General features: G+C 52.3%; 3 protein-coding genes and 1 non-coding gene across 8 annotated transcripts; 2 read left to right on the top strand and 2 right to left on the bottom strand.

Annotated features, from left to right (window-relative positions):
• Nucleotides 1-4,779: 4,779 nt before the first annotated feature.
• On the bottom strand, nucleotides 4,780-4,917 carry LOC114510519. The gene has a single exon (XR_003685681.1). It is a non-coding gene; the product is annotated as a U4 spliceosomal RNA (small nuclear RNA).
• Nucleotides 4,918-8,329: 3,412 nt separating this feature from the next.
• RNF215 (ring finger protein 215) lies at nucleotides 8,330-15,559 on the top strand. 2 transcript variants are annotated; one of them, XM_036014202.1, is made up of 9 exons: nucleotides 8,332-8,711; nucleotides 8,952-9,095; nucleotides 9,573-9,644; nucleotides 9,725-9,810; nucleotides 10,227-10,383; nucleotides 13,981-14,100; nucleotides 14,177-14,320; nucleotides 14,568-14,670; nucleotides 14,761-15,559. In XM_036014202.1, the coding sequence occupies exons 1-9, from the start codon at nucleotides 8,427-8,429 to the stop codon at nucleotides 14,781-14,783; spliced, it is 1,134 nt and encodes a 377-aa protein (XP_035870095.1). In that variant the 5' UTR covers nucleotides 8,332-8,426; the 3' UTR covers nucleotides 14,784-15,559. The 2 variants fall into 2 exon arrangements, with proteins under 2 accessions (XP_028383124.1, XP_035870095.1); XM_028527323.2 differs by having other exon boundaries at nucleotides 8,330-8,711; nucleotides 14,568-15,559.
• Nucleotides 15,560-17,172: 1,613 nt separating this feature from the next.
• CCDC157 (coiled-coil domain containing 157) lies at nucleotides 17,173-31,964 on the bottom strand. 4 transcript variants are annotated; one of them, XM_036014198.1, is made up of 12 exons: nucleotides 31,802-31,935; nucleotides 29,012-29,170; nucleotides 26,028-26,286; nucleotides 23,823-23,994; nucleotides 22,441-23,086; nucleotides 21,603-21,680; nucleotides 21,054-21,244; nucleotides 19,587-19,763; nucleotides 19,313-19,481; nucleotides 18,140-18,279; nucleotides 17,588-17,676; nucleotides 17,173-17,499 (listed from the first exon to the last, which is right to left on the bottom strand). In XM_036014198.1, exons 3-12 carry the CDS (start codon nucleotides 26,273-26,275, stop codon nucleotides 17,250-17,252), a joined length of 2,160 nt encoding a protein of 719 aa, XP_035870091.1. In that variant the 5' UTR covers nucleotides 26,276-26,286; nucleotides 29,012-29,170; nucleotides 31,802-31,935; the 3' UTR covers nucleotides 17,173-17,249. The 4 variants fall into 4 exon arrangements, with proteins under 4 accessions (XP_035870091.1, XP_035870092.1, XP_035870090.1 ...); XM_036014199.1 differs by having other exon boundaries at nucleotides 26,028-26,196; XM_036014197.1 differs by lacking the exon at nucleotides 29,012-29,170 and having other exon boundaries at nucleotides 31,802-31,930.
• Nucleotides 31,965-31,979: 15 nt separating this feature from the next.
• Nucleotides 31,980-52,400, top strand: SF3A1 (splicing factor 3a subunit 1). The gene is made up of 16 exons (XM_028527316.2): nucleotides 31,980-32,207; nucleotides 35,148-35,269; nucleotides 39,844-40,051; nucleotides 41,165-41,422; nucleotides 43,430-43,504; nucleotides 44,219-44,369; nucleotides 44,703-44,896; nucleotides 45,789-45,906; nucleotides 46,177-46,362; nucleotides 47,042-47,163; nucleotides 47,269-47,514; nucleotides 48,262-48,469; nucleotides 48,919-49,073; nucleotides 50,581-50,682; nucleotides 51,010-51,081; nucleotides 51,891-52,400. Exons 1-16 carry the CDS (start codon nucleotides 32,145-32,147, stop codon nucleotides 51,990-51,992), a joined length of 2,382 nt encoding a protein of 793 aa, XP_028383117.1. The 5' UTR covers nucleotides 31,980-32,144; the 3' UTR covers nucleotides 51,993-52,400.
• The last annotated feature ends 6,334 nt before the right edge of the window (nucleotides 52,401-58,734 follow it).

Genomic DNA, 58,734 nt, shown 5'->3' with positions numbered 1-58,734 from the left:
TCCTTCGGGTAGCAGTCATCTGTCTTCTCTGGGTACCAGTAATCTGGGGAGAAATGTAATCCTTGTCTCTTTCCCAAGGCCATCGTGAGAATTCCAAGTGAAATAAAGGCTGGAAAAGTGATGGGTGCACAAATGTGAGGGACTCTTAATACTATTATGTGTTATTTCTGAAGACACAACAGAAGGTGGGAAACTGAGCCCCCTCTGGCTCCTCCCCAGGAGCCCGGTTCCTCCTCACTTCCGCAGTCCACCCCGGCTTTGTGGAGACACCAATCCTCTCCCTGCCCCACTTCCCACGCCCAAAGCTCCCTAATTAAGTGCCTTACCTTCCCAGAGATCCTTGTCTAATCCCTAAGCCCTTTCTCACCCGCCTCCAGGTGTCTCCTGGAGTCAAATCCCTTTACAATGAGCTGGCCCAGTTAGCTGTGAAGAGAGAGCTGGGGGCAGGGAGCTGGGACTTCAGAACCCCCGCCACCCCCGCCCCCCACCCCAGGGACTGGGGAACTGGGTGAAAAGGTGAAGGGATTGAGAAGCACAGATCAGTAGTTACAAAATAGCCACGGGGATGTAAAGTATGGCTTAGGGGATGTAGTCTGTAGTATCGTAGTAATGATGTATGGTGCCGGGTGGGTACTGGAAATGTCAGGCATGACCACTACACTGTACGCCTGAAATCCATACAAAATATTATTGAGTGTAAACTGTAATTGAAGAAAAAATAAAACAATAACTCCCCCAGAGGGTTCAGGCGGGGAGGACAGAACGGGTGCTGGAGACCTGCCCCGGCTCTGACACGAGCTGGCACAAGCCTTCCCTAGGGAAGGGCAGGTTGCCATTCCTACCCCACATCCTGCAGTCAAGACAGAAGGCAGATTCTACAGCCGGCCGAGGTCACTCCGTGCCACTGCCTCTGGGAAGCAGAGCGGCACCCGCCGACCCCGAGGCAGCCTGCCGGGGCCCGGGGCCCAGTTCTCTCGCCTGCCATGGCCACTTGACCCTTTCTGCCTCAGTCTCTCATCTGTAAAGTGGCAGTGGTCATCTTACTACCTCCTAAGGTCGTGACAGGGTCACACGAGCTAATTCCTGCACAGGACCTAGAACAGTGCCCGGAGCACAGTAAACGTACCGGCTGTTTTTGCTTGAATTCCTGTTTCTTGCCCCAGATACTCTTGCTGGTGAGGTCTCCACACCACCCCTCAGAGACGCCTTCCTTCTCCTGGCACCAGGGCTGAAGCAGCCCCCTGCCCCCGTCACTCTCCATGTCATTTTATCTCTTTCACATGGCACTTTCCATGGTCTAAAATTATCTGGCTTGTGGATGCGGTCATGGCTGACTATCGATTCTCAAGGGCAGGAACCACTGCTGGTCACGGTTACTGCTCCATGCTGGGTCCCTGGAACCCAGCAGACGCTCAACATCTATTTGTGGGTGTGACCCGCACTCATTCTGCCCCCGACCACCCCTCCGTTCCGCAGCCCTTCCTCTCCCGCACACCACAGTCACGCCACCGCCGCTGCTGCTCTGCACCTGTCCTGCCTGGTCCTGGGCGAGTCTCTGCCCCTCTCTGGGTGTCTGCAGGGAAGTGGTGACTGAACAAGAGAACCAAGGGACAATCGAAGATTTCTTTAAGACAGTTTGTTACATGCCCTGGGGCTCCTGCCTACAACGAAGGGATCCCAGCCCCTCAGCCTAACCCTCTCTTGCTCTCACTGGGCCTGAAGTTCCCAAGGCCGGTTCCTTCCTATGAGCTAGGTATTGCCTCCCTTCAGTCCCTTGGTAAAAACAGCAGGACCTACCTGACCCTGGGCTCCAACGTGGCCCTCTTCCCTGAGAACTAGCCTGCCACCTGGTGGCCACTTCACTACATTGGCCCCTTGCATCGCAGAGGGAGCCAAGGTTTAAGCTCACTGCAGCAGGCTCCTACTTTGAATATGGATTTCCCTGCCCTTCAGCCTCCTGCCAGCGCTGCCACCCACGGACTCACGGGATACCTTGTTGGTGTTGATGCCAGCCTGGCACCACATTGAAGGACTCATTTCACACCTTGGGAATTCACTGGCCTTACCACACACCCCATTCCTGGTACTGAGTCTAGACCATTTCATCACCCCTACTTTGTTCCCATTTAGGCTAACATACCCCATGACTCACACTTTTATTAACAACTTCATTTCTTCCTAGGTCCCCCTACAACTTTAGGGTGAGAGGAGAGAGGGGGGCAGTGGGGGACTCCATACAGTTCACAGTCCAGCCCAGGGCCAGGCAACCTCGTTTCCAGGACACCAGCCCCACTTGGAATTACAGTGTGTCTGTTGGAAGGAGCCTCCCCACCCCCACAACCTTTTAGCCCAACTCCCATTTTGCAGATGGACACAGGCCAAGAGAAAGGAGTTGGCTTGCCTAGAGGTACGTGGTGAGAGAGTGATGTGACGGCCTTGCCCCTGCCAGCTCCCCACGCAGCCCCAGAAGCAAAATAAGCTGGGTGCCGGGGACTCGGCTCCTCTGACTGACAAGAATTCTGCCTGTCCACCTGGGAGCCTGGTGGCCTACGTCTTCTCCCAGCTGGGATCCCTTCCTTCCCTCTGGGGTCCTCCAGTCTCCCCCACCTCAGGCGCTCTGCTCCGGAGCAGGGCTATGCCTGCCACTCATCGTCCTGCATCAACCTTTGGTCCTTTGCTGCTCTGTTCCTGAGCTCAGACTCCCTCCGGCAGCCACTTCCAACTTTACTGCTTCTCCTCCAGCCCCTTCCACCCCCACCCCACACAATAGCAGAAGGCCCGGGCTGGGCTACACCCTCCCACACTGAGACCATGTTCTCGACTACAGTGGGACCTCAACACTCCTCATTAATCTGGAACTTGTGACGAGCGTGGAAACTGATGAGCACTAAACAATGAAGCGTTTTCTCTTGCAGGGCAACATCGTGACTCACACAAGTTCTAGCAAGTGTGACGAGTCCCGAGCAAGCGCCGACTGTTGAAACATTTTTTTTCTCGTCAAAATGTGACAAGTACAGGATCTGACAAGTTCTGAAGCTGATGAGTACCAAGGTATGACTGTACTTGTCTCTTCCAGGATAACCAAAGGTTACTCCGTAGGAGGTAACCACAGGGTAATAGCTCTGGTTACTCACCACGTTCACAGGGCGCTGCGGCTCCCACTCATGGAAGGCTCAGATGTGTCTGCTTGTGGGGCAACAGAAATGCTTTCTAGGTGGGGAACCGGTGTTAGCAACGATCTGTGTCTGTTTGGTGTGTGTGTGTGTGTGTGTGTTGGCGGGGTAGTGAGGACCCCCTGCCTAGGTGGGAGGTGGGGAACCAGTGGTGGGAGTAGGCATGAGCAGATGGCGAAGCCAACAGACGGGATAATTACAGGGTGCGACCTTGCAGCCCTGTCATTGGGGCTGACAGATGGGCTTGGGAGATCCGCCGAATTGGAGAAGCAAGACTCTCTGTGGACACCAAAGGGCCCTCTAACGCATGACGAGCAATTTCATGCGTACAAAAGAAAGTTAGCAACCTGCACCAAGAATAACGAATGATAGAATGAACGGCCGTGCGACTTAAAAAGCAGGATGTCGCCGATACCCATCGGTGCCCTTGGCTGCCCCTCCCAATTACATCTCACTTTGGCGAAGTGAACTCTGCATTTCTCATTCCCTTGATTTTCTTTACGGTTTTGTTACATGTGAATGTAATCCCTAAAACATATAGTTAGTCCTGCATCTTTTCTTGATTGAAGCAACATTCACATAACACAAAATTAACCCCTTAAAGTAAACACTTCAGTGCTATTTGTACCTTCATAATGTTGTGCGACCATCACCGCTACCTGGTCCCAAGCGTTTGTATCACCCTAAGAGAAGACCCTGTATCCACGAAGCAGTCACGTCCCACTCCCCTTTCCCCAGCCGCCAATCTGCTCTCAGTCTCTACAGATGTACCTGTTCTGGATACACGATACAAGCTGTGTCTGCCTTATTTCATCTAGTGTAATGTTTTCAAGGTTCACCCATGTCCTAGCATGTGTCAGCATTTCATCCCTATTTATGGCTGAATAATATCCCATCCTATGGGCACACCAAAGTTTGTGTATCCACTTATCCATTGATGAACATTCTGGTTGTTCCCAGTTTGGCTCTCGTGAACAAGGCTCTGATCACCGGTGTACAAATATCTGTGCAAGTCCCTGCTTTCAGTTCTTTCGGGTGCACACACAGAAGTGGAACTGCTGGATCGTATGGTAATTTTATGTTAATTTTTCCAGGAACCACCATTTTACATTCCCACGGTTCATCGATTTTGAGTTAATTTTTTAAATTTATTTTTAGAGATGGAAGGGAAGGAGAAAGAGAGAGACATCAATGTGGGGCTGCTGGGGGTCATGGCCTGCAACCCAGGCATGTACCCTGACTGAGAATCGAACCTGCGACACTTTGGTTTGCAGCCCGTGCTCAATCCACTGAGCTATGCCAGCCAGGGCTTTGAGTTAATTTTTTAATACAGTGTGAAGTAGGAGTCCAACTTTATTCTGTTGTCACAGCGTTTGTTAAAGAGACTGTTGAAGAGACTGTTCTTGACCTTGGCCCTTTCAGCTCTTGTTGAGAGTCAGCTGGCCACAGACACCTGGGTTTATTTCTGTCCATTCTATTCCATTTATCTAATATCTGTCTTTATGCCAGTACTACTCTGTTTTTGATTGCTGTAGCTTCGTAGTAAGTTTCCAAATCAGACAATGAGAATCTGCTTTGTTCTTCTTTCTTCTTTTTAAAAAATTCAGCCTCTGTAAGACTGTCAAAAACTGCCAATGCCAACTATACTTCAGGTCGTCATGGAGGGGTATTGGGACAGGTTTCCATCAGCAATGACACACCTTGGATAACCTCGTTGGCTACGATACTGCTGCTGCACCAAGTTTGTTCTTCTCTTTACATCGTGAGCTCTTCGGGGCCCTTTGCAATCCCACACAAACTTTAGGATGAGTGTTTCCATTTCTTAAAAAAAGGTCATTAGAATTTTGATAGGGATTGCACTGAATCTGTAGATTGCTTTGGGTAGTCTTGCTGCCTTAACAAAATTAAATTACCAGTTCATTAAGATAAGATAATTCAATAAGTCTTTCTACTTATTTAGGTTGTCTTTGGTTTATTGCAGCAATGTTTTATAGTTTTCAGGGAACACGTCTTCCACCTCCTTGTGTTAATCAATCCCAGGCCTTTTACGCTTGTGGATACTATTGTAAACAGAATTGTTATTTGAATTTCTTTCTGGATGGTTTATTGCCGGTGTATAGAACACAACTGATTTTTGTGTGATACTCTTGTAAGTCCTGATAGTTTTGAGTTTAAGTAGAATGTCTCATTTTGAGACTTGCTTTTTGTGCTCGGCATTGTTACAATATCCATGGTGAGAAGGACAAATACCATATGATTTCATTTACATGTGGAATTTAGAAAACAAAAGAAATGAACAAGCAAAACAGAAACAAACTCAGAGACAGAGAGAACTAATGGTTGCCATATGGGAGGGAGGTGGGAGGATGGGTGAAAAAGTTAAAAGGGAGCCCTGGCTGGTGTGTCTCAGTGGGTTGAGCACAGGCCTATGAACCAAAGGGTCGTCAGTTCGATTCCTAGTCAGGGCATATACCTGGGTTGCAGGCCAGGTCCCCAGTAGGGAACACACAAAAGGCAACCACACGCTGATGTTTCATTCCTTCTCTTTCTCCTTCCCTTCCCCTCTCTCGGAAAATAAATAAATGAAATTTTTTAAAAAGTTGAAAGGGATTAAGAAGTACACAGTTATGAAAATGGTAATGGGGCCCTGGCAAGTGTGCTCAGTGAGATGGAGCATCCTCCTGTAACAGAAGGTTATGGGTTCAATTCCTGGTCAGGGCCCATACCTAGGTTGCGGATTCGATTTCCAGTCCAGGTGTGCACAATCCCCATTCCTTCTCTCTCACATTGATGTTTCTTTCTCTCTCCCTTCCTTTCTCTCTTAAAGCAATGAAAAAATAAATAAAAATAAAAATACAGGGATATAAGGCACAGCATAGGGAATATAATCGATAACATTGTAATGATTTTGTATGGTGTCATATGGTTATTAGGCTTATCAGGGTGATCCCTTTGTGAGGTAGATAAATCTCTAATCACTATGTCGCCCGTCTGAAACTAACATAATATCATATGTCAACTGCAATTGGGAAATAAAATTTAAACATAAATAAATATCCATGGTTATACACATAACTAATTCATTCATTTTTTTTCCCTATTGCATGGTATTCTACGCATGAAGTTACCATAGCTTATCTCTTCTAGTGATGGCGAACCGGGCTGCTTCCAGTTTTTACTATTTAAACAGGGCTGTTCTGCACATACCCAAGAAATGATTCCCAGCCAAGACTGCACATTGCAGTCACCTGGCCTGCAAGGTTTTTTTGTTTGTTTGTTTTAATCATTTCCAGTAACAAGTTCCCACCTCCAGAGCTAACAATTCAGTGATTTAGCGTAGAGGTCGGGCATCAATATTTTGTAGCAAATCCTCAGTTGACTCTATTGTCAGTCTGTGTTGAGAACCACTGTCCTAGAGCATGCTCCCAGGAGTGGAATTCCTGAGAATGTGCATGTGGTTTTATCTGATGTAAAACAGTTTCCAGCCTGGCTATACGACCAGGCCCTATGCCCATCAGCAGTGCATGGAGTGCGTTGCTCCGAATCCCTAGCAACACTTGACATTGTCAGACTCTTAAATTTTTGCCAGAGACAGGGGCTGGATGGAGCAAGCCAGACATGGTTCCTCAGTGGGGCCAGTGACTTTAATTTGTATTTCCCTGATTAGGCTGAGCATCTTTTCATATGCATTAACCATTTTTGTTTCCTCTTTTGTCAAATGCCTATTTGCATCTTGTGATCCATATCAGGTATATATTCTGCCTATGAATCATTTGGTTGCAAATACCTTCTCCCAACTTGTGGTTTTCCTTGCCACTTTATTACAATGTTTTGATTAACAGGAGTTGTTCATTTTATTATTGATAATTTTTTTCAAGCTTTGCCTTTATAATCTGCTTTTCTGTATTAAGAAATATCTCAAAGTAATTAAGATATTCTATGTTTCTTTTTGAAAAATGTTTCATGACTTTTCATTTTTAGGTCTTTAGTCCACACAGAATTCATATTTTGTGGATGATGTGCAGTAGGGGGGTCCAATTGCATTTCTTTTTTACGGTTAACCCATTTTCTTAGCACAGTTTATCCAACAGTCCTTCACACTTCCTCCTCCCCGGCCCCCAACTGAGTTGCTTTCTTTGACATACTCATGTTTACCGGTTTTGGCTTCTGTTTAATGCCCCATTTGTCTGTCTCTGGGCTAATATCAGGCTGTCTCATTCTCGCCATTGTATTCTTCTGGAGCATCTTGACGATTCAGTCAATGTTGGTGGTTATACCAGTGTTCACTGTAAAAGTCAATTTTCATGTATGTTTGATATTTTTCATAATAGAATATTAGGGAAAAGAGTCTTGTGGCTCTTCTGGCTTTTATCACAGTGCAGGTTTTTTAAATATGTAACCTTTTTATATCTTTTCCATTGCCATCTAGTCCCCTCAATACACCTCTCCCTGCTCACAGTGCAGTTTTTAAAAGGTTTTCAGGCTGAGCCAGCTCTCAGCAGCTGCAACCCTTGGAGAAAAGGACGAGTTTTAGGACATCCCAGTAGGTGTCAAAAGTTACTTATTGGGGGAGAGACAGTAATGGTCTTATGTTGTGCCGGTTTCACAGCCCAGGAAAGTGACTTCCCCAAGGACCCAGGCTTTCGGCTCTCTGCCACCCTAGGACGCTTGCCTCCATCTCTCCTGTGTGCCTCCCATGCAATTCTCTGGTTCTCTGCCTCCCGGAGTTTCGCCTGGGGGAGAAACAGAGACCCTAGGAAGAGGGGGTTAAGATTTGGCCCAGGTTGCATCATGGGACCATACCGCCACTGCAGACTTCGAGTCCCTAGACATCCCTAGTTCCTGCCCTTCTCCAGCCCTGATCCCCCCTTGTCATCCCTTCCACACAAGTCGCCCCTTCCAACTACCTCTCTTGCTCTCCACTGTCCTGTCTTGGCTTCTGACAATCCAACAGCCTGTGAACACCTCCTCTCTGATTTCCCACTTCAGCCACAGTGACCTGGGCTCCGCTCTGCTGTAGCCTCCTGGGCTGCCGGGGCGCGAGTTCCCCGCAGCCACGAGGGGGCGCGCGCGGCCTGGTCTGGGCGCCCAAGCCGCCGAAAGCCCACCCGTCTCCCTGCGCCCCGCCCCGTCCGGCCACAGCCCCGCCCCCTCCCGGAGCCCCGCCCCGTCCGGCCGCGGAGTCCCTCCCTCTGCTGCCCCAGTGCCCAGAACCCCCGGTGCCCCTGCTTTATCTGCTAGCTGGGTCCGACCATGGGCCCCACCGCACGCCCTGCGCTGAGGTCGCCTTTACCACCTCCTCCGCCGCCGCCGTCGCCGCTGTTGCTGCTGTTGCCCCTGCTGCCTCTCTGGCTCGGCCTGGCAGGGCCCGGGGCCGCGGCGGACGGCGGCGAGCCGGCGACTGGTGCGGGGCGTGGAGGGGCCCGCGCCGTGCGGGTGGACGTGAGGCTGCCGCGGCAGGACTCTCTGGTCCTGGAGGGCGTCAGGATCGGCCCCGAGGCCGACCCGGCGCCCCCGCTGAGTGGCCGTCTGCTGCTGGTGAGCCCCGGTCGCCACATACAGCCCCGCACCCAGAACCGGCCTTCGTCCTGGACCAAGCCCTGGCAGCCCACAGCCCCTTCCCCAGACTGCCCAGGCCCCCAGCCTTCCGGCTGCCAAAACCTGAGATCCAGATGCTCTACCCTCCAAACTCGTTCCCAGACCCTGGCCTTGTATCTCTGTGTGTCCGATGCTGTTAACTTCCTCTCCTCCTTCTGCCTTTGGCCTCTTGCCCCACAGATGGATATCGTGGATGCTGAGAAGGAGGTGCCAGTAGAAGACTGGATTGCAGTGACATACGTGGGCAAGGAGCAGGAGGCTCAGTTCCACCAGGAGAGTCAGAGCAGTGGCCCGCAGGCCTATCCCAAGGCCCTGGTCCAGCAGGTGCAGGGGATGTATGTGGGGAAGGGGGCTCGAAGAGGGGGTTTCAAGGCATTTGCCAGAGCCAGACTACCATGTGGGATCCTAAGGAGCTTCTAGAAAACCCTTAGGCCTGGGTGGGGGAAGAAACCCCAGTTTGGAAAATTGAGTCACTATAGTGTGGGAACAGGTGAGGGGGGGGCCAGAGAGTCAGGAAGCTCCACCAGGCCCTGAGAATATCCAACAGGGAGTTCCTGATGGGGGTCGATGGCAGGCCTGCCCTGCTAGGACCAGGGGAAACAGCATTGTTTGGGTCCTGCAGAGCATCTGGGGGAAAGGCAGGAGGAATAAGGGTTTCTGTTCTTGACCTCAAGGAGCTTATAACCAGTCTGTCCAGAAGGAAGGAACACAGTGGTGCCAGGAGCTGAGAATAGCTGTGGCGACAGGTGTATTGGTGAGGTGTGGGTAGGGTGTGGGCTAGCCTCTATCTCTGTCCCGCAGATGCGGAGGGCGCTCTTCCTGGGAGCCTCTGCCCTGCTTCTCCTCATCTTGAACCACAACGTGGTCCGAGAGGTAAACTGGATGAAGCTTTGGGGGCACGCAGGCTGGGGAATGGGGCACCAAAGCCAGCTGACTTCCCTGTTCCCCTACAGCTAGACATATCCCAGCTTCTGCTCAGGCCAGTGATCGTCCTCCATTATTCTTCCAATGTCACCAAGCTGCTGGAGGCACTGCTGCGGTGAGTTGGGGCTTGAGCTCCAAAGGACTGGGCCTGGGAGCCTAAGTGTTGAGGATCCCTGGCTTCGCCATGGGCTCGGGTTTTGGACCAGGGCCTTTCCTATTGTCCTTAAGACTGATCTGAAAAATGGGTGAGGAGAGCAAAAGCAGGTGTCGGGCAGGGCCTGGCACGAGGAGATGGCTCTGTGAGCAGGGGATTGGCCCAAGCAAGGAGGAAGCTGACTTCTGACTGACAGGCTCTTCCCCGGGCTTGTGGGCCTCTCTGGCCTGGCTGATATGAGAACTGGAAAAACCTATATATGGGAAAGGCCTGGGGGCCAAAGCAAAAGGGCGGCAGAATACTTGAGGTATGTGGGGGTCTGGGTCTCACCTCCCAGGAGTCCTTCCATCGGGCTCCTCCGTGGCTTTCCCTCCCAGGAGGACCCAGGCCACAGCTGAGATCACTAGTGGGGAGTCCCTGTCGGCCAACATTGAATGGAAGCTGACGCTGTGGACCACCTGTGGCCTCTCTAAGGACGGCTACGGAGGATGGCAGGACTTGGTGTGCCTGGGAGGCAGCCGGGCCCAGGAGCAGGTGGGTACTGGAGGAGGGAGGCTTGGGTGGGACCACACACATGGCCTTGTCTCAAATCCTGTGGCCACTCCCTGCCTGGGTCAGGAGGACTGCCTCTCCCACCTCCCAGGGTTGTTGTGAGTGTTCAGTGACACGGTGGGTATTCAGGGTGGTACCTGATCCACGACCACGCACAGTCAATGGTAGGTGCTGTTCTCATGTCATTCTTCCACTCAGAAGCCGCCTTTGGCTCCCCATTGCCTGCAGAATCAAGTTCAGCCTCCTCAGACTGGCTTTCACAGCTCTCCTGATCACTTATTTTTTCCTGGTCTCCTCACACTCCACCACCTTGTGCCATTTACTGGCCTTCACACTCTTCCTGGTCTCCTGCCACTAGACCTTGCCATGCTTTCTGCAGGCACGGACCTCTTTTTCTGTGTCTCCTCCACATGTCCCAGTGCAGCCAGAGCCCTCACAGCCCACTCTGCCTGCCTTCTTTGGAAAGCCCCCAGGACCCTCAGCTCCCAGTCTCTCTCTCCCTCTTCCAAACCACAGCAGTGCTTCTTGAGGCCCTTCACAGGGCTCTCAGGACAGCCCATCCTGTGTGTGTGGAGAGCGTGACTTTGTCTCCTGAAGGCTGGGGCTGTGTTTTATTTGTCTCTGGATTTCCCAATGCTCAGCATTGAGAGGGTTCAAAGGTATTCTGTCTGCAAGCATTTCTGAGGTCCCTACTCTGTGCAGGGTGAGCCTGTCCCAGTCTCATGGTATGCAGCCTCCAGGAAGTGTCTGAGGACCTGGGCTGTGCAAGGCAGCTCAAGTCTGGCAGACTTAGGTTCAAATCCTGGGCCTGCGATCTTAGCTGAGGGATCTCAGGCTGAGTGTTTTACCTCTCTGGTCTCATGCTCCTTATTTGTGAACAAGGACAGCACATGGCCACAGGATTATCAGGGAATTGTGTATGTAAAGTTCATGGTAGGCGCTGAGCAAATGGGCAGCTGCTGCCACTCTGAATATCTTTATTGTCATAAGTGCTTGAATAAATAAGCAGTCACCAAATCACTTTTGAGATCCCAGGGCACTAGGGACTCTATGGGAAGGGCTGTGGAAGGTACAAAAGGATTTAAGGCCTGGGCTCTGCCCTCGAAGGACTCAAAGACAAGCAGGGGAGGGGAGCTCTTCCCCAAAGGAGGCCTTGGCAGTTCAGCCCAGATGGCACGTACTGATTCATGTTTGCGCCCCCTCCCTCTGTGGAGGGAGCAGGCACTGAGGCTGGGGGAATGGGAGGGCTATCTGGAAGAGAAGGGAGCCCCACCATGCCTCCACCTGGAGGGCAGCCCACACAGACCTCTGGGCGGGGCAGACATTTGGTAAGAGGCTGTCAGATGAGAGGCCAGGAGGAGGTTTGGGCACAAAGGCTAGAGCTAGCAGAGAAGCAGGCTGGGAATGGGCCTGAGGGGCCTGGAGGTGGGAATAACAGTCTGCAGGCGGGTCTGGCTGGTACAGGGGGGCAAAGCTGAGCCGCCATACTGCTGGCCCGGGGTGGGGGGGGCGCGTGCAGGTGTTGGGTGGCTCCAGTAGCTGAGGCATCTGAAGGGCTGCTGGGGCCCGCTCTCAGCCCCATCCTCAAGGCCGTCACCACCCTCCAGCCCCTGGGAATCAGCTGCGGCACTGGTGTGTCAGAAAGGCCCGATGAACCACAGCTTTACTGCCCCGATAGACAAGCCCCAGCCCCGCCTTCCCTCCTCACCTGCAGGCCCCCGAGATGCACTGAGCCTGGGCAGGCTGGGCCGGGGGCCTATAGCAGAGCTTCAGGCCAGCCATGCCTTCGGCCCACCCACTGCTCACTGATAGCTCCAAATCACGGAGTAACCTGAGAGCTTACACTGTAATGGCCACTCGGTGAGTCCGGCCACGTGTCAGCCTAGCTCAGCGTGGCAGGGGGCACGACAGCAGGGCAGCTCCAGCCCTGGCTCATGGGGGCCCGTCTGGGGAGGAGGTAGGCCAGAGACACTATCGCCCTCCTGGGGTAAGTGCTCAGCTGGAGGTGGCCACAGGCCTTCTGGGGCATAGTGAAGGCACCTGAGCTTAGCTTAGGATTGTGGGGAGAGCTTCCTGGGAGCAGGTACCACCACCCCACCATGGAATGGATGATGGGGACACAGAAACCAGCAGGGAGAGGACAGGACAGAGTGGGGAACTCACAGATGCCTCTTGGCAGTGGGCCCCAGAGTGCCCCTGCCCTGAGCAAAAGCAGCATCTTATGCATCAGCAGCACCCAGCCTCATCCAGAGTGGTGGCCTCTTTTAACAACAAATGCTTTCCTGGCCCCTCTCCCCCACGTGATGGTAGTGGAGCTTTGGCATTGGCTGGGGAAGAACATGATGGCAGGAAGATACTGAGAATGCAGAAAGCCTTTACTCGAAACCGTTTATTAGTCATTGCACACCCACAGCCCCGGTGAAACTGGGCCCATGTGGGTGATGTGTGCCTGCCTGGCGAGCAGGCCAGGTTGTGCTCACAACACCATATCGCTTCCTGCACCAGCTGTTGAGTGGTCTAGCCTGGCTGCCACACTGTGTATGGTGAGAATTAAGTCAGGGCTGCTCCCCAGGAGCTCCGAGCCCTCCACACCCCAGCCCCAGGGCCTCTTGAAGCCTAAGGCATGTCAGACATGGTTTCCACCCTCCAGCAGGAATGCCCAGGGCAGCCTCAAGGGGACACAAGTTTAGAGAAGGCACGAGGAGGGCTGGGCAGGGGGAGCACTCGGCCCACACTGGTGGTCAGGGATTGCTCCCAGAGCAAGGGGCGTCCAAAGACATTAGCCGAGGGAAGGGGTGAGGAAGAGGGTTCCCGAGAGGGACAGAGTGGAAGGAAAAGCACAGATGTAAGAGGAGGCAATGAGCAAGGGACACGGAGAGGAGGGTGGGGTGGGAGCTTGAGGGCCTTGGGGGCAGGCTGAAAGGGTTTGGGTTTTTTTCCTGAAGGTGGCGACGGGAATGGTGGGAAGGAGGTCTTTTGGGGAAGGGTGTCAAGGGGTGGGGGCTGCTGTGTGATCAGGTCGGCAGGTGAGATGCCTGTGGCTGTGGTGGAAAATGGGTGTGTGAGGCAGGGGACCCAAAAAGCAGTAGAGAAGTGGGCTGGAGAGGGGGGACATGAGACCCCAAGAGAGCGGGACAGCTGGCCCTGGGGACTGGTGCCCTCTCAGAGGGCGTGTGAATGCTCAGCCTGGACGGAGGTGGGGCGGCGGGTGGGTGATGGCGGCTAGAAAGCAGACCAGGAGTGCAGGTCCGGGTGGGGGTGGGGAGGTGACAGGGTCCTGGGCCCAGGAGTCTGTGAGGCTGCCCGACAGGCACTTCCATGAGTGCCCCTTGCTGCTCAGAAGAAGCCTGGGCTGGGGCCAGAGGCGGGTCCCCTCACTGTGTAGCCTGGGGCAGAGACAGCTGGACAGACCCTTGGACAGGGCTTCAGAACCTCTTCTGAACCTCTTCAGAAGCCAGGAGCCTGGTGCCGAGGGACACAGTGCCGATGGGCCTCTCCTGCCTGGCCCTTGTGTTGCATTTACTGAGGGAGGAGGGTGGGCTGGCCCCAGCGTCCCTGACACCCTGCTCCCCTCCCCAGAAGCCCCTGCAGCAGCTGTGGAACGCCATCCTGCTGGTGGCCATGCTCCTGTGCACAGGCCTCGTGGTCCAGGCCCAGCGGCAGGCATCACGGCAGAGCCAGAGGGAGCCCGGAGGCCAGGTGGGAGCCAGCCCGAGGGAGTCCCGGTGGCCCCAGCCCTCGGGCCTGCCGAACTGTGCCTGCCCTTCCCCCACAGGTGGACCTGCTCAATCGCCGTGTTTTGCAAAAACTGGCATCCCTCAAGACCCGGCGCTGCCGGTTGGGGAGGGCCGCACAGTGTCCCCCAGGGCCTGGTGCCGATACCTGCGCCGTGTGCTTGGACTACTTTTGCAACAAGCAGGTTAGCGCCCTAGGCAGATAGGCCAGTCATTGGTTTACTTGTGATGTTCCCCACCCGACTCCTGAAGCCTCGGGATCGCCCCAGCCAGACCCTTCTCTTCTACCTCTGCTAGCCCGACAGGAAGCAGAACGGGGTGAGGGGGCAGACCACAGGGGTTTTAGTTCTCAAGCTCAAGTGACGACACAGGGCCAGGCACCCCCACTTGGAGGCCTGCCACTGTGGCCTGAGCCCTCCTCCCCACCCACAGTGGCTCCGGGTGCTGCCCTGTAAGCACGAGTTTCACCGGGACTGCGTGGACCCCTGGCTGATGCTCCAGCAGACCTGCCCACTGTGCAAATTCAACGTCCTGGGTGAGCATGGAAGGCGGGGCCGCCCTCTGCTGGCTCCACCTGGGCCCCACCTGACACCTCCCTCCTTATTGTTCTTCCTCCTCCCTGCAGGAAACAGCTACTCAGATGATTAGCTGCTCCAGTGGGGTCTCTGCACTGGAGATGGGACCCCTCCTGCCTGTGCTCTGGCTCTTGGCCTGGACTCTCGGGACAGGAGAGTGAGATGGACAAGACAGAAAACTCTGTGGGTGGGAGGAAGGACACGGGCTTCCCCTGCTGAGGAGCAAGGAACCCCACCACTTCCAGTCTGGGAAGGAGGTGCCACGTCCCCCAGGCCGAGGATGCAAGGCCCAGTCCTGCTGGGAAGTGAGGGAGAGAGGCCCTTTGAGGCTCTCTTGTACAATCCTGAGGTGTGCGTCTGCCTTCCGTGAAGGCAGCCCCCAGGACCCTGGGCAGCGGCCTGGGGAATGCGGGTGTGAGCAGCACGGCTGCTCCCAGGACTCTGAACACTCCTGCCTGCCTATCCAAACTCCCTGGGGGCTGAGGCTGCGGTGGCCAGTTTTGTGCTTATTTATTGGGGGAAAGGGTGGGGAAGGGACTGTCTGGCCTCAGGAGCACCCTGGCCTGGCCATCTTTCAGGACACATGTTGGTCAAGGCTGGGATGCTAAACCCAGAAGCCTGCTACCCTCGGTCCTCGGACACTAGGATCCACGTGTCCCACTGCCTGTCCAGCTGGGATCCCTTCCTGGCCTGGCTGAGACCAGAGGCCTTAGAAACCATCCAGTCCTGTGCTTCTCAGTGGGGCTGTGGGTTGCTGACCAGGATACTTGAAGCTACAGGATAAATGTGGTGCATCTTCCAAAGGCATCCACTTTTTTTTTTTTTTTTTAAAGTTTTGGGGTAGGGGAGGTTTAATATTAAAATAAACATGGATATATTTTAACATAAGAAATAAAATTTGTGTGGATGTTTTAAGATAAAAACAAATCACCTTGGGCTCTACTGCCTACGAGAAACGGGTTATAAGACTGCCCCCAAGATTCTCCCAACCCCCATGAACAGGCCTTATACAGCCCTGGAACTATCACTCTAGCGGATTTGACTGCTGTGATTAGGTTGTGTCATGTGGTACCATGGACCTTGAGGGGGAAAGTATCCAAGTGGGCCTAACCTGACCACATGAGAAATTGTTTGTTGCCGACCTAAAGGTGGAGGGGGCCACGTGGCTGCGAAGGCGGACAGCTTCTAGGGGCTGAGCAGCCCTAGCTGATAGTAGCTAGCAAGGAAATGGACCTCAGGCCTCCAGCTGCAAGATCCAGATTCTGCCAGGGACCAGAATGAGCCTGGATGCTTCCCCAGAGCTGTCAGAGTGGAATGCAACCTGGCAGACCCTGAGCAAAGAATCCAGCCTCGTAGGGCCTGGACTTCTGAACCACAGAACTGCGAGCCAGGAAATGGATGCAGAAGGGAGCTGAGCCGTGAGGGGCCCTTCCCCTGCACTCAGACCCAGGCCTCCTGCCTCAGGAGCCCCCGGCCTCAGGGCTGGCCCTCACCTGTGAGGGGAGGGCCAGGGCATCCCAGCCTCTTTCAGGGACCTCCAGACTACACAGAAGCAAGAGTTGGAGAGGCCCTGGCCATGCCAGTTTAGCTGCACACAGGGCCCCTCTTGACCGTTCTCTGTAAACTAAGGTGCTTTACCTGCTGGCATTGGCAGGGGGAACATGTCATAGGAAGCTGGGAGCGTCCACCCTGAGAGTCCTCAGCAAGGTCTTAGGGCCTGCCCCTCACAGATGAGGTGGCCCAGGGAAGACTGGAGGCTTCGTGAGGAAAACTGGACTGTGGTGGGCCTGGGGTGGCTGGCGGCATCAGTGCCCGGGTCCCAGGGGTCAGATCCAGGGAAGCCGGGGCTGGCTGGGCATCCCGCACTCTGGCAGGGTGAGTGAGGCCCTGCCCTGCTTTCGGACGCATCCTGGGGATGCAGCCTCCTGGATCTGGAGAAACCCTCTGTGACTTCCATTTCCTGAAGAGGAGGAGTTCCTTAGAGAAAGGAGGGCTGATTTTCTTAGGTTCTTAACGCCCCCACCCCCAAGTTCAGACCTGGGGCTTGGGAAGGTGTTGTTGCCCTGTGCCAAGGGCCCAGAGCATGGACCCCAGTGTCAGACTGCTTCCTGGCCTTGTATGTCACCATTGGGTCCACCTCACACTGCCCTCCTTCCCCTGCATACCCACTACGCTGGCCCTGCTCTATGTTGGTGGGGATGTCACTAAGTCTGTGCTACCCTTTGGCCCTTGGTATGGGGATCAAAAAACTGCCTTTCACCTGCCCCAGGTGCTAGAACGAACTTTCTGCCCTCTTCACCCACTGCCCATCAGGAAGGAGCTCCCATTCACTGAGGATCCAGGGTGTGCTAGGCCTCTGCTGCTGCATGATTGGCAATGGCTGGGGACTCGGGGTCCCTGCCCAGGACGGGGAAGGAAGGGCTCTGCTCCTGGCCCAGGCAGTACTGTGAGGTCAGGGTCGCTGTGGGTAGGTGGCCAGGGCTTTATTACATTGGGTGGGTCGCCAGTCACCAGCCCTCCCGCCCCTCCCCACTGCAGGCTACATGGGCCGCTCCTGGGGCTGGTGTGCAGGGCCAGCCTGACCTCGAGTTGGTGACAGTCTCCTCCTCAGCCTGGCCAAGACCCGGATGGGGTTCTGGGCACAGGTGGTTGAGTGGATCACATCCTCCACGGAGGACCTGCTGGGCCGGCCAGAGGGCTGCTGAAGTGGAGATGCCCGGGGCTGTCTTGGCAGGGTGCCACCTGCACTGGCAGACCTGCTGGCAGGCGGGTGCTGCCTGCCCAGTGGCCTGAGGGAGGACAAGATAGCGAGAGCCCCTGTGAGCCAGAGGGACAGGCCCAGCCCATCTGCCCTGCCTCTGGCAAAGCCTTACTTACCCTGGGGAAACTCTCCGGGCCTGGACTGGAGGTGCTGCCCCCTGGATTCCCAAGCTGGGACCGGCACAGAGCTGGTCCTGCGGGATCAGCTGCAAGGAAAGCCAAGCTCAGAAAAGCCCAGGAGTCCCCTCCCCACAGTTCAGCCAGGGTAGCATAGCCAGAGAGGGTGAGGGAAGGCCCAAACCTGTACCTAGGGCCCCTTCCTCTGAGGGGCGGGGTTTGGGAAGCCTTCCAGGGTCACTTCAGCTGCACTGAGTATGGGAAGGTTTGCTTTCTGATAAGGCTCGTGGTTGCACTTGGAATAAAAGTACAGAGAGCCGGGGACAGCAAGGGGGAGGGCACAGTGTGGATTTAAAGCTAGAAGGCATGGAAACATACTCTTATCTTCTTGAAATGTGCAAGATGCTTCACAACTGTGTCGCCTAGAGCCACGTGCAACGAGGTGGGCTCTCAACAGGTTCCCAGGGTGGTATCTGAAGACCTCAGCTGGGTCAGGGCCTTCCCCAAGTCCTCAAGGGCTGGCCCTCTGAGGTGAGGACCCAGGATGCCCACCTTGAGGCCCCCCTGCTGGGCTACTTCCCGAATCTTGGACAGCATTGACTGGAGCCGCCCGTTCTCCTCCTGTAGGACCCGGATGCGGATGTTGTTGGCCTGCACCTGTCTCTCCATGTCATCCGTGACGTTGCCGGAGCCTGTAGGGACAGGTGATCTGGCACCTTGCCCCACCAGGTGGGGCTGCTTATGACCAATAGGACAGGACCTTAGAGGGCAGGCATGGGTTGGTGGCCCAGCAGGCACAGAGGAGCTGGGCAGGACCCATGTACTGGGCCTCCCATCTTCCTTCTGAGGACTTGTCCTCGCTCCCCATCCCCCTACCGGCTGAAAGGTGATCACAGCATTACAGAATTTCAGAGCTGGGTGGAACTCAGGGCTCCTTGAAGACTTAGCAAATAGACAAGGACTGTCTGTGGAGGGCCAAAGAGACCGTGAATTGTCCAAAGCCACACAGCTGCTCTTGGGTACGAGTGAGGAATTCAGCAAGGATGTTCTTTCCCACCACTTGGGGGATGGATGCTTCCTTTGGGCTCACATAACCTGGCCAAGCCTCTGCCCTCTCTGGTTCTGGGTTTGTAAAAAGAGGCTGCTGCCTGCCTGGGAGGGCAGCAGAAGGGCCTGGCACACAGTCAGTTCTCAGGAGTGATGACTTATCGTGACTAGTCAAATTGCAGTGGATCTTCCTGACGGTCCTGTGAATGGATTTACCCCTAGAGCTTCAGAGGGCTGGAGGGGCTGGGATGAGAACCCGGGTGGCCTGGCATCCAGTCCTCTGTCGAGATGGGTCCATAGCACTCCTGTGCCAGGGGGTCCAGGACACTGGGCAGTTGGGGCTGTGCCCCTGGAGCAGGCTGCATGGTGTGGTTTGAGGCCACAGGAAAGTTGAGCAAGGACTGGCATGTGACATGGTGATAAGCACGGGCTACAGAGGCAGCCAGACCTGTGTCTGGATTCAGCTGTGTGACCACGGGCAGTTACCTCACCTCTGGGCCTTCATGTCCCTGTCTACACAGAGTGTAACACATGAAGCTATTGCATGTTGTGGGGGGCTCTGTAGGGACCACGCTGCTGGCCACCCCAGCTCTATCACCCTTGCTAAGGGTTTACAAACCCTAGTATTCTGCCCTCCAGGGTCCCAGTGTGCCCTCTGCACCATTCTGGGGCCCCTACTTTGGATCTGGGCCTCAACAGGCCTGTGCAGGTCTGGGAAGGCCACCAGCAGCCGCTCCTGCTCCCTCAGCTCCACCAGCTCCCGTTCCAGCTCCGAGACAGTCAGTTGCAGATCCGTCACCACCTGCTCCAGGCCTTGCTTCTCCCCCTGCAGGCTTTGCAGCAGCTCCTGAGACAGAGGGAGGCTCAGATCTGGCCTGCTGAATACCTCCTGGCTCCCTCAGGGAGACCCCACCCCTTCTACTCCCCAGCTGGCTGGAGGCTCCACTCCCACCTGCTGGGCCTGGAGCTGGCACTGCCCCTGCTCCTTCTCGCTCTGCACGCTCTGCAGCTGCTCCTCCATGTGGGCCCGCTGGGCCTCAGCCTCGTCCAGACTGCCCCGAAGCTCCTCACGCTCCTGGTCCAGGCTGTCCAGCTGCTGCAGCAGGGCTTGCTGTTTGGCCTGCAGGGACTAAGCCGAGATGGGTAGGCAGGGAAGCCATGAGGCCCATGGGGCTAGGCCCAGCCACATGGGACTAAGGAGGCTATAGCATCTGTGCCCCCCACCAAGTCCTCCCCTTTGAGCCACATCGGTCTGTGTAGGAGAGGCTGTGCACACGTGTGGAAGGCAGAGGGAAGAGGGCAAGGGGCGATCCACACCCTAGCCCAGTCAGAGCCAGCACCCCCAGTTTGCAGACCCTGCCCCTTGGAAAACAGGTGGCTGACTATCAACCTCACCCCCATTTCTTTTTGGTCACAGTCTCCACTCAGAGAGAAATTTTAAGAAATATTTTTCTTCTTCTCTTTAGGTCTTCAGCCTATGTCACCTGGAAGCCACATTCCCTCAAACGCACTGAGTGCAAAGCAAAAAGAACCAGCCCCATTCATCTCTGAGCCCTGCGTGCAGCTCCGGCTAACTGTGCTGCCTGGGGCGGTTTCCTTAATCTCACTCCACCTGTTTGCTCATCTATTAGATGAGGATGACAAGTCTGTGCCGCCTCCTGCTGTGGTGAAGAGGAAGAACGGGAGGGATGCAGAGACTGAGCCCAGTGCCCGGCTCACAGCGGCCACCTGATGCACGGTGACCATGGTTATTTTTGCAGGGCACTGAGGAAAGCACTCACTTGGTGATGAAAGGCTTTCCTATCCTGAGCGATGCCTGACCCTGGGGACTTTTACCTGGGGTTGTGGCTCCCAGCCCAGCCTCTGCGGATAAGCCCAGCCTAGAGAGCCCCCAGACCTGCCCCTTCTCTGGCTGAAGGTGTGGCCAGTCAGTCACTCCCATAGCCAACCCAGTGGGGACTCCTGCAAGACTCTATTGCCTGGGGCACAGTTCTATCCCGGCCCCTGCTCACCCCCTGTACTCCCTATTCTTCCCACTGATAAACTAATCAGCAGCCATTGATGTACAGTTCAAAGGCCACCTCCTCCCAGAAGCCATCCTGGATTCCCACAGGCAGCTATGACTATCCCTCCCTGGACCCCTGCAGCACTTTTCCTGCCCCTCTTAGCCACCTGGCAGAAGAATGTGGTGGCACCACTGCTTGCCGCTGCTGAGTGGGGAGCTCTTCCAAAGCAAGGTCTCACTTGGCTGGATCTGTCCCTGGGTCACCATTCCTCCACTGCCTGGCTGAGGGAGGGCTCGGACCCTCCATAAAGGTGAGTCAAACCCAAACCTGGGTATGTGTTGGAGAGCAGGTGCCTCTCTCCCTGAAGCCTATGTTGCAGGCACCCAGGGTGCTGGCAAGGCCCCCAGCCTCACCTCCTGGTGGCGGACCATGCTGTCGACACGGGCCTTCTCTTTGTCCAGCTCTGTGCTGGCCCAGCGGATCTGCTGGCTGGCCCCATCCAGCCGCCCTGCCAGCAGCTGCACCTGTTCCTCCAGCTGATGAACCTGCCTCTCGGCCTCCACCTTGCCCTTGGCCTCCTCCTGCAGCTGCTGGGTCTTTGTCTCTGCAGGATTGAGTCGGCGTAGGAAGGGATAGGGCAGGGAACCCTGGGTGCGAGTCACTGCACTGCCTCTGACCCAGGATGGGGCCAAGGGTGTGTGTGTCTCAGCACGTCTCTGGGCCTCAGTGTCATTGGCCACAGAATGGTGCTCTGAACCCCACCTAACATGGTTTCTGAAAATAGAAGGTGGCACCCCAATTCGAGTCATTACCCAATAGTGTGGCTGCTTGGGCCCACCCTCCTTTGGTGGTGGCCTTTATCCTTGTCCCAGAAGCCCAGGGGACAGGGTAGAGGGTGCTCGTCCTGTGGGACCACTGAGCACAGGACTCGTGGTTCAGGGCTGTATGACGGGGCTCCTCACCCATGGCCTGCATGGACTCCTGGTGCTGCTTCAGCTCCCCCTCCAGGGTGGCCACCTTCTTCTTGAGGTCACTCGTTTCTGTGCAGCCAAGAGAGAGTCCCTTCAGAGGTTCCTTTGAGCCTAGCTGGTGGCCTTCATGCTCAGTGTACCCTACTGAGCGGTGGCAGCCATTGCCATGTGGAGGGGCCACCTGGCTTTAAGGGTGGGCTTTGGGGAGGTGCCAGGAAGCCTGGGCCCCCATCCCCCTGCTTCCTATTGGCTGGCTGCCATGTCCGCATCCCTCTTTGGGTTGCAGTGTCCTCCACAGAGGCAACAGTGAGGCTCCAAACAGCAGCAACTTGTCCAAAACCCTCCAGAGCCTCATGGTCGTGGGCAATGGCTGCCTTCCAGTGCCAGTGGCTGCATCTCTTTGCCTAACCACTTTTGCCAAAGCCAAAGAGGTCACTCTGCTGGCTGGAGGTGCCAGGAAGAGAACTCCACTGGGAGTCACCTTCAGTGACCAACAGGAGTGAGTGGATGAATGCCCCAGCTGCCCCGCCCCTCCGTAGGGGTAACTCTGAGGCATACGTTCTACAGCCGCTCCAGTGTTTCCACTGGGATTAAGCTCCAGTGCCTGTGGTGTAACTGGCTGGATGAGTGCGCCTTCTCTCTCTCCCCCTCTCTCTCTCTCTCCTGCCTTCCCTTCCCTGCACCTCTGGCCCACTCCCTGGCAGAGTTTCTTCCACACCAACTACTTGTACAGCAAGCAGCCCTGTTGCAGGATCTGCTACAGGCAGAGCCCACACAAAGGCTATAGCAGAGCCCCAGGCACTAAGGGTCCAGCCTCTGGGGCACAGACCTGTGAGCAGTTGCTGCTTGTCACGCTCCCACTTGGCCAGGCGCTGCTGGGCTTCATCTGCCTGCCGCCGCCGCTCCCCCTGCTCCTGCCGCAGTGCCTGCTCCAGCTCACCCACCTGCTTCCTCAGTCCATCCTTCTGCCCCTCAGCCTCTTCCAGCTGGGCCCGGAGGGCCCCGACCAGCTGAGTGAGGGCCCCCACGTGCTTACTGAGGCGGGTCAGGTCTTTGCTCTGTTCTGCTGCCCAGTGGCCCACAGTGGCAGCGGGCAGCGGCCTGATCCCCATGGTGTCCTGCACCAGCTGCTGGAACTGTCCTAGGGACGAGGACAAGTTTTGGCTCCGACACAGGCTGATGACCACCTTGCCCACCTCCCACAGGCTGCCCTGGACACGGACGCACGCATCACAGGGCACCAGGGCAGTCTCCACAGTCTGGGACTGGACACTCTTGGTGCTCTCAGTGGCCCTGACTGGAGACTGCAGGGAGACTCTGACGGAGAGGCTGCCCGGTTCTTGGCAGGTCAGGGGCAAGCCTGGAATTGGAGAGGGAGGCTTGATGAACTTGGCAGTCACAATCTCAGGGCTCCTGGCTGGCTCGCCCTTGGCTGTGGGCTTGGAGGTGGGAATCTCCCTTTGGGTTGCCTTTTTCTGTGTTCAGGAAAAGAAAGGGAGAGCAGGTGAGGGAGAAAGGCTTGGGAGGTGACCACTTCCCTGGGGATTTCTGTGACGGCCTCTCCTGATGCTCAGACCCTCAGATGTCATCTAGCACCGATGTGAACGAAATAGAACCTTTTTTCTTTCCACTGTCCCAGGTTACTAAGCCCAGGCCTCCTCTGTGCTGCCCACCACCCCCTCCCCCAGGCTCAATACAGTTATATGCACGGTACTGAGAGAGTAGCAGTCAGACACAGCTTCTGGTTACTGGGCTCCTTCTTGGCGGATGAGACTACTCACTGCAGCGACTCTCAGTTTTAGTTTCCTCCCCATCGTGGTGGGGGTGGCCCTTCCCACTGGCTGGTTGTGAGAATTACGGGATAACCCTCAAGGAATGGCGCGCATATTAACACTATTACCCAACAATGCACCCAGAGGCAGAGACTGTCATTACTTCCATCATGCAGGTGCACAAACTGAGGTTCAGAGGAGGCAGGACTTTCCCAAAGCCCCATAGTGTAAACGGCAGAGCCCAGGAGCCCATGCATGTCCCCTGTGGCCTGTGCTGAGACAGAAGGCCTTGACCGGGAGGCTCCAGAGTTGACACTCTCCTTCAGGCAGCATGGAGCTGGCATTGGGTATGGTGTTCCTATGGTATGTTAGGAGGCTGGGGCATGGTGGACTGGTGTGAAGGTGACCACAGCTGGGGAGTGGGGGGTAGCTGACTCACCTGGGGGGGCATCTGCTGGTAGAGCGTGCCCAGCTTCAGCAGACTGTTCCAGAAGCGCTGCACCGTGAGTCCCACAGACATGCAGGGCCCCACATCCCGGGCAGGGGGCACTGTCTGCTCCAAAGTGAGGTTCTCCAAGTAGTTCGCACAGCTCTGAAGCAGCAGCAAGAGCCTGCGGGCAGAGATAGCAAGGTCAGCGAGGGCAGAGCCCAGTGCCACTGTGCCCTCATGCCATACAATCGGGAGCCTCTGGCTCTGGGGAACTGGCCCAGGTGCCATGGACTTGGAGCATCTTAGAATATGCTCTGCCAGTCCAGGCTCAAACCCAACGCAAGAGCCACTTCTTCCAGGAAGCCCTCCCTGAGGGGTGAGCTTGGGGGCCTCTTTTGGGCCTCCTGGGTGGCAGCACTTCTGCCTGGCAGTTTCCCGCTGTTGTCGCTCTGGGAAGATGCTCTGGGAGGCTGGGCCTTTGCCTCAGTTGTATCCTGCGTGCTCACAAAGCGCTGGGTGGGGGCTGCCTTACATCACATGGCTCGGAGCCTTCGCCTTAGAGGACAGAGCTGAGACCCCGGAGGGGAGGAGCATGTGCACAGCCTCAGGGTGAGCATGCAGGTGGGGAGGATGCCTTGCAATTTCCTGATTCCAGTCAGGGGTTTCTGAAGGGCAAGCTGCTTCTGTGACAATGGAGACTTGGGAGTGAAGGGAGTTGGTCTCTATCTTAACCTCAAAGTTCAAAATTAGAGTCAGGGGCTTATTTTAAGGAAAAGGGCTACTGGAAGGATGTTTCCATTTGCATGGGAACCAAGCTATTTTAAAGGAAGAGGTATTATGTTCATGACACATACAAGGCAGGTAAGTGGCCTTCCCTCATTGCAGGTGCAGGGGGCTCATCCCAAACCCACTGGGCCTTGGGCGGAGAGGGCCTGGGGGAGGATGTGCCAACTGCCTCTAGGCCCTGCCTCTCTCTGGGCCAAGGTGTCCTCCTACGAATGGGACAACCGTGCCTGCTGCACAGGTGAGTGCAATGGGGGATGGACAAGCACTTGGAAAGAGGATACAGCATGTCCCTGATAGCAACTATCTGCTCAGACAGGGAGACCCACTCAGCAGGAGACTGCTGCGCTACCTACGTTACCTTCATCCTCAGCCACAATCCCACCCCTGACATGAAGTGAGCACCTCCAAATGCTATACCCTGAGCCGGTGACCATGGCCCTGTCCTCCAGGATCCCCAGGCTGGTCTAGGTCTCAGACCCAGTGGTCTCTTCCAGAAGTTATGTACACACATAGAAGCCCAGGGGAGGCTCCGACTGACAGCCAGAGGTAGACAGAGGGATGAGGCAAGGGGTGCGAAGACAGGTCAGCTTCACAGAAAGGGAATCCATAGAGTGGACCTTGATGGATGAGTGGAGCTGGGCCCGACCAGTAATGGGAGGGCAGGGCATTCCTAAAAGAGGGCACAGCGCATGCAAAGCCAAGGAGGAAGGGAGGCGTGTTCTGTGTCCACATGTTCAGCCCCTCACAGGCTCCAAATTGTGCTTTTACACCAAGGGCTCCTCCAGGCCTCTGAGTGGTCACCCTGGCTTCTTTGTCATCAGGCGGGTCACCCCATGCTGCTGGGGTCCCTGCTTGTCAGGCCCCCATGACTTCATTAGCGTGAAAGGTTTTGGAGCACGGGGAACCTGGGTTGGGGTCCCCAGGAAGTGGAAGGCTAACGACCATGTTAATGTTAATAATAGCATGGAAGTTAAAATCTACTGGCCTCTTCCAAGCAGGGCCAGGATTTACAAAAACATACCCCATATCTGGTCACACGACATAGAATACAAATGGGAATAGCACATCCCACAAGACACTGGGACAGAAACTCTGGATAGCAACTGTGGTGTCCCCGACACACAGAAACCCTGAGGAGGCAGCTGGCCACAGCCAGAGAGCAGAGGTCAGAGCTGGGGTGCCACAGAGACCAACAGGGTAGCCAGCAACTCCCCGAGGGTGAAGAGTATAGGATAGCATAGCATGGCACACGCCATGGATGAGATCACTATGAGGGCCCTGAGCTGACCTGGCCCCCAGGGGTACTCAGTCAAAGGTGATTGTTGCTGCCAACGTCCTCACCACCACTGGAGGGGATCCTGTGGCTGCTACTGGTTTAAGGGGTGGATATCATAATCCCAAGAACACCAGGCTGGTCAATGCCCTCACCTGTCAATGACGAGCTCCAACAGCACAGCGTGAGACAGCTGTGTGAACTCAGGGTCACCCGGCACATGGTCATAGTGCTCTAGCAGGGCCACCATGTCCAGGTCACAGGCCACACGGTCAGGAAACTTCCAGGAGGGAAAGCGCACGGGTCCAGCGCGGGAAAAGACATCTACAATGGCACCCTGCAGGTCAGTGAGGTCCTTGCGCAGGCTGTCCATGCAGGCCTGGCTGCCCAGCAGGTGAGCCATCCTCACGGCTCCTGGGGTGGGCAGAGAAGAGCCCCATTAGCCAGAGCCATGTGGCCACTGCAAGAGGAACCTCCCTAAGACCTCTGTCTGCCCAGATTCTCCTATGCCCAAGTCTGTTTACCCACCCAGGTCACCAGGTCCCTTGGAAGCTGGTTGTGGGTGACCTTGTCAGCCTCCCTCTCACCCGCCCTAGCCTGCACCCACACCACCAATTCCATCATTCCACAAGTACAACACCTTTGAGGGCCTGTGTACGCCAGGCCCCTGCTAAATGCTGGGCAGACACTGCTATGAAGGAGGATGTACTTACGGTCCCTCCCCTCAGCATGAACCACCGAACGGGCAACTGACAACTAAAGGCCGTCGTAGTTACAGCCTGATGGGGAGGGCTGGGCCACACCAGGCCGCTGTCATTTCCACAGGCTGGCTGCTCTAATCTGATCCACTTCAGCCCCAGAGATCCGGGCCAAGGCCTGTCTGATCACTTCACACTGGACCACAAACACTGAGGACTCCCTGCAGCCCTTGGGGGAAAGGCCTCCTCTGGCTATGTTCTTCGCCCTGCCTCTCTCGTCGCCCCCTCTCTACCGCATATCCTCCACTCCAGCCCCCATCAGCTACAGGGCTGCCAAAGTACAGGTACTCATTTCTGCATCTACACCCATCTGTGCCCTCCATGTGAATTATGTCTCCCCCATCCAAAACCCATCACCTGGCTACCTCCTCTCATCCTTCAGGGTTCCCAGATATCACCTCCTACAGGAAGCCTTCCCTGAGCACCCTCCAGGCGGGGCTAGATAACTCATCCAGGCTTCTCCATTTCAGCCCTGATCCCTTTGTGAGGATGGCCTCCCCTCTCTAGGCCAGGTCCTAGTCCACCTGAGTCACTAAAGTATGTCCGCTGTGGCCAGCCTGGGGGGCTGGCCCATTGTTGATGCTCACTGGTAAGTGAATGACTAAGTAACTGAACGGAAAAAAGAAAAATAATCCCTCCCCAAACTTTTAAAATACATTGATTTGGGGAGGAAAACAGATCATAATGTATAAGAAAGGAAAACCTGAAAATGTACATGATACCTACCCTAACCACTCCAGTGACGGAAGACCTGTCACATGCTGACACGCAGAGTCCCAGCTCTGCCCCTTCCTAGCTGAGTGGTCTCAGGCAAGTCACTGCACCCCTGAGCCCCAGCTGCCTCAGTTGTAAGATGGGGACGCCATCCCCTCCCCAGCCAGGCCAGGTGGTTGTGAGGCCTGCAAAGGTGTCTATAATTAAGGAGCTTGGTTCAGTGTAAGACACCAATAAAAGTTCTCCAGCAATGGTGACTATTACTATTGTGATTTTATTATCATCAGTAACAACAGCAAAGACCACCTTTGTTGGAGCCGCCATCTGCCTTCTACATTTCCCCTTTGCCCCTGCGGCCCACACAGAATGCTTCTTATCCATCTTCAGAGTCCGTGGACATCTGAAGACAGTCATTTGGAGGACAGCAGATGAGCCCTTGACGCAGAAGGTAAAGAAGCACCTTTACCGGGGTAAAGGAGCTGTGCCAGCCCCTCCTGCGGCTCATCACATGCTCCATCGCACTCTGTTCAGAGCTGGGCGGCCCTGTGGATGCTGAGTCCTGGTCCTTCCCCACCCTGTAGCAGGGGCCCCCTTGTCCCCTGTGGATTTCTCAGCAGCAGAAAGTGCTTCCATGTACCATAGCCACTCCCTGCAATGTAGGTGCTGCTTCAGCAGTAGTTAAGCCGTGGCCTCTCTGGCCCCCAGCAAGTCCAGGCCTAGCTGGGAAATGTCTCTTCCTCCTACCTATTTCCACCTCTCATCTCAGGAAATGGCACCCTCACTTAGCTCACCTGGGCACGTCCTCGAATCCCTTTCCTTTAACATCCAAGCACACAGTGCTGCCAATCCTATGTCCAGATCGCACTGTGAACCCACCACTTCTATCCATAAACTGCTCCACCCTCCATCTCCTCCTTTCCTCTGCTCAGCACCACCTTGCTCATTGGGTATATGGCAGCCAGAGTGATAATTCTAAAAGGCAATTCATGTCCTGGCTGGGTAGCTCAGTTGCTTAGAGTGTCACCCCCATACACTAAGGTTGTGGGTTCGGTCCCAGATCAGGGCACATACAGGAGTCAACCAAGGAATGCATGAATGGGTGGAGCAACAGGTTGCTGTTTCTCTCTCTTTCCCTTTCTCTCTCTCAAATTAATAAATTTTAAAAAATAAATAAAAAGGCAACTCACCCCCTTACCCCTTCCTACTCTCTACCCTCCCTGCTCCATCCCTCCTAGGCCCCTTTCTTGAAAGGCTTTCTACAGCACAAAGGCGAGAACACTGCCCTGAGTTCCAGGTTCCAGCCCTGGGGGATCTGCCCCCACCTCAGCCTCTCACCACTCGGAATGTGTCCCCTCCCCCACTTCCTGTAGCTAAGACACCTCCCTCAGGTCTCCAGGTCAGGTGAGCTCCCATTGCTACACATTCTCAGAGCATCCTGCACTGGCGCTGAATCATTATTTCAGTAATTATTTGTGGGTGGCAGTCTCTCTACCTGTGAGCATATGGACTGTCTTTTCAGTTCACTGGGATGTGAGCTGGTGGCCGCCTGGGCCAAGAGGCCTGAGGGCCAGCCTGCGTCCACAGGTGCTAGGAAGCTCAGAGGCACCAAGGGGTGGTTTCTGAGGGCTGAGCCTCCAGCCTCGCAGAGGATTATGCCCTATTCTCACCTCCGTGCGGGTGCCTGCCTGTGAAGCTGGGCGTCAGCACAGGTGCCTGCCTGAGTCTCAGACTAGCCTGTAGGCTCGGGGGCTCAGGGTCAGAGGCTCATCCAGGTGCCTGACTTCCTGTCTCCAGTGCAGGGCTGGCCCCAAACAGCTCTTCAGTACCTGGGAATGAATGAATGAATGAATGAAGAGTGCATGAGTCAGCACTCAGGGAGGGCTTCCTGGGGGGGGGGGGGCATGGAAGAGGCTGTCCCAGAAGAAGGGGAGGGTGTTCTAGTCTGGAGGAATAAAGTGAGGGGAACGGCAGGTAGGGTCACCTGCCTCAAGCACGAGCACAGCATGCTTTAACAGTGCTGGTTCTGACCACAGGATCCACTGCGTGCCACTTTCCAAATCTGCTTCCTTGCACATATAAGAAAATCAGGGCTCTGAAGAGTTAGGGGTTAGCCCAAGGTCAGTCAGGGAGCTGGGACGCTTGAGTCCAACCTCTCTGTTCTGTCCTCAGGCTGAGCTGCTTCTAGAGCAGCTCTGTGTGAAAGAAATATAATGCAAGCCATATGGGACTTTCAATTTTCTACTAGCCATGTTAAAAGGGTAAAAAGAAGCAAGTACATTAATTTTAATAATACATTTAATCTAATATGCCCAAAATATTATCACTCAAACATGAAATTAACATAAAATTATTAAGTTTTTTTACAGTCTTTTTATTTTTTACATTGTCTCAAAATCTAGCATCCATTTGACACAGTGCATCTCAATGTGGACCAGACACCATTTGCAAATGCGCCATCATACTGGCTGGTGGCTACCATACTGTTGCAGGGATAGAGGGTCAGATCCTGTGTGTTCACGCAGCAAACGGTGACTGAGTATCTACTGTATGCTGGGCATGGTGTCAAGAGGAGAACAGAGGGGGCACAGGGAGCCCTGTCTGCCAAGAGCCACCATCTACGCCTGACAGTCTCTTCAGGGGGCAAGCCTTGGGCATGTCAGCTTTGTCAGTCCCACCCACAGGGCAAAGAGTTTCCACCCAACAACACTCACACACACACACACACAGGGCCACACGCCATGAGTGAGCACGCACACACACGTTGCCTCAGTGACTGCCTCTCATGAGCTATGGTCACCCATGAGATTTTATGTCCCCAAAGAATGAGGCAGACGCAAACAAAAAAAAGACTGAAATATCCCGGGTTTCCTTCCTGGAAAGGGAGAATGGAAATAAAGCAAGCAAGAAACCTCATCCTGGGAGGAGGCCCTGGAATTAAGGAGGTTGCTGGTGAAGACACCAAGAAACATTGACCAGGTCACCTTCAACTACAGCTGTCACCTGGGCCATCTGAGATACCAACTCCTGTTAGAGGCCAGTTCTGACAGGCAGCAGAAATATTCAAGAAGCAAGAATATTCAAGAAGAAAACACAGAATTGAAAACAGCCAAGTTTACCTGTGTCCATTCTTCTGAACATTAGAGATTTGCAGACACCAGCAGGGTTTGAGTACCACTTAGGCATGTGTCAAGTGAAGGAGCATTTGATGCACAAGCTTTCTAATTCCAGGGTCTTGAGTGGAGCCCTCGGCCTGAAGCTGCCAGCCCTGCATGGCCTCTGAGATCACACAGGTGATGGCACTAATCCAGCCGGCGCTGCCCTAAGGTAGGAGGGGCAGCTAACTGCCTCTCCTCAGTTCCCCTGAGCTCAAGGTGGACTTCTGACTCATAGAGAAGACAGGGAACCTTTCCTCCACTCCCGCTCAACATTCAAGCTCCTTCCCTCTCTGAGTCCTAGACCTACCCCTCTGGAAAGGATCATGCCTACCTCCTAACCTGTCACCCGCTGAGATTCAAGGTCACCACCATAAAAATACACTTTCCAAACTCTAAAACCATGTATATGGCCGTTGTTAGTAGAATTGCCAGATCCCTGGGGTCACTGAAGAAAATGAGTGAAAACAAAGAAATACGTAAATTCACAAGCAGAGGAATAAGAACCGCCTGGGTTGGGGTTCCCACTCCACCAACTCTGAACTTCTCTGTCCTCATCTGTAAACAAGTTGCTGTAGGAAATAAATGATGTAATGCCTGTGGTGTTTGGCAGTGTCTGGCTCGTGGCAGTGTTCGAGAAATCCTGGCCATCATTATTATTCTACATTAATAACAACCATGACATAAACTAGTTATGGGGTGTGTGAGAGCTGGCGAGTAGACTTGGGAGGGCATCTCTTGCTATCATGCCATTTCACAGATGAAGAAACTGAAGGCTAGGAAAGGGCTCAGAGCCCCCCTGCATTCAGGAGTTGGGAAGGAGGGGAGAAAGGACAGGGAGCGGATCTCAGTGGAAATGCACAGAGCGGGTTTCCTCGGGGAAGCAAGACAGTGGCGCCTGCAGGCTGGTCCCTGTGGGAGTCAGGAGTGGAGTCTAAAGAAACAGCCCTATTTGAGACAGTCCCTGGGCACCGAAGGCGGGGCTATGGAAGGCAGGGGGTGGGAAATAGAAATGGCTGGCACAAAGGAAAAGGGTCCAGTGGTAATCAGAGTTTGGGACTACGGAAGGGGGATCGGAGGAGGTGGGCGTAAATCGAAAGGAGGCTAAGAGGATAACGTGGTGGAGCTTTGAGGAGGCGGGCCCAAGGGGAGCTTCTAAAGTGAGAGGCCAATGGGAAGGAGCTGGGTCCTTGGGAGGCGGGGTTGGAGGGAACCACGAACCCGCCCTTAGAGGAAAGGAGAGGGGGAGCCACCGCGGCGGGGTGCGTGCTGGGGGCGTCCGGCGTCTGATGTAAAACTTCTTACCAGTCTCTGGTGTCGCAATCTCAGCCCCAGTGTCGTCTGCACGGCTCATGGAGCTGCCCCTGGTGCGCCTGCAGCACCTGGAAACCCAGCAAATCCTAACCCGGCGCCCCGACTGCTGCCATGGCAACGGCGTCTGGAGTCGGTCCTCCCGCGGGGGTGGAGCGGAAGTTACGTCTGGGAAAAGGGGGGGGCCTGGAAGTGCGTCAGCCTCGCCTCCACGGTGACGGCTCGTTCGGCTGCCGCCATCTTGCGGACTTGCTGTCCCAGCGCTGCAGGCAAACTCCTTTGACGCAGCACCGCTCACCTACACGGAGGCGGACTGGCAGCCCTGAGCGTCGCAGTCATGCCGGCGGGACCCGTGCAGGCGGTGCCTCCGCCGCCGCCCGTGGCCACCGAGCCCAAACAGGTACCGTGCCCCCTTTACGCCGATCGGCAGCCCGATCGTAGGCCTAGGTGCGCCTCACTTCTGCATCAAGAAGCGGCTACTAGGAGGGCTTAGAGGGACTGCAAGTCCCAGGAGGCAGTGCGCTGCCTTCTCGTCGCGAGTTGAGCTCCCGGGAACGGTGATTCTCAAAGTGTGGTGTGTGGACCAGCAGCATCAATATCACCTGGGAGTTTATTAGAAATGTAGAGTCTCTGTAAAATACAGCGTAGGAAATAGCCAATAATAGTGCAGTGACTGTATATAGTGCCAGGTAGAAATATCGAGGCAATACTTTGTAAAGTGTGTGATTATCTAACCTCTATGCTGTACACCTGAAACTCATACAAAATAACATCGAATGTAAACTATAATTGAAAAATAAAATTAAATGTAAAAGAAAGAATGCAGAGTTTCCACCCCAGATCTTCAAATAGGAGTCTACATTTTAAAGGATCCCAAGGTGCTTCATTCAAGTTTGAGAAACATTGATCCAGCCTATGTACTGGTTTTGTGTGGCAGTTGCACCCACCGACCCCCAGCCTTTGCCCAGTAATGCCTAGTTTCCCAGCCTGCAGGGTACAGCTTTGAATGTTAATTCTTCTGCATCTACTAGGTGCTTGGTCTAAGCCAGACACTGAGCCAGGCTCCCTTGTTACTGGAATGAATGACTAGCTCAACTACTGCCTTAGTGAGCTAGCTCATAGACTAGTAAGGAGGCAGGTATGTGTGTATATTTGACAAATGTGTGTTGCCCCATCACTCTAAATAATATAGTTCCATATAGTCCTTTAAAAAAGATCGTAATTAGCCAATGGGGGAAGACGTAAACATTTGCAGTTTGGTTTCATTTATAAAGGAAACAGTAATGTAATTAACATTGCTGGTGGAAGGGAGATCAAAGTAGGTGAAGCAAATGGGAGTGAGAGGTAAGTAGCTTTTAGAAGGTTGAATAGGAATTCCCCAGGTAGGTGATTTGGGGAAGGAAATAGTATTCTTGATTCATTCAGCCAACACTGAGCACATATTGTAGGCTGACCACTGCTTTGGGTTCAGAATACAGTGGAGAACATGACAGAGGAGGTTCATACCCGTCCCACAATATTTAAGTGTCTCTATGCCCCGGTATTTTCCCAGCCACTGGGGAAAATAAACCAGGCGATACCAGATAATAAATGGAAAGGCACTAAGAGAGAAATGAGATGGTGCTTCTGATCACGGGTAGATAGTGTGGCTGAAGTATAGTTCTGGGGAGTGGTAGCAGGAGATTCGATTCTGAGGATTTGGATTTTTCCTAGTAGACAATGGAGAGAAGAGGAAGGATTTTAAGCAGGATAATGACCGCTTGTGTTTCAGAAATTCAGGTAGGTAGGCAGTGATATGGACAATGGCTACAAGGATGGGGAATTAGTCACTGTATTCAAAAGATGTTGAGGGTCTGGCTAGATTGGGGTGCAGGGGCAGAGGGTTTAATGATAAGCTCATGTCACAAAATGGCAGATAGTACAGGCTCTCCGGCCAGCGTGGGCCAGGGTGACATGTTAGAAATCTGGTTCTGCTGCCATTTGGGCAAATTAAGCTCTCTATTCCTCAGTCTTGTTATCTGTGAAATGGGGATATTTAAAGTACTTCCCCCATAGGGCTCTGATCAAAGCTAATATATTTAAAGTGCTTAGAAAAGTGTATGGCACCTACTCTGTGTTTGATAAATGTTATTGCCACTGAAGTTGGAGACTGTGGAAAGAGGAGGAGGTCCAAGTTTCTGGCCTGTTTGGCCGTTCATGATCAAAGAGGTCAGAGTTGACCGAAGTGCCTAGGAATCAACTGATCTAGAGCTCCAGCACACACAGCGATCTGGGACGTCAGTTTGGATGGGATTATTTAGGCTAGAGGTGCTAGAGGAAATGGAGGATGTGGTTGTGAGTGCCTGAGGACAGTGTGAACACTGAAGAGAACCAAGAACAGCATTTTGGGGATGCCCAACATTTTAGGGCAGGCGGTAAAAACGAGGAAGGAAAGTTGAATGGAATGGTGAGCAAGAAGAAAAGACAGGCGAGAATGGGGCCCGGGAGTGGAGGAGTGGAGAGTTTCGTGAAGGAGTGGTCATTGATCACACAGCCAGATAACTGCTGTACTTGGCTGTCGGCAGTTGTTTTTGACTTTGGCAATAGGACTTGAAGTGGACTGGGACCAGATGGGAGGTGAGGAACTGGGAACGGGGAGGCCAAGAGAACTCAGGATGTTTAGCTGGCGTAGAGGAAGGGAGGTGGGGGGAGAAGTCAGCAGCAGAAAAAAACAGGAGGGCAAGGAAGACACTTTATTTTTCTAAGATGAGAGATTTGACCCTTTGTTTACTAAAGGAAGACTGGTAAGGAAAGAATATTAGAACTTCCGGGCAGTTGATGCTGAGTATTCCAGTGTAGTTTCACTAGGCATTTGAGCACTGAGTGGTGGTTAAGACTATGGAATGGATGCAGAGGGAGAGGGCATTAAAGGCAAAAGGAGCTGCCCTCAAGGAGCTTTCTGTGTCTTTATTTGGCAAACTAAATATCCCACGCTGGGCACATCCCTTGGTGTGGGGGCCTTCTGAGTTCAGGAACATGGTTTCTCAGACTGTGGTCAGAGATCCTCTGTATCTGAATCTCCCAGTCACTTGGTAAAAATGCATATCCTCAGCATCGCTGGCACAATCCAGCTGGTGGAGCCAGAAAAGTTGCTTTTTTATTGATTCCCCAGGAGGGGCCCTGGCAGGCACAGTGCAGTTAAGAGAACCACTCTTCTTGAGCAGAGGGCTCTACCCCGAAGGAAGTCTGTGGGGGAGAGTCCGATGCTCTCAGTAGCAGCCTAGAAGGGTTCAATCTGTGGATTTGGGAGCCCAGCCCAAACCAGTAACTTCAACACTGTATTTCTTTTTCTTTTTTACAGCCCACAGAAGAAGAAGCCTCTTCAAAGGAGGATTCTGCCCCTTCCAAGCCAGTGGTGGGGATTATTTACCCTCCTCCAGAGGTCAGGAATATTGTTGACAAGACTGCCAGCTTTGTGGCCAGGTAACATAGCGACTTGTGCTCATGTGGCTTATAGGTGGATTTTAGCACCTAAATGCACACAGGTTAACACTGGGTTTTAAGAGGTGCTGTTAGGTTGGCGCTCGAGTGGCATCAGCGGTTAATGCACCTTTGAAGGCACAAGTCACCTGAGCAGTTAGTTCACCTGTCAGAGACACTGAGGCCACAGTGGAGAGGCGCTGTCAGCGTAGGCCAGTTGGCTCATCTGAAACCACAGCATGGCAGTGAGGTGGGCAGTGGTCAGGACTGGCATCTGTAATGTAGCAAGGCAATGGCAGCGTGCGAGTCACACCCAGCCCCAGGGTCACCAGGAACCTGTGCTTCCAAAACAGGCATGAGGAAGTGCCTGGGAAGTGTTTGCCCGAGGAGGACAAAAAAGGGGGTTGATCGTTCTCATTGTACAAGGACTGCATTCCCCAGAGCCTCAGGTGACCCTCCTGCAGAGGAATAAAATGCCACCTCAGGGTTGTTGTGAGGCGGGAATGAGGAATGGAACTGAACACAGGTGTTACATCATGCAGGTGTTAGCTGTCGTCTCAGATGGCTCTGAAACCAGCAGAGTTCCTCTTGTGTCCCCACCCCCATCATGCTTATACACACTCACGCACCCTCAGATGGATCTTCCTGACGGCCACTTGACTCCAGAGGTCAGCACATTCCCAGGTTAGGGTATTTAAAGTATTCCTTTGGCAGCCAGCAGGCCACATCCAGCCTACAGATCTTTTTGTTTGTCTTTGCAATATATTTTTTTAACTCGAATTAGTTGTCACTTTTTTATTTTCTTCCTTCCTTTCTTCCTTCCAAGAGGGAGAGGAAGAAAGTGAGGGAGAGAAACATCAGTGGGTGCCCTCTCCTATGCGCCCCCACTGGGGACCGAACCCGCAGACTAGACATGTGCTCTGACCAGGAATCGAACTGGCGACCTTTTGCTTTACAGAATGATGCCCAACCAATTAAGCGCCACAGTCAAGGCAAGTTGCCAGTTTTTAAAAATGAGATTGTACAATGAAACTGGATTTGTGTCTTCTCTTGACAAACTAGACAACTGCATTCATGGCGGCAGTAGCTGGCCCTGAGCAGACCGCTGTACTCAGGGCATTTGCTGTCCAGGGGGCCATGCCTTGACCTCTGAGGCTGCATCCCCATCGTAATACATCATTTAGTAGATGTATTCCTTTCCCAGCCTCCCAATTAATGAAATACGGAAAGAGGTTACTCTGGTTATTGCCTTTACTGTGTCAGGTGCCATGTGGCTTTGTCTCATCATTTCAAGGGCTTTGATTTACCTGGGTATTGGGTTAAAATTACTCTGCTCTTGATTGAACGTTATCAGGCCGTGCCAGATTTAGGGCAGCAGGTGTTGTATCTATGATAAATGTTTAATGCCTCGTAGCAACACTCCTGCTTCCCCTTTTCCCCTGATATTTTAAAAACAACAAATAGGAAAAGGGTGTTGGAGGAAGAATCAACACAATCTACTACCAGAATAGTTTCTGCTAGCTGTTTTCACTTTTTCCTATTTCCTTCTGGCCCTTGGCATCCTTTTTCAGATCCTTGTAACAGTAGCAGAGATACTTTCACATCCTGCTTTTCCCTTTTGTGCTGTGTCGTAGGCATTTTCCCATGTTGCTTTGTGCTCCGACGCTGCGCGGTCCTCTCTGGGGAGGCTGCACCGTGCCCCAGCAGCGGGCTTTCCTTGACTTGGCCGTGCCCTCTCTCTCTTCCTTGGAGATTGTTTCCAACCTTGCAATTTGGCACATGCAGCTGTGGGGAAGTTTCCGAGCATTTTCTTTCCCTTTTAGATGGTTTCCTTAGAATAAAATTGTGTGGTACATTCTGATGCATTACTGGCTGAAAGAGAATTTTTGAAGTCTTCTTAAACATTTTGCCAAATAGCTTTCCAATAATTTTCTACCAGTTTCTTCTGCCACAGAAATAAGAGTCTATCCAAGTTTCCTTAAAAATAAATCTGTACATCTGCACTCTACATCTATTTTTGGCTGCGATGATGGCCTTGTAGTCATTTCCAAAATTTCTGCACTTGCTTTTTTTTTTGGTGTTACAGTGAAGGGACAGGTCAGCTCCCACTCTGGAATGAAGCGAAGATGCAGGACTCTCTGCTTCATTTCTTCAGGGTCCACACATAGTGATTGACGGAACATACAGTAATAATCAACCAGTATAGTTTTTCAAAAGAGGGTTTTTTTCCTATTCAGGTTAGCTATTCCCTTTCTGCATTTTCCTGTCAAGGAACTGAAGTGGAAATAACCCTTACAAGTCCTTCCAGCGGGATTGAGTCAGAATCCTGGCTTTTTCTGTTGCAATCTATTCCTTGTGTGAGAGAATACAATTCTAAAATTAACATTCATCTAATTTAAAGTAACAGAAGAGCTGGGAATGAACACGGCTGCCTTTTCATTGTTTCAGCGTTTCAGATTGTTCCCAGATGCGGTGAGGTTGTGGCTTCAGAGGCAGCGATAGAGGAGACAATCAGACCCCCTCTTTCTAGCAGCGGTTTCTGCCCTGGGCGTTTGCTGGATGTCGTGACCGAGGGTTAGCATATTTAGGTGTGCCTTCACTCTCCTTGTGTGTAGTTTGCATTGTTTAAGGAGTGGGACAAATGATGCTTCCTCAAGCATGAGGTTCTAGTTGGACTAATTCACTGTTAAATTGAGACCTCATGGTGTTAGTCATGCCACAGAGTGTGACCAGAGTGTGGGGGAGCTAGCCTGGATGCTGCTGGCCGCCACCACAGCACCAGTCGTTATGGAGGCTAACCTGGGGCACCGCTTTGCCTGTACCCTGTCTGTCTCCCCATCTTCAACTGACAGGGCCAGGGTGTGGAAGTCTGAGGAGAGCGGAGCAACCTGGCTGCCCAGCAGCCCCTGGAGCTGCCCGTTGGTGTGCCTAGGGCCCCTCTGAGTGCCGGCTCTGGCTGCGCGAGCGATGGAAGCCCCGCAGTCGTCTCCTAACGCGCAGGACTGTCTCTGACGTTTACGGAAAGGCCCTTCTGATTGTGTAGGGGTGACTGCTCATTCACTTGCAGGCCACCGTGTGATTCGAGAAGACTGCATCTCCTTAACTAATTTGATCTTCTTAGTACTGCAAGACAGAGATGGTAGTAGCCGCATTTTACACGTGGGAAATCGAGTCAAAGAAAAGTTTGGTAATTTGGTGCTCCGCAGTGAACCCCAAACTTGACTGTGTTCTTATCTTGTGTCTTGAAAGTTAGTGTGCTTTCTGACCGACACAGGTGTTACATGCAGGGTGAGGCAAAGTAGGTATACAGCTGTGAGTATGTGAAACAGGGTTTAATTTTATGTTTTTATTTATTATTGTGTTATCTTCCATATGAACAACTGTAAACCTACTTTTGCCACACCGTGTGTGTGTGACACCTTAAATATTGCTATTGGGACTCTAAAAAAGAGTCCCAAAGACCCTTATGAGGCTTACTACCGATACAAGGTCAGTGAGTTCTAAAAAAAGAGACTTTTTTCCTTTTTATTCTGAGGTTATTAAAGGCATGCAAGCTGGGGACATAGGGTGTGTGGGGGAAACTGCCCTGGGTCCAGAGAGAGGTGGCAGACCTCCCGGCCGCTCACACTGCCCCCGTCATCTGCGTGTGCCTTACCCAGCAGCACAGGCTTGCGTCCTTGGGGAGCGTTTCCTGCCTGGGCCTCACCCAGCAGTAATGGGGGGGTTTTAGGCAGCACTTAGATGAGGCATAAATACAGTTGTCTACATTTTCATGTTTTTTTCAATCTTCCTTGTTACCCAGAGGACAAAGTCTCAGTTTGGTGCTAGTATATCTGTGACACCTCTCCAGCACTCAGTAAATCCCCCTTTTTAACTAAGAGAACTGGCCTCAGTCATAGCAACTTGCAGCTAAACAATACTATTACTTTGTTTTCATTGTATTTAATTTTAAGTCTGCTTTTTGTTTGTAAAGCCATACTGATTTTTTTAAGTAGTGTTTTTTTCTTTAATTAAGGGTTTTATTTTTAATTTTTAAAAAGATTTTACGTATTCATTTTTAGAGGAGAAGGGAGGGGGAGAAACATCAGTGTGTGGTTGCACTTGTACAGCCCCTACTGGGCACCTGGCCTGCAACCCAGGCTTATGTCCTGACTGGGAATCGAACCAGCGACCCTTTGGTTTGCAAGCCAGCACTCAGTCCACTGAGCCACACCAGCCAGGTCACCATGCTGATTTTTATTTGAAGTAGTAATATATGTCTTCCTTTGTAAGTACATTTTTTAAAGTAAATAAATATTTTTTTAAAGCAGTAGTTCAGGTGGTGTTTTGGAAATGGCGAGGCTGGCAGGATGAGCTGCAGGAGTGATGAAGTCGGGGAGACCTTTGGTAGAGGAGGCCTGGGTCAGTCCAGAGGAGGCAGATGGCACTGGCTGCTGGTAGCAGGAGTCTCGAGGAAGACCTCTGCTGTGCTGAGAAATGGACTGTTTGAGCAATGGGTGGGGCAAGAAGGTCGCTTAAACTTCTGGGTCTCAGCAGTTGTAGGGGTCGTAGTGTTAATTTTGTTTTCCTCCTTCTAGAAATGGACCTGAATTTGAAGCTAGGATACGACAGAATGAGATCAACAACCCCAAGTTCAACTTCCTGAACCCCAACGACCCTTACCATGCTTACTACCGCCACAAGGTCAGCGAGTTCAAGGAGGGGAAGGCTCAGGAGCCCTCGGCCGCCATCCCCAAGGTCATGCAGCAGCAGCAGCAAGCAACCCAGCAGCAGCTGCCTCAGAAGGTTAGAGCCAGTCCCTCCCCTCACTTCCCCAGGCCTGAGAGGGAGAGGCCGGCCAGGACTGGGTGGGAGGGGAGGATGATGAACTTTGCTCTCCAGACTGCACACGCCCCAAGGAGAGACGTGAGGTTTTTATTCCCATGTTACAGAAGCAGATGCTGAGGCTCAGATAGCAAAGTCTTGCTGACATTTGGCATCTTTTTAGCACTGCTTGTCAAGCTGTGTGCTCCGTGCTTTGAGGGCTGCTTCATTGGCACCTCACAGGGGCTGCATGAGGAGGCCAGGAGAGTGATCATTTTACAGATGGGGAATCTGAGGCTCAGGGAAATGGGATTTACTTTAAAAGTCCATGCTCTCAGCCCCCTCTCTTTGCCTTGCCAAGTCTTGTGGTCCTTCCTTCTGCTATCATTCTGTCTCACATTCCCCGGGTCCTCTTTGTCTGGCCTGCCCTGATACCCCTCAGCACTAGGCCCAGCACTAGGGACAGTTAGGGTTGTCAATGAGGACAGGAAGGGCAGGCACATTTTGCTTCCCTTGTAGACCTGGACTGGTCCCTTTTCTTTACTCTGTCCCGGGACCATGGTGGCAAAGGCCGCTCCTCATTTTACAATGGGAAGTAAAGGTCGACGTGGGTTTTGGGACTTTGCATTGCAATTCACCACTCCCACGGCCTCAGGCTACTTCAGTGTCCTCATCTATAAAAAGGATTCTCGGGGCCTGTTCGCTGCACCTCATGGTTCATGTGGAGGCCAGGTGAGGTAACAGGCGTGTTAGCCCTTCATCCGGTGAGGCCCCCTGTGCACTCAGAAGGCCCACTGCATCCTCTGGCCCCCTTGGTTGGGATTTCAGAAGCCGTATTCCTCTCAGATCTCCTGCTACCCAGTTTTGGCCTTCGATTTCTGGGCAGCAGCAGAGATGCAGAAGGGCATGGATCTCACCGGAAGCCTTTCAGGTGGTTGAGGCCACAGTTGGCCAAGAAATATCGCTGCTCATATGAGTTGGGATTCTCGCCCACCATGTGCCAGTGTGGTACACATCATTAGCAGAGTCACAGAGCCCCTCTCTGGAGCCAGGCCACTCCTGCAGCTCTTGCCTCACACACCTTCTGCATCGTAGGTCCAAGCCCAGGTGATCCAAGAGACCATCGTACCCAAAGAGCCCCCTCCTGAGTTTGAGTTCATCGCAGATCCCCCCTCCATCTCAGCCTTTGACCTGGACGTGGTGAAGCTGACGGCTCAGTTTGTGGCCAGGAATGGGCGCCAGTTTCTGACCCAGCTGATGCAGAAAGAGCAGCGCAACTACCAGTTTGACTTCCTCCGCCCACAGCACAGCCTCTTCAACTACTTCACGAAGCTGGTGGAACAGTATACCAAGGTGCCTGGTCGGGGTGGGGGCCGGGGTGCTGGGCCCAGGGAAGGAAGGCATTTTACCATAATCATTCCATCCACTCACTGTCTACAAGGACAGTGTTCCTCTGTGGTGCCCCTAGGTGGATGTTAGAATGTCATTTCTATGTGAAATCTTGGTTTCTACTCAGTTTCCCCTTTTAAATGCAGCATTGGCTGCCGTTTGTAAAGGGAAATGAAATGTGTGATTGATAACTGCCATTGGGGGAATGCCTGCTGTGTGACAGGCGGGCCAAGTGGTGCTAGCTGCTTTTAAGTGCATTTAAATTTTCAGGTTCCTAACATGGGGCCTGAGAAGGAAACCAGGCCTTCACAATTATCTCTTACTACCCAAATTAATCCTCACAAGAACCCTTGAGGTGTTTCCCCCCTTTTTCAAAAGCAGGAATAGGCTCAGAAAGGCGAAGTCACTTATTCATGGCCTCTCAGCTAATAAGTAGCTACAGTGAAATTTAATCCAACATTTGTTTCTGAAACTAGTTACTTTTCACCCTAAAATGTACAATACTTGAATTAGAAATATTCTTTAAGTAGGTATTGGGAAACAATGTAACATAATGTAGCTAGTATTTAAGTGCTTACACATGCAGCATCTCATTTAATCCCTAATAACCTATAAGGTAGCCATTGTTATTATACTCATTGTACAGAAGAGGAACCTGAGGTGCAGAGACGTTCACTTGGGCAGCATCACGCAGCTACTAGGTCACAGAGCTGGCATTTTTACTTCAGACCCTAAGAGCTTAATTATCATACTGCATTGTTGCAATCAAGAATCTGGGCAAGTCAGTGCTGGCATTTAAAATGATCATATTGTTGATGTGTACACTGGTACACATTTTCCTATGGTACGGGTTTTTTTGGGGGGGGACATCTGTTCTTGATATCTGGAAATAATATGTTAAAAGATCTGACTTTAAAGGACTCACAATGATTTCCTGTAACTTAACTCACTCTGTATAAGTAGAAAGAATTACAAAAATATGTGTGTTTAGAAAAAGACCATATCCAGAAGTTAGTAGCTCAAATAACAATCATTGAAGGTCCAGAGCCAGAGGACTACTGTAATTATATAGAATCAATTTTAAGTGAGCCCTGGGTTAATATCGCCTAGTGGACTGCTTCTGGGGTTAAAGGTCCCCAGATCTCTTCTTATTCTTTATTTTCCTGTGCCTTCTCCCTCAGAACTTGGGTGTGGACATTTAGTGCTGTAATTTGAGGGCACTGGTGTCTATCTCTACCCATAGGGACCCTAGGAGCAGATCAGTTACTGGGGTGGCAATACAGGGAGGATGGGGCGAGGCTGAGCCACTTTATGAGTGATAATAGGTCATGTTAGGGCTGGAATGTTAGGGTTGGAATGACGGGCTATTTTGAGAAGAGCCAGCAAATACACACATTGTGTGTCAGACACTGTTCTAGGTATTTGAGAAACAATAGTGAAAAAAAGACAGAAATCTGTCTTTGTGGAGTTTTCTAGTCTTTTGAGGAGGTGACAAGCGAGTGCAATCTCAGTGTGTGTCAGATGGGGATAAATACTGTGGAGAAAAAGAAAGCAGGGGATGGGAATGTAGGGAGGTGGGGTCAGTGGGCTGTTGTCTTAAAATGGGGTGGTCAGGGGAGGCCTGGTAGCATGTGCAGAAGGAAGGAGCAGGTCCATACACTGAAAGCAGCCATCACATACCAACTGTGTGTTGCATGTTCAGCCTGTGGTTTTGCATGCTTAACTGCTAATTCTTACAGCAACCTTTTAAATGGTGGTGCCACTCAAGTGGTGATATCACCATTTTGTAGAAGGAAACCAAGTTACAGAGGTTAAGCAGCTTGCTCAGAGTCACACAGCCGAGTGGAGCTGCGAGTGGGACCCAGAATCCCATGCTCTCCCTTCCGTGCCTTTCCACGGGCCCGGGAAGGCTGCCTCTCTGTTCCATGCTGTGCTGCACTGACAGTTGCACTGACGACTTCTGTGTTTCAGATCTTGATTCCGCCCAAAGGCTTATTTGCAAAGCTCAAGAAAGAAGCCGAGAACCCCCGAGAAGTTTTGGACCAGGTAAACCCAATTTCTTATAACCAGCTATGTATAATCAGTGCAAGTTATGCTGGGTTCTGTTTCACATTTGTAAATAATCCCTAAGATGGTACCTTGCTATGTTCCAGGCGCAGTGGTGGAAAGAGAGGCCTTATGGCTACAAAGGCCAAAGAAACCGGGGTTCTGTGCTCTCTAACTCTCTGCTCTGCTCTCAGCCTCACTAGGTCTTCCTCTTTTCTACCCTCATTAGCAGCCCACTCCTGAAGCAGATGCCTTTGGAAGCCCCAGGTCTTCAGAGTTGAGGACAGAGGGCATATTGGCACTAGCTGTTCTGGGTGGCTGCATGGGGTCTTGTTTCTCAGGCTCTCAGACTGCCACTTCTCTTGTGGGCTCTCGGTTGTCATGTGGACTTCCTGGGCGGTAGTTAGCTACTCTGCGAACATGGCCCCTTGCCAACTCAAGCAAAAATCTGAGGTTATAACAAACGGCTGGCCTTGGGGCCCAGGCAGAAGGTGTCTGTGGCTTTCAGAATTTTCACCCTGTCCAAACTCTGGGCCTGGCTGAAAATAGATACAAATATATTCATAGTTTCCTTTATGCAGTTCCCCTTTGTAGGCAGAACAGCCTTTCTATTCTGGAGGAGCTGCTGGCTTTAGTGAAGGCCTTAGAGGTAACATCCTTACCAGGAGCAGACCCTGATTCGGCTGAGCACCTTGCTGTTTTCCATCTCCTCAGGTGTGTTACCGAGTGGAGTGGGCCAAGTTCCAGGAGCGTGAGAGGAAGAAGGAAGAGGAGGAGAAGGAGAAGGAGCGAGTGGCCTATGCGCAGATTGACTGGCATGATTTTGTTGTGGTGGAAACAGTGGACTTCCAGCCCAATGAGCAAGGTAGGTCAGTGACTCCCAATGGGGAGCCGGGAGTTCAGAGCCGTCCTGGGAGAGCTCGCACAGGTGTTCCACAGAACAGCAGAATGCCTCAGGGGCCTTTGTCAGTGTCCGTTTCATCTCTGCTTCCAGAAGACTTCAGTTCTGTGACATGGTCCCAGTTAAACATCAACAAGTACTTCCTGTATCAGACCTCGGGTGGGCCTCTGGGGATAGGAGAGGAATCAGCCCCAGCGCTCGGGCAGCTCACAGTGTGCAGGGAGTAGATGGGTGGGCCTAGGACAAGGAGCGTCTGTGGAGGCGGCCTCCCTTTGACTCTGGCTCACCCTCACCCAGGGAACTTCCCTCCCCCTACCACCCCGGAGGAGCTGGGGGCTCGAATCCTCATTCAGGAGCGCTATGAGAAATTTGGGGAGAGTGAGGAGGTCGAGATGGAGGTCGAGTCTGATGAAGAGGATGAGAAGCAGGAGAAAGCAGAGGAGCCTCCTTCCCAGCTGGACCAGGATACCCAGGTGCAAGACATGGATGAGGTATGTCCCTGGGAAGGCCTGCGGGTCGACCTTTCCCCCCGGAGCCTGAGGATGTGGGGGTGCTGTCCACCAGAGTCAGAGATCCAGCTCCCTTGTGACCCCCGAAGGGAGGCGTGGGTCCTGCCTGAGGCATCCTGACCGAGCAGCTGCCCAAACCCAGGCAGCGCAGGGCCTCTCTCCAGCTTGGGCAACAAAGATTCATTCACAAGCAAGGGTCTGAAAGCTGTGCCCGCCCTGTTCTCTGACTTTGCCCCTTTGCCCAGAGGCCCTGTTCCCCACCATCCCCCCGCCAGCTCCCAGTTAGGGAACCCTCTATACCTCAGGCCTTGATGCGTTTGAGCTGAGGCCCAAATGATCAGCAGTTCCCAGAGCTTTTCTAAGTGTAGCCTGTGCTTCTTTTTGGCCACCTCTGCCCTCTTTGAGCCAGGCCTTCCAAGCAGGCATAGAGGCCCCACAGCCAAGCTATTCTCCTCCCCTCGGAAAGAATTTGTGTGCAGCCCGAGAAGAAAGGCCCCTGTGTCTGTGGGAATTGACTTTTTCTCTCCCTCCCAGCATTACTCCATGAGCAGCAACCATTAAGCGCCAACTTGCTCCCCGCACCCCTCCCTGGCATGTTAAATGCCCTTGGCCTCCTGGGACAGCCTGGTGCCAGCTGCTGGAAATGCCTGGGCGGAGTGTTAGCACCACAGCCCCTAGCGTTCCCATTCATGCTGTGAGGAAGTGGCCTGGCTGGCTGCCGGCTGGCCTCGGCTGCCCGGGGAGGCTTAGCACATGGACGCTGGCAGGCAGGGCCCTGGGCAGCTTGCCACCCTGAGAGCCACCAGGGTGCAGCGGCAGAGAGGTGGTGGCTTCTCGGCCCCTCTCTGAGTCCTGCCACTGCTTTGCTTTTCAGGGTTCAGATGATGAAGAAGAAGGGCAAAAAGTGCCCCCACCCCCAGAGACACCCATGCCGCCTCCTCTGCCCCCGACTCCAGACCAGGTCATTGTCCGGAAGGACTACGACCCCAAAGGTAGGGTCTGCTTTCCTTCTCCCATGTGTTCCTGTCCATTTTTAGTATGGCTCGAGGCGGCTTGTTAAAGGTATTGGTCACCTTTTGTCCCAAGCCTTGCAGTGGGGAATAGGACACAGTCATCTCTGGTGCCCTGACAACTTGCCCACCTCCAGATAGAGTGTGGCACTGAACGGATGTACTTGAGTGAATGACGTGCAAATGAAACAGCACCTGTTAATCTACGCTATCCCCCTGTGTTCTCACTCAGACATCTCTGTTTCCTTTCAGCTTCCAAGCCCCTGCCTCCAGCGCCTGCTCCGGATGAGTATCTTGTGTCCCCCATCACGGGAGAGAAGATCCCTGCCAGCAAAATGCAGGAACACATGCGCATTGGGCTTCTCGACCCCCGCTGGCTGGAGCAGCGAGATCGCTCCATCCGTGAGAAGCAGAGTGACGATGAGGTGTACGCTCCAGGTGAGGTGGGGGTTCCACCACCCAGTCCACACCCCTTCTCTGACTCAGCCCTGACTCACTTTGGCCCACGGGAATCTCTAAACTACAGTTAAGTTGTCTTACACAAACATAGAAAGCAACGATTGAGGTCAGCAAAAGCTTTTGAGGATAAGTACAGCCTGTCAGTACAGCTACAGAGAACTCCCCGTTTTCCAGAATGACTCTGTAGACTCTCAAAGGCAGGCGCCTGGCAAGGATGGCGTGTGCACATTGAGTCACAGAGCCAGGTCTGAATATAGCTGGGAGGGGCGCTCCAGCGAGCACCTGGAAATGAGACCCGGCACTGTGGTCCCGGGACTGCTGCGAGAGAAGCAGCCCATAAGGTGGGAAACTGCCCCAGAGGCAGGAGACCGGACTTTTAGTCCTGACCCTGCTGCTTGCCCCTCATGTGACCCTGTCCTCTCAGTTGCCTTTCATAAGTCAAGGGGTTGGACAAGCTGTGGTTTACAGGCTTATTTAGTGCCGATTGGGTGACCTTCCTCAGGCTCAGAGGATGGGCACGCTGAGTTGGGATTCAGAGTGAGCCTTGTCCCATGGGACCAGCCTCTTCCACCCTACCCCAGGAGAGCTGCTGCCTTGTTGGAAGGGCACCTGGTTTCGATTCCCTCTCGTTCCTTGTCTCCACTCTGACCATATCCAGGGCTGGATATCGAGAGTAGCTTGAAACAGTTGGCCGAGCGGCGTACTGACATCTTCGGTGTGGAGGAGACAGCCATCGGTAAGAAGATTGGCGAGGAGGAGATCCAGAAGCCAGAAGAAAAGGTGCAGTTTGGATATGTCCTAATAATGCCTTTCCGACCCTCAGACTCCCACATTGGGCTCAGTTTCAGGAGCCCTGACAAGCTGTGGCTTTGCTTTCCCTTTCAGGTGACCTGGGATGGTCACTCAGGCAGCATGGCTCGAACCCAGCAGGCCGCCCAGGCCAATATCACCCTCCAGGAGCAGATCGAGGCCATCCACAAGGCCAAGGGCCTGGTGCCGGAAGATGATACAAAAGAGAAGATTGGCCCCAGCAAGCCCAATGAAATCCCCCAGCAGCCACCACCTCCATCTTCAGCCACCAATATTCCCAGCTCGGCCCCACCCATCACCTCGGTGCCCCGGCCTCCGACAGTAAGCCAACAGCTACCTTGTCACTGATCTTTTAGAGCGCGGTCCTTGGGGTTGGACACTAGTGGGTAAGAAGAGCAGCTGCCTTATAGCAGGGCCCGAGTGCCGAATGGGTCAAACAGAAAGAACTCTTTAATGGGAAGGACCTCTCTAGCTTGACCTTCTGACTGTGTGGGAGGATGGGGCAGGGAGGGAGGCAAGTGGTAGATGTTAAAGCAGGCTTGGGGCAGGGGAGGACTGCGAGGCTTAATGGGTCTTTGAGGACTGATGGCTCTAGGAGGCTAAGTCAGGGTCAGCCTCTTCAGTGGCTCTTTCAGTATCTGCCATTAGCATCTGGTTGAGTCCCAAGTGTAAAGAGTGTCACCCTGGGCGTGTCTCAGCAACGTTCCTGTCAGACGGGGGTGAAGCTGTAGTCTCAACCCCAGGGGGCTGAGTTGGAACTGTCTAGCTCCCTCCTTTTTTTTTTTTTTAAGATTTTAATTTATTTATTAATTTTGGTGAGGGGAGAAAAAGAGGGAAAGAAATATCAGTTGCTTCTCACATGCCCTCAACCAGGGACCTGACCTGCAACCCTGGCGTGTACCCTGACTGGAATTGAACTGGCGACATTTTGCTTTGTGGGGCAACACCCAACACACTGAATCATACCAGTCAGGGCCAGCCCCATCCTCAGAGTCTACAGGTGACCAATTGCCAACCGTGAGTCCAGCCTTGGCTTCCTATGACCTCTGGGTCCTTTCTCTCCCACAGATGCCACCTCCTGTCCGTACCACAGTTGTGTCCGCAGTACCCGTCATGCCCCGGCCCCCGATGGCTTCCGTGGTCCGACTGCCCCCGGGCTCGGTGATCGCTCCCATGCCGCCGATCATCCACGCGCCCAGGATCAACGTGGTGCCCATGCCTCCTTCAGCGCCTCCTATTATGGCACCCCGCCCGCCCCCCATGATTGTGCCAACAGGTCAGTGTCCCTCATGCTGTAGTGCTAGCTGCAGCTGGGGGCCTAGCCCAGAGGAGAGCCATGGCTTCCCCGTGTGAGGGATCCCTGAGCTTGGAGAGCCACGGGGAGCCACGGTTCCTGGAGAGGAAGGCTGATTTGGCAGAGCTGGGTGTGTGCACCCAGAGGAGTCAGGCCCCAGGCAGGTGCGGAGGCCTGACAGTGCTTCCTGTCAGCAGGCACCCACTCCATCCGTCAGTCCTGCCCCTCTTCTAGTCCCCTGCTGCCCATTTTGGGCAACCTCCTAGATCGCTTGCTAGGGAACTGGCTGGCTGCCAGACACAGCAAGGAGCGGCCCTTCCTACCTCTGGGAGAAAGAGTAAACCTTTGCAATCTCCCTTTTCACCTCTCACCAGCCCTTATCCCTGGGCCCCTTCCCCCACTCACACAGCTGCGTATTCCTGTCCTTCCAGCCTTTGTGCCCGCTCCACCTGTGGCACCTGTCCCAGCTCCAGCCCCAATGCCCCCTGTCCACCCTCCGCCTCCCATGGAAGATGAACCTGCCTCCAAGAAACTGAAGACGGAGGATAGCCTCATGCCCGAGGAAGAGTTCCTTCGCAGAAACAAAGTATGTGATCCCAAAGTGCTCCCTGTGGCCTGCAGCATGTGGCTGGGGAGTCCAGTCCCGCCTCAAGCACTCCCTGGCCTGCCCTTTTCTGTTCCTGCAGTTTTGGCTTCCATGACCTAGGTCAGCCAGTAGAGGCCTGGGTGGGCTTCTGAGCACATACTAGGTATGGGGTCAGCGGTTGGAGGAGCAGACAGCAGTGGTGGTCCCCAGTGTGAGCCGTGGTAGAGGCCAGCAGGGAGACCCGGCTATTCAGGCAGCGGGACTTGGGTGTGAAAGGGACCCTAGACCCTAGAGCTGCGACTTGCAACATTTTTCATCTCATGACCCACATACACTAGTTACTAAAATTCCTTAGCACACCAAAAAGTATATTTTTTGCCAGTCTGACAGAAAAATAGGTATAATTTTGATTCTTTCACACTGGACAGCTGTTGTTGTATTAGCTATTGTCTTTTGTTTTTTTGTTGTTGTTTTTTTTTTTTTAGAATATATGCACCCTTGAGTTCATTTTTTTTCTTAAGATTTTATTTATTTTTAGAGAGGGAAGTGGGGGGGGGAGAGAAAGAGGGAGGGAAACATCAATGTGGTTGCTGGAAGCTGTGGCCTGCAACCCAGGCATGTGCCCTGACTGGGAATGGAACCTGCGATGCCTGGTTCGCAACCCGCGCTCAATCCACTGAGCTATGCCAGCCAGGGCCAGCTGTTGTCATTTTTTTAATTTGACAGTCTAAAGTAAAAGAGGACAGTGCTCCTGACTAGCTAGACAGGAATTGCTTGTTTTAAAAATTCTTTTGGCACACTGGCTGAAAATTGCTGCCCTAGAGAAAATCCTGGCCCTAATTTCTTTGTGGCCTTCACCTTAGGAGCCATCCCTACCTTTGTGGGGGTCCTGTTGGGGTGCTAGAAATACGGAGAGGTGAGAACCTTGGCACCACCAGTCCCTGGGGACGCTGTTAGGCTACAGTGGGGAATGCACTCCCTGATGCAGTCGACCGAATCTGTTTTTTCTTCCGTTGTTTTCTGATAGCGTTTCCCATCTCTTTGGTACTCCGGTGCCAGAGTAGAGCTAACACTGTACGGGCTCTTGCCCATTTAGTGCTCACAGTAGTGTAGTGTAGTGCAGTGCTGTGGTTGTGATCAGCTGTGTTTCAGACATGGCACTGAGGCTCAAAGAGCCCTGGTTAGCAGGGGAGCTGAGTTGGGAACCCAAGTCTTCTGACCTCACTGCTCATATTCTTTTTCCCTGTGGTGATTCTTGGGATTTGCAGAGCATTTTCAGGTCACTTCTCCAGCTCCAGGCACAGCAGGAGGCAGAGTAGAGGTCGTGGTAAAGGAGAGAAACCAAATCTTGTACTGTGTCACAAGTTGCATCAGTAGTGAAGCAGGGGCCAGAGTCCAGGAGCCCAGATGGAGAGGTGACATTGTCTAGACTGGCCCGGGAATAGGAGAGCATCGTTCCTGACGGGCGCAGGGATCCCAGGCATAACGGCCACCTCCTGTTTTGCAGGGTCCAGTGTCCATCAAAGTCCAGGTGCCCAACATGCAGGATAAGACGGAATGGAAACTGAATGGACAGGTGCTGGTCTTCACCCTCCCACTCACAGACCAGGTATGCGTTGCTGCAGGGGAACCAAAGGGTCAGGGGGCAGTTGCTGCTTTTTTCTTTTTTAAAAAAATTATTTATTCTTAGAGGGGAAGGGAGGGGGAAAGAGAGGGAAAGAAACATGGATGTGTAAGAGATACATTGATCTGGTTGCCTCTCACACACCCCCAAACTGGGGACCCAGCACACAATCTAGGCATGTGCCCTGACTGGGAATTGAACCGGCAACCCTTCAGTCAGCGCTCAATCCACTGAGCCACAACAGCCAGAACAGGTCAGCTTCTTTAAGCTGACCTTAGCAAGGGTGTGACTGACCTCTCCTTGGTCCTACAGGTCTCTGTTATCAAGGTGAAGATTCACGAAGCCACGGGCATGCCTGCAGGAAAACAGAAGCTGCAGTATGAGGTGAGTCAGGTGTCTGGTCCTGCCTCTTGGGACTCAACACCTGTGCTGTCTCAGAAGCCAAATCCTCAGTGGAATGAAAGGAGTGGGAAGATGCCTGAATATGGCCATCTGAGTACATCCTAGAAAGGATGGTGCTGACTGGGAGTACTGGGGCAGGTTAGCTTGACAGAGTGAGGCCCTGGAATGGAAGAGTCATAGTATATAGTATTGTGTGGGGTCCAAAGCACTATCTGCCTCAATGACTGGGGTGGACTCTGGGGTCAAGTATTGGGCATGTTCTGGTGGGTTTCTGGTCTAGTGGCGGAGCCATCACAGCCAGTGGTCTCAAGTAGTCTGGCTTTGTGCATGGACACAGAGGTGATAGTCCAGCTCAGCCTGGTGCTCACCAGGTCTCACAGGGCCGCTATATTCTCCCACTTGTGGACTTTGACAGATTCCCACTCTGGGCCTCAGCTTTTTTGCTCTGTAAATGAGGCTGTTGGACCAGTTGATCTCTAAAGGTCTTGCAATTTAAAATTCTGTGGGATTGGTCAGGGCCAACTTTTTGGAGCACTGACAAAAGGGAAGAGCATGACCTGGTAGGAAGGAAGGAAAAGCAAAGCATTCTGGGAGGAACCAGAGACATTCAATCCTGTCCTGTGCCTGCACTGCTCTGCCCTCCCCTCTCCCCCCACCCCTCGCCACTTGTCCCCAGCCTTCCTTCAGGCCTTTGTTCACTAAGTTCAGAGTGAATGGACATTGGGAGTGAGTCTGCACAGTATGCTCCAGGCCAAATCAACCTGTGCTAAGACACACTGTCTGTTTTCCAGGGCATTTTCATCAAGGATTCCAACTCACTGGCTTACTACAACATGGCCAATGGTGCCATCATCCACCTGGCCCTCAAGGAGAGAGGCGGGAGGAAGAAGTAGAAGAGAGGAACCTGCTGTCAGGTCCCAGCCACTGCCGTTTTGCCTCTCCTGTCCCCCACCCCCTGTCCCAGAGCCAGGAGACCTTGCCTTGTACATTTGTTTCCCTCTTTCTTAGTTTGGAAATTCAAATTGTCCTGCAGTTTTCTCCCCCTACCCCCTTCCCACATTAGTTAAGAGAGGGCTTCCCACACCACTCTCCTCCCCAGTGGTCTCTGGAATTCCTTTATTTTCGAGCACTGGATTCATTTCTTCCAGCAGCCCGTTAGGAAATGTGAACCCAGGGATGTTCTGTGGGATAGTATCATAGTGCCGATTGGCACTTACCTGATAGAATATGCTTGTTGTCGTCATTAATCATTTTGTATCTTGCCACAGGCTGTCTAATAAACCTGTTGGACCCTTCTTGTGCAGTCAGTGTCATAAGACTTATCTCTTGGCCACCTGCACCCTGTTCACGCTTGAGGCAGGGGGAGCACGGCATAGTACCTTGGGCCTCTTCTGCTCTGGGGGATGCTGGCTGTGAACTAACTTATTGACACCAAGTCCTTCATGAATCTTTCTTGAAAAGATGTACATTTATTGTCCTTTTAAAACTTTCAAACTCTCTAAAGGCATAGCCCTGTATGTTTAACAGACTAATACAGATGTCATCAACTTGCCCCAGAACAAGGGTGGGTGAGATGCAGTTCCTGGGTCCCTGCACAGCAATGAGACACACGCAGATGAGGCTCAAGGGTAGCAGCTTCCTGCAGGCCCGAAATCACCCGTCACCACATTGGCTCATTGACCTCAGGTGGCTTACCCTGAGTGAGCACAGGGACGTGATGAGTTTTTTGGGTTTTTAAAAAAGTTATCCCTGACCACTGTGGCTCAGTTGGTTGGACATCATCCTGCAAATCAAAAGGTTGCTGGTTTGATTATCGATCAGGGCACGTGCCTGGGTTGCCGGTTCATGTCCTGGTCAGGGCGAGTACAGGACGCAATTGGTCGATGTTTCTCTCCCTCTGTTTCTCCCTCCTTTCCCCTCTTTCTAAAAATAAAACCTTTTAAAAAATGTATTTATTTTAAAAATGCATAATTCTGCCAAGGCCATGAACTATTCTAAGGACTATAAAGTTTAACCAGTTCCCTTCTGTCTTAAGCACTTCATCATTGTTTTATCAATTTTAATTCATGTAATCTTGATGTGAGTATTCCTGTCGTTTGTTGTAAAATAGCACCTATTTATTAGCTTGCAGTCTGTAAAAAGCGCAGACGTGGCGTGACTGGGTTCTCTGCTTTGGGTCTCCCAAGGCCGAGATCAAAGCATTGGCTGAGCTGCATTCCCTCCGGAGGCTCTGGAAGAATGTGCTCCAAGCTCATTTTCATCCTGGCTGAGTTCAGGTCCTTCTGGTTGTAGGACCGAGGTCCCTGTGTCTCGGCGCTCTGTCAGCCGGGGCTGACTCAGCTCTGAGGCTACCTGCATTTTCCAGGACTTGGCCCTCTACGTCTTCATAGTCAGCAACAGCGTGTTGAATCTTTCTCACGTTCTGAATCTCTGGCTACTGAGTATTCCTGTTTTTAACCCTTGAATAAACTGAGGCGTGTCATATACCCACAGTCACACAATAAGGGGATGAAAAGCAAATGTGTGCAAAACACTTGTCTCAGTCCTTGGCTCCGAGGAAGGGCCAGACACAGGCTGATGTTTTCAGAACTGTGCTGTCTGGGGGAGGTGTGTGCTGCTGCTCTCAGGTGTTCGGCGGGGGGGAGGAAGGTGAAAGCCTGTTGATAACTGTCGCCTGGTTTTAAATCTAAAGCTGATTTTACTCTGAATGTCTCAAGTGTGTTTTTCCTTAGAGCTCTCAATGCCTTTCCTTTGCAGTCCCTCCATTTGATCCTTCTGGCTGCCCCATGAGGTCATCTTCAAGGTTCAGGGGGGTGAGGCCATTCCCAAGGTCATAGAACCAGTTTTATAGTCACCACTCTACCCTACCCTACCCTACCCCACCCCCCATCAAGCACAGAGCTCCCAACTCCAGACCTAAGGAAGCTCAGGTGGCCCTTCTACAGTGCCAGTTGTATGATTCCATTACAAACTGCTGGGCCAAGTTTTTCCCTTGGTCTGTGGGGTGTTGTTCCTCACCCTTTTTGACATTTGCCTCCTGCTTCGTTGCTGGAAGATTTCTCCAGGGGCCCAGGCTGAAATTTGGCTTTCTGAAGTGATCTCTGTGGTTTGGGTGCCTAAAATGAGTCCACTGCTAGTTGCTTCTCCATGGCTGGCCAACAGCAACAATTGCCGTGAACCCCACCTGGGTCTCATTCCAAGAGGGAAGGGGTGGGGTCAGGAATATGGGGCATTCCACACTCCAAGCTCTTTCTGCCTGGGATTGGCTTTGGTGATGGACAGGGCACCCTCCCACTTAGACTGGCAGATCCCACAGGCCCTCCTCCGTGACTGAGACTGTGACCGGAGGTCAGGAATGCTGCTGGGTGGAAAGTGAGTGAATGGAACCTTTGAGCCGCCCTCTGGGGCCCAAACCCAGTTTCCCGGAGCTCCTGAATGAACATCTGTCCTGGCTCAGCTGCAGAAGGCCCATTGACCACAGGCAGCCTTGTGACCGTCCAAGGCCATCGGCCCAGCACTCTGCATTTCTTGTGAAGGGCCTGTAGCATGTAGGCAGCTGCTTCCTTGCATGGCTTTTCTGATCCTCATCACCATCCTCAGGATTATCTGCCCCATTGTTTAGATGAGCTGTGGATCCAAGGTCATGGAGCCAGTGAGGGCTTGAAGGCCAAAGCAGTTCTTCCATTCCTGGTGACCACGCTGTCCCCACTGCTTCACCAGACTGGACTGTGAATTGGAGCCCAATGTTCCTGGTGTGGCACTGCTGGGAAAATGGCACAACTCGATGCTTTCATAGTCACCGTAATTTTAAAGATTCGGGCTCCTGGAGTAGTAGGCATTGAGGAATTTCACTTCCAATTGCACCTGCTGCTTGAAATGAGCACTTGTCACATAGTTCAGAGGAAGCCACTAATAATGACACCCATTTCACCTTTTAAAATTATAGTATTGCATTAGAGAATAAACATAAGTTTGTATTAAGATATATTAGGATATATACTTGAATCATGTACTGTGATTATAGCAATCTTCATTTATCCCTATAATACAAAAATCAAAAAAGTACAATATAGTTCCCATTTAAGAGTACACATAACTAACCCTGACTGGTGTGGCTCAGTTGGTTGGGCATCGTCCAGCAAAGCAAAATGTTGGTGGTTTGATTCCCAGTCAGGGCACATGCCTAGGTTGTGGGTTCAGTCTCCACTCCTGGTGGGTATGAGACAGCCAATCGATGTTTCTCTCCCTCTCTTTCTCCCTCTCTTACTCTCTCTAATAAGTAAATAAATATGTTTAAAAAGAATACATATACTAGTCCATAAGGATTTTTTAAGTTTACTTTTTAAAAATAAAAGTAAAATGTAAGATTTTGACGTTAAGATTATTAATTCTACCTGATTTGGGGATTTGCTCTTAACTATCCTACATTGTTATATTTAAAAAGTGAGTAATTCTAGGTACCCCTTAGCCAAACAATTCGTGAAGGTAGACGTTAATTACTATTCCTTGTTGTATCATTAAAGAAGGTATTGTTCTAAGATGAATTCAATTAAGCCAGTCAGTGTTTCCTAGCCCTGAGCTGTTGTGATTAGATTAGGTATAGACCTGTGTTATATAAACAGATGATACGTAGAGGAACGCAGTCTCCGTTGAGCAGAAGCTGTCAGAAGAGTCATTCCTTGTGTGGATGTGCGGAGGAAGGATATGAGCTTGGAGCTGCTGCCATGGGGGTGCTCTAGCTTGAGGGTGAAGCAACCGCAGGAAGAAAAAGGAGAAAAAAAGAAATTGAAGCCACTAGCCCTAGTGACGACCTCTGGATCAAACTGTTCCTGAAGTTTATTTACCTTTGAATTGTTTAAAGGTATGGCACCCACTAAATTCAGTTTTGGGTTAAGCCCATTTCAGCTGGGTTCTCTGCTACTTGGACCAAAAGATTAACTGTTGTCCTTCCTGTAGAGATAAAGAAGCTTTATAGTTTGCCTACTCACCATAGGCGCTTGGGCACCAGAACTACCTTCTGAACCACTGGTGTTATGAATAAAGACCATGTCATCTGGAAAGCTGACAGATTTCCTGAGCATATGCAAGCTCTATATGTCAAGAGAAGACTACATGGGAGCCTGTGTGAGCACCTTGGGCTAAACTCTCAGGAATGACCCCAGTAGGATGAACTCCAGGTTATCAATATATTCCTGTAGCTCTGGTCAAGCATCTCATCCTCAAAAGAACTTCTACAGCAGTCAGTCAATCAGGATGTTCCACAGCATTGGCAAAGGCCTCTCATGCAGGCCGTTCCTTGGAACCATTCATTTATTCATCCACTCCTGCTTTCTCACTACATTCTGACCACACCATCTGAGCCTGCTTCTCTTTCAAAGGCTTTTCACTTGCTGCCCTACTTCACACTATTTTCCCAGGCCCTCACAGAGAGGCTTCCTCATTTCACGTCTCCCCCCAAGCTCCATCTTGCCCCCAGCAATCTCTATACCTTACCCTGTCTTATATTCCTTTTTATACTACCTGACAAATGTTCTATGCTTGTTCATGTTCTCCCTCCTCCCCTGTAATATAAACTATTGAGCCAGGGTTTCATCTCTTTTGTTCACTGAAGTAATATCAAATAAGTTAAAGAGCTCTGGAGTTTGAAGTAAAGAAACCTATCATTTATACTGAGTGTCTACTCCAGAGACATAGCTTGCTAACCAAGTAATTATTGACATTCCTATTTTTCAGAAGAGAAAACAAGTTCTTAGAAGTTAAACTATTTTGCACAAGAACATCCAGTTATTGAGGGGGCACAGCCATGAAACAAAGACTCCCAAGCCATGTGCCATTGGTTAATTAGGCAAACTTCCCAGCTGCAGCCAAAGGCTGTGGTGGGAAACACACAAGACAATAATGAATTTGCACATGCTTTGCAAACTATAAATGCCACCACTCCTGGATTCCATTTACTGGGTATCTCCAAGTGCCAGATGTTTGGCGCATATTATCACACTGAAGTCTCAAAATGACTCTTCCAAGGAGGTATTTTTCCAGTATTTCCGTTTTGCAGATGAGGAAATGGCCTCAAAGAGAAGAGATTTGCTCAAGGTCACAGAGTGAGAGAGCACAGATTTGAATCCTGGGTGGTCGTATGCAAGAAAATTAGAAGCTGGGGCATAAAGGCACTTTACCTGAGAAACATCTATCCAGTCTCCCAAAGATGGACACACTTGTCCTTCTAACCTACCCCCCACCACACCCCAAATACTCCTGGGGTGAACATTGTTGTGCATGTGCCTTTACAGAACTGAAAGTGTTTGGGATATGATCCTAGGACCAAAATTAAGAAGTCAAAAGGTTGTAGATACTTTGCCAGGATTGGGGCTTAATATCTGCTCCGGGTGTATCTGGCTCCTCTCTCCCATTCCTGGGATAGGCCCACATCCCAATGTGAGACCCACTCTGCCCCTATTGGTAGTTGGGACTGAGTCCATCACTCTGTCTGAAGCCACTGGAGGAAAGGAAAATTCTCCCAGACTGAGAATTTAAGACCAAAATAGCCCACGCCCACTCCCATGTCTGCAATTGCCCTGTTTATGGAAAACCAGAAGCCTATGGAATGTGAAGACTGCACAGCAAAGTCTTCAAGAATGTCTGGGCCATGTGGCATCAAGGAGATAAATGGTGAAATCACTGAATGTTTAAGAGCTTGCCCCAGCTTAGGGCTTGCTTTGAGTCCCTCAGCAGCCTGCCTGACCCAGGCCCTGCAGCTCAGGTCTGGCTCTCTCAGTCCCTTCCTGCCTCTGGGCCTGTCTGCCTTACAGGTCTACAGCAGAGTGTCAGGTGACAACATAGTACTGGATTTAAGCAAGGAGCTGTCATTATGGCTCCAAGTGTTGACAATCTCTGGGGTCAGAAGTAGGCTGCTGGGAGCTAAGTTTATGTAGATGCAATTCGCTCATACCTTTCAATATAAGCTGTTGGTAAGAGCTAGGGTCAAATTCTGGCTCTGCCACGAGCTAGTTCCAGAACCAGAGGCAGCCGACTTCACTTCCCTGCACCTCAGTTGTCTTAACTGTAAAATGGGACTAATAATGTTATCTACTTTGTTGCTAAAAGATTACAAGTGGTGGGACCAATTTGGAAAACAGTTTGCCAGTTTCTCAAAAGGTTTAATCCAAGTTACCATGTGACCCAGAAATTTCCACTTCTAGGTATGTAGTCAAGAGACACAAAAATATTTTCCCACAAAAGTTTGTACCTCAATGTTCATAGCAGCATTATTCAAAATAGCCCCCAAATGGAAACAACTGAAATGACCATCACTGACAAATAGATAACAAAATGTGATCTGTTCAGATGATGGAATATATTATTCAGTTGTGAAAAGGAATGAAGTAGTAGTATATGCTAGAACATGCATGAACCTTGAAAACACTATGCTAAGTGAAATGAGTGAAACACACAAAGGGCACACATTATATAGTTCCATTTATATAAGATGTCCAGAAAAGGCAAATCTCTATAGAGGCAGAAAACAGATTAGTGGCTACCAGGGACGAGGGAAGAAGGTTGGGGAGTGACAGCTAAAGGGTAGGAATTTCTTTCTGGAGTAATGAAAATGTTTTAAAATTACGTCATGGTGATTAT

The sequence above is a fragment of the Phyllostomus discolor genome, chromosome 13 (genome assembly GCF_004126475.2).
Source record: "Phyllostomus discolor isolate MPI-MPIP mPhyDis1 chromosome 13, mPhyDis1.pri.v3, whole genome shotgun sequence".
Taxonomy (NCBI): Eukaryota; Metazoa; Chordata; class Mammalia; order Chiroptera; family Phyllostomidae; genus Phyllostomus; species Phyllostomus discolor.
The sequence above is the reverse complement of the archived record's forward strand: the minus strand, read 5'-3'. Positions and strand labels throughout refer to the sequence as shown.

Coding starts and splice junctions, on each gene's coding strand:
- RNF215 (XM_028527323.2), top strand. CDS start 8,427: ATGGGCCCCACCGCACGCCCTGCGCTGAGGTCGCCTTTACCACCTCCT. Junction 8,712..8,951: donor TGAGTGGCCGTCTGCTGCTG/GTGAGCCCCGGT, acceptor CTTGCCCCACAG/ATGGATATCGTGGATGCTGA. Junction 14,321..14,567: donor ACTACTTTTGCAACAAGCAG/GTTAGCGCCCTA, acceptor CCCCACCCACAG/TGGCTCCGGGTGCTGCCCTG.
- CCDC157 (XM_036014197.1), bottom strand. CDS start 31,850: ATGAGCCGTGCAGACGACACTGGGGCTGAGATTGCGACACCAGAGACT. Junction 26,287..31,801: donor GATTGCGACACCAGAGACTG/GTAAGAAGTTTT, acceptor TGCCCACCCCAG/GAGCCGTGAGGATGGCTCAC. Junction 18,280..19,312: donor TGTTGAGGCCCAGATCCAAA/GTAGGGGCCCCA, acceptor CTGTCCCTACAG/GCTCCGGCAACGTCACGGAT.
- SF3A1 (XM_028527316.2), top strand. CDS start 32,145: ATGCCGGCGGGACCCGTGCAGGCGGTGCCTCCGCCGCCGCCCGTGGCC. Junction 46,363..47,041: donor CGATGAGGTGTACGCTCCAG/GTGAGGTGGGGG, acceptor GACCATATCCAG/GGCTGGATATCGAGAGTAGC. Junction 49,074..50,580: donor AGTTCCTTCGCAGAAACAAA/GTATGTGATCCC, acceptor CCTGTTTTGCAG/GGTCCAGTGTCCATCAAAGT.